Source organism: Cupressus sempervirens, chromosome 7, assembly GCF_028749045.1.
Source record: "Cupressus sempervirens isolate cs-2001-9-10 chromosome 7, ASM2874904v1, whole genome shotgun sequence".
Taxonomy (NCBI): Eukaryota; Viridiplantae; Streptophyta; class Pinopsida; order Cupressales; family Cupressaceae; genus Cupressus; species Cupressus sempervirens.
Genome location: NC_143124.1, coordinates 578,252,241 through 578,324,329, shown reverse-complemented (window position 1 = coordinate 578,324,329; position 72,089 = coordinate 578,252,241). Strand labels below are relative to the sequence as shown.

Genomic DNA, 72,089 nt, shown 5'->3' with positions numbered 1-72,089 from the left:
TAAGAAAGATTTTAGAGTACAATTCTCCCACACATTATTCAAGTTGTAGAATTTATAGTTGCAGGTGCAATAATGGGATTGTCAATGTAAGAACATCCAACAAGCCAAGAACCAAAACCAGTCACACAACCAGGTGTTTCTCCTGAAGAAGAGGACCAATTTGATATTATTCACAACATTACATGGTTCTATGAGATCTTAGAAAGAACTATGCTAGTTATGTAAGTGACTTTCATGAGCTTAAGTTGGAGGAAGATAAAGCCAAAATCAAGCCAATATTAGCTGAATAAGGAGAATAGTCAAGTGATCATTATTACCAAGTAATGACATGCTAGACATTATTTGTGGCCTTCTTCCATGATGATTATGAAAATATCTTTGTTAATATGTAAATATTATGTCTAGTTGAAATTAGTTTTAGTTAAGCATTTTTTAAGGGTCTAGAGATTTTTATTGCACCACTTCATTTCCTATAAGAAGAGGCACCAAGACCCTAGATTGATTAATACATAGATGAAAATAGAAAAAAAAATGTACAAATCAGGATATAGCATAGAAATGTATAATCTATGCATTTTTGAGTAGATACTACAACCAGTCATGACTCAGTTGTACTCCTTTTTGAAATTAATAAAAATATTTTGTTTTTCTTTCTAAAATTTGTGTAGAATAATCTTCACTTGTACTTAACAAATTTTCCTCTCAGATTTATGTTTTCATTGATATATTCTCTTGATAATAAAAAAAAATTGCAAGAATTGTCCTTTTTGTTCAATTGGTCTTCCAAATTTGAAGTTAAAAATAATTCAACTAGGGTTTGTGTTAAATTTCTATGTCTGGTGATTGATGGTAAGTGTGCACTGTCTCTAAAGTATTTTAATGATCTTGAAGTTGATATTAATTTAACTCTATTTTGCCCATTTGGAATAAGGAACTAGTCAAAGCTAATTCATTAAGGTTTGTTATCAATTGAAATTGGTGGAGTTCTTTATCATACTCTAGTGTTTTGCATCTTCAAATTAGAAATACTCATTTAAGCATTATAAGCATTCAAAAAAATTATTTCTCCTTGAGAAGTACTTGTGCTCTCAAGAGCATTAATTAAAGAAATTTTCATAAGTAAAAATAGTTTTCATAAGGTATACCGACCTAAGTTAGTGAAGCCTAAAGAGAAGAGGATTTGATCATTAAGCATCAATCCTAGTCATTGACCAAATTGTGATGAATTACCCAACATTGAGTAAGCAAGGCTCATGGGTCTTTCAACCAACAATTTGTGGAAACAACAGATTCATCAAGAAATTTAGAAACATCATCATCATCATCATCATAAACTAAAGTTTTGAGATTGAACATGTGTTTGAGAAGTGTTAGGAGATGAAGAAGGAGAAGGAGGATTAGGAGAGTTAGGGGGATGATTCAGAGAATCCTCAAATAAGGTTCTCACATAACCCAAAGAAGAAATAATCCAACCACATAAAGATCTAACTATAATCTTAAAAGAAGGAAAAGATGTATCTGTTGACTTCATTTAATAGTATAAGCAACACAAGCATGAAGAGCCATAAACAAAATTAAATGCATAAGACTCTCATAAACATAATAAGTGTTGTAAAGGGATGCAAGAAGGAGAATATTTAAAAAGATAACCATACACCAAAAGATCACCATGATGAAAGATGTAGACTAACCAAGAGAAGAATCCAATGCAAAGAATTTGACTTTAAAAAGAAAGAACACAAATTGAGTTCACTAAAAATGGAGAAAAGTGAACAAGAAAACATAAGGATGTAACTCTAAGATCAAAGAAGAGACTATATTGGGTTCACCAATAAAGGTCAACACACAAAAGAATGCAAAGGAGATCTAACACCACAAAAGCAATAGTTGATGTAGACGGGTTCACCAATAAATATATGGTTGGAAAATGGAAGTAGACCAATAACACATTGATGGAGGGGGAAGACTGAGATATCCCCCTTTGATTAGGTTTGATTGACCCAAAAGGAAGTATCAATGCATAAACCCTATACAAAAGGATGAATAACTCAAATTTATTTCCCTCTCACCTCCACCTTAAGAGGATTTAAGCAAAATGATAAGTAGAATAATGTTGTAAAGTATAGAAATAGAAAAGAGAAGATGGTATACCTTGTAGCATACAAAAATAAAAATGTGTTATCAAATGATGTCAAAAGAGTCTATAATCGAAGATCTAGACTGAAATCTATGAGGTGAACAAAACCCATAAATCATTTAGTGAAATAGATGATCAGGGGAAAATTGTGACCCTGATAAACTATGTGCAACACTGATTCTAATTTTTCACTTCTATAGAAAGCCAAAAAAGGGTATCCCAATCTATAACCTGTTTGTCAATTCGAGACCTGAAGCTTGTAAAACAAAGAGATTGTTTGTTTGTTTCTTGAGGGTTTTCCTTAGTCAAACCCCAATTTAGGAATTAACTTTGAATTGAAATGAAGATAAAATGATAGAAAATAGTAGTGATAGATCTAACAAAAAGCTATGTAAATCTATGAATATCCTCTTGATTTTGGAATATAATCAAGTATGTAGATGTATAAAGGACATCAATGTGAAACCAAAACTTTTATAAATGTGTGTTCTTGAAATCTTCCTTATGAATGTAGATCTTGAGAGGATGAATATAGAAGATGCAACAAATGATCTTGAATGTATGAAGTGAGAATGTTGAAAATGGAATATAAGATCTAGCATAAACTCCTTCAATGTCTTGAACCCATAAATCCTTTATCTTCAATGGAGAAATAGCTTGAATGTCTTGAATGCTTGAGGAATGCTTGACATCTTGAGAGCTTGAGTTCTTGAATACTTGATGATGAGATGTGCAAATGAAGAAAATGAGAGTAATTTTATAGATCTCAAAATTAACTAATGTTTGTAGGCTAACTTACCTAAGAATTAATACCCTAAAGGTATTCAAACATGGGACATGAAGAGGAGACCCAAAATAGGTCCCAATTAGGGGCACACTACGCCCCTGAAAACTAGGTCCCTAAACTTATAGGATCCCCTCAAGATCCCAAAATAGGTCATAGATCTCCATAATTAGGTACAAAATCCAAGATATTGTTGTTACGATGTGAAGAGTAGATTCCAAGTAGATAGATGAAGGGAAGAGAGGTCCTAGGAGGATAGATCTTATCTCAATCTTTAAAGAAGATCTATTAGGTTTTAGCCCAATTCCACCTAGGAGAAGGGACATAAAAGGAAATAAAGAAAGAAAGGGCAAGGAGATTGATGATCTCACATTAAATAGGTGCTAAACATTCATTAAATTAGAGTATGTCCAATTTGAGATGGTATAATTATAAATCCAATCTTTTTAAAGGACTTTAACTCTCTCTTTGGCTCTATGTTGTGTTGTAGTTGATAATGGTGATATGGCCCTTCTTCAGAAATAGAGTTGAAAGATGGAGATTGAGTGCCACCAAGAAAACCTGAACTAGTTTAACATTAAAGAAGGTCTAGTACCTCAATGGTTTGTCACTATGATGGTCCATCTAAAATTGTCCAAAAATTTGTAACTCTTGCATATAAGCTTAATTTTCCCTTGCATTTGAAGGCTTATCATGTATTTCATGTTAATAAACTAAGAACACAATATTTAGATAAAAAGGATCTTATTCATAACATCCCTCATGGCCATACAAAGGTGGTGGATCATGCAAATCAAAGAGTGATCCAAGTTCTTAGAATTACATATAATGGATTCTTAGTTCTATGGAAAGGAAAACTAAGGGATGGTTCCACATGGAAGCATATATAATCATTATGGAGAGACGAAGAAAGAGTTCTTGACTTTTTGCAAGGGAAGTTTCCCTAGTCTGATTGAATCCACAAACCCAACTCCTCTTGCAAATATACTTTCAATTTTCAAGGGTTGAGTATAGATGTTGAGGGCATCACACTTTTAAAGTCTAGTTAGTATACATGGTTGTCATCACATGTTATTATTGTTGAGCTTGACAAGAATTCTTATTGTCTACTTCACCGTCTCTTAGGTTTTGTAATGCCCAAAGAGTTTTTCCTCATTGGAATTTCTATTTGTCTATGGGATGATTTGATGGAAAAGATCAAAGTGAACTTGAGTACCAACTTTGAGATAGTCCTTATCCTCAACAAGGTTGCACACAATGTAGGTACTTGTCAAGTTGGGTCTAGATAGGATTGTTGTTGACTCAAAAGACTTATTCCTTTATTGTATCTTGTAGGCCTCTTAAGTTGATTCACATCCCAACTATAGAAGATCTTGTCCCAAATAGAGGAATAGTCCTTGATGTCACATGGTAGGAGCTCAATGAAGATCTACTTAAGGCATGGGTATTTGTTCTATGAACATACCAAGCATATAAGAAAAAGTTCATCTTTGAGTGGAGTGCATTATGGTTTAGTTCTAAGTAGAAAAACATTTATAATGGGATCTTAGTAATAAATTTCAATTATAAGAAATTTTGTTGTAGTTTGATTTTCTAATTGATGATATAGGCTTAATGGGTTCTTTGAGCTAGTTACATGGGTGCTTGCAGGGTATGATATGATTTTCATGGAATCTAAGGATTTTTTACTGAGCCCAACTTGGATAATTCCTTTGTATTGTATTCTTGGAACTTAGTCATGACAATGAATTGAACTTGGTTTTATTAGAGTATAGAGTAGACAAAGAGAGGTCAAACATAAGGGGGACTTTCTCACCTCTTCTTAACACACAATTGGAAGGAACATGACCCTGCAGGGCTCAAGTAGGACATAAGTGATAAGTGAGTGAGATGATCCTTTGTGATAATGACTGGGATGCTTTGATAATACAATGAAGTAAGATATAATGCTAAATAAGATAAATGAAAACTTTGTTACAAAAATAGACAAACATAAGTTAGACAAAAACTTGTAATGTATAAAAAAAAACAAAAAATTGTAATGTATAGAAAATATATATATATATATATATATATATATATATATATATATATATATATATATATATATATATATATATATATATATATATATATATATATATATATATATATATATATATATATATATATATATATATATATATATATATATATATATTGAAATATTGACCGAATATTAAAATCTAAGGTTGTTTTGGCTAACATAGATTGCTTAGGCATCTAATACCTAGGTATAGAATTTCCCCTCCACTTTTTCTTGACAGTTTTAGAGATCATCGATTGAATGTTTTATTTAATAGATCTATAAGGGTAGGTTCACCACTTGTTCCTACATATAGAAAAATGGGGAAGAAGGTTTTATAGATGAATTTGTCTTAGTAAAATCCCTATTTGGAATTAACCTCGAAATAAAATAAGATAAATAAAAATGTGTTGTCATATTTTATGCTAGATATGAGAAATGACATATATCATACCTTAACAATGCAAATATGTCTTTGAATGTGATCAAATATATTGATTCAATAGCTTTGACTAAACAAAAAACTTGATTATGAAATCATGAATGATAAAACCTTGTATTTAATGAATATCGTAGTTTTCCACAATGTTTGGTTGGAGAGAAACACAAGGGAGTTGAAGACTTGAATGCTTTGATGAATGTGGATGGGTGCTTAAATGTATCATCTTCTTCCTTGATGGTGAACTCCTTTACCTGGTCTTCAATGAATAAAAGAAACTAGATCCATATAGAAGATTGCTTTGTTTTAAATGCTTGAAGAATATTTAAGACCCAATCTTGAATGCTTGGATGCAAAATTGTAGGAGATCACTTTAAATCTTGATCATGGTTACCAAGATCGGGAGAGATAGGGTACTTATATACCCCTTACAATATTTTGGGGGTTAGAACTCCAAAGGGTCATCCATAAATCTAGAATTCCCACTAAATAATAATGATAGACCCTTGATTCAAATTTCAACCTAAAACTTGAGGTATATGATGCTTAGTCACCCTATACCCACTAATCGAAGCTTAAATATTAACCACGTACCCAAAATAACTATGAGAGACCAAATTTTATGGTACAAGTGATTTTAGGTTGGGAGAGATAACAACAATCACAAATGATAACATAGGGCCCATACAGGCTAATAAATGATTGAAGATGAGAAATAATAAAGTAGCATGCCTTAAAATAATGGCAGACATCAATATTTGAAGTATTTGAAATTAAGATAAGGATTATAATATTAATTTAAATGTCTAATAAAAATTAGGAGAGCAAAAAATGAATGTGAGAACTCATGCATGCTAAAATGGGGCTAAATTGAGTAGCTACAATTTAGGACAATATATAGTGTTTTTAAATTTTTTTTATTGGTTCTTTATTTAGTTTATTTGGTTGTATACTATTCTCATTGAGATTTTGTTGAGTTCTTGTTAAGATCTTTTTATACCTATTTAATACTATTTCATTGTGTTGTGAGTTTCCACATGTTGCACTTACAAGTTTTGAAAATGTAGTCTGTGTTCAAATCTTATTGAATCTCTTCTAACTAGTTAATTTTATTCACCAATAACATAATACTTAGTTGGGGGTGAATCAGGATCTTAAACTTTTAGCTTCAAAACCAATAATATAAATTCACACCTAATTAAAATCGAAATGATGTAATTTAATTAAAATACATCAGACCCATAAATAGTTCAACAAATAAAAAAATGATTTGGTAACCCAAAAAAACTTCAACATGAGGGTAAAATTAGGGTGGGGATGAAATCCACAAATTTTCACTGTTGCAACAATAAAGTTAACCTATTAGGGTTACAATGTTTTATCATAAAATATGATCTACCTTGTGAGGGGTATGCCCTGTTAAAGCTTAAGAGACTATTAGGTGTAAGGAAACTTGGCAACAAAAAATATAACCACCGTTTCCACATAACCCATAATAGATATGAAATAAATATGAAATTAAAAAACCACATGCAAGAGAATAGACAACATACCCACAAAATTGTGACACAAGATATACCCTGGGAAACCCTCATTGAGGAAAAAACCCAGCCTCCAAAAGCATCCATCACCATGTATTATTCAGCAAAATAACCATTGTCATACAACCATGGAAGCCTTCATGGCCATAGCCACAACCGAGCAAACTATGTGAACAAGCATGAATCCACACATCCCATGCCATGCTTTCAACCTTCACAAATGCTCCCTTGGCTAACTTGTCAAGCCTTGTCCCACTCGACTCTTGCCTTTTGTCTTCTCCTTGTCACTCTTTCTTCTCTATCTGTCTACAACAACTACCCTTGTGGCTACTTATATAGTAGCAAGTCCCACAAAACCACCAAGTGGTATTACATAAACCATGTGCTAAAACCATGTGCTACCTAACCCACTGACCCCACATTTAATATTGGACATTTAATTCTTTTCCCCAATATTAGATAATTACATGAAATATTTTCACAATGTTACAATACAACTCATCAAGAATATTCTATGGGAATCTTTACATGTTGCACATCCATCTAGGCACAACATTACATAATAAAATAAAATAATAAAATAACAATATTATGCAATGTGTGCAACACCCATTATCTCAACAATCTCCCACTTGTTGTATACATTGCATAGGGTCAATCCGTAGCCACACAAATGAACAAGGGAACAATCCCTCCCAGCACATCCACCATCATGGATCAAAATACACCAAGTGCTCCATCCTGGTACCTGCAACAAAATCAAAGTATCCAGCATCTCAAACATGAATGATCTCACCTCCTATTATGCCACTCCTACTGGACATACATAGAAGCCATCCAAAGAGAAAACCACCCAACCTGTCGCATTAGAAGATCATAAAATCCTGTACCAACTGAAATCCAAGCACAAAAAACCTGATCCAAAGGTAATCACATGTATCCGTAGTTGTCAAAATATCCATAGCTGAAATAGCACCCACAAAAAAGTGCCAAACCCATCCAACTATCCATACCTCAAAGGTATAACAAGTGAATCTTATATCACCGACATATCCAATCCGCAACCTACAATCACAAGCCTCAAGAGCAATACCTGCTACATATATACCAAGAAGCTCCCACTACAAAAGATAATGTCAAATCTATAACCAATCCACTCAACACATCTCAAAGAAGTGAATCCATGTAATATCAAGGACATCCACAATACATCAACTGATAACCTGCAAGAACAACTCTCATAACAATTCTCCAATGCTCTCCCAAATTCTCCACAACCAACAGAGGAAAGAGATAAAGGAATAACCATGTCATCTCTCACATGACATACCAGTGATCACAATCTCTAACCAATCTCAAATCCAATGTAGGAAAAACTGAACATCCAGGAAGATAACCAAGACCAGAGAAACCATGCAAATCATAACCTGTATCATGTCCTTCTACACACACCTCTAGATGTAAACTGTGCAAGTATGATCTCCTCCATAAAACCCCAACAAGAAGCCTCAACAACACCCAAACCATACCATATAACTAATCATGGATGTAAGCCTCTCACAAGAAGATCAAACTCAATAAACCATTCATAAACCAAGGAATAACCATTCCTAATCCAAGGAATATGCCCAATATAAAATCATCTCCCAAACTCAACCAACATAACAATATATGCACATGGAGATAACCAATGCTTAACCATCTCTCAAATGAACCCTCCAGAACTAACTCATGTACCATAGCTTAAGATCCATATCCATGAAAGACAAGCATAAATATAATGCAACTGAGAAAAAAATAATGGGCTATACCTCTCAAGTAGCAAACCACCGAGTAGACCAAGAGTGGGGAATGAGAATGCTCATCAAGATACCCAAGTCTCCAACCAAGACTCATCTAAGAACAATCTCCTCTCAAGTCCATATCAGGTGATTGCCCCTCGGACTTCCTGCTAAAACCATCAACCGTTCCAACAAATACTTCTCTAATCCAAGAGAAATCAGCATCACCACTATCTCTAAGTATCCATGAGCACCTGTAACCAATCAATCCATGCCAACTCCAAATGCAACATAGAAATATCATGAAGTATCCAGCTTATGATCAATGTACTCAATACCAAGAAACTAAACCAAGATCAATGTCAAAGTTCCAACCATGGCCTCAGGAACATAAACATGACAACATGATCTTACTATCTCAACCAAAGAGATAACATGCTCTACATGAACATACTATAACATGTCACAACTCTAAACGAGTATCAAGAGTATACCATGACATAATAATGAAACTATCCTCATACCAAGGATAACATGCCAAATAAAAGCATAAACCACACCTTTGCCAAGAACCCTGTGAGTCCTCAAGATGCAACCATCTCCACACACCATGAAAAAAACCATCTACACATACCAGGAAGAGCCATCTCCACATACCATGAAGATAACCAAGAACTCCATGAGTCTTCAAGATCTAGCCATCTTCACACACCATGAAGATAACAAGTGCACCATGCAAATGTCAAAGACGCTTCTGCAGCAACAAGATCTAAGACAAACCTCCAACATCTGCAAACACTCAATAAATATATCAATGCCAACAACTCCCACTCAACTGTGGTACCAAGTCACCTATGGCATCATAAAATCCATCCTCTCCAAACCAAGAAGATATAAACCAAACCAGGAACTAATCCTGCACTGTCACCCCATCACTGTCACAAGCTCCCACTAAATCGTGTATCCAAGCTATCCATGACATATGATGAACAAATCCATCCTCTAACCATGAGAATCAACCAAGGCATCAAACCATCAAAAAATTCAAAGTGCACATCATGAGCTCCTCAAAAAAAAAACCAAATGACCATGATCCTCAACCAAGAAGATATACCACCATAACCAAATCAGAAAATCCAAGCTAATGAACATCAAGAATGTACTTGTATAACTAATCATGTCATGCCAAAATCCATGACACCATGATCACATCCATGAACCGAGCATCTGGCTCTCAAAGTGTCGAATCTATCAGCATAGTCAACCACAATCCTCCACCATGACTGTACCTGGTAACAACATCTCATCCCTTCTACATGAAGATAAAATCATGTGACTTAGGGCATAGACAACCCAAATCCAAGCCACCAATCTGAATATGCATCAATAATAAAAGATCAATGGGAAAAGACAACCCATAACCAAGCTATAAATGCAACTTGTAAGTATAGACCGCTTACAACACTGCACAACTTGTAGACCCAACAAGTCATCATGCATATCCAAACCAAACACTGATAACTATATCATCATAAGACCAATCTGAAATATGAACTGAGTATACAATGACATCAAAACTTAAATCTCCAATGCCATAAACACACAATGTTACCATAGTCAAAATATATCTATAAACTATTTAGATCAATATATCAATAAATAAATCATGCCAAACCTGCACCAAATCTGAACCAATGTGTAGATTTCTCCAAGAGCTTTTCGTTGACTACTCGAAGTCCAAAATCTGACTCCGTATGCCAAAGTTATGCCTCAATTCATGCTCAAAATAAACAACATCTAACTTTAGGGATCTTAAAACTAGACAAAATTTCAAAATTACAGAACCAAACCTACACCATGTTGTAGTACTCTGAATTAGCTTTCCAACGCCTGTAAGAACTCTGAAATCCGATATTCTGAGAGAAAGTTATGGCCATTTTACTAAGACAATCTTTTTACCATTTTCAATACGATTTTTCATTTTTTATTTTATTTCAGTGACGAAAATTCTGACGGGATTAAATTTGACGGCCATCATGGGCTGAAACCAAAAAACTCTTTCATTTCCTCTGAACATGGCCAAACTAGGGCATATTATATATCAAATTTTATGAAAATGCCAACCCGGATCCAATGGTGAGGTCTATTTTTACCCAGGAAGTCATTTCTGCAAGCTACCCCCCAAAACCCTCATTTAAAATGAAACATCTGAAAAAATATTTTTGTCCAACAATTTCACATGCCCAAAACATTTTAACATCCCATCATAACAAAAAACCCAAAACCCTCAGATCTGCAATAAATCATTCATATATCTTGCCCTTTTCTTCTATCCTCTCATGCATTCCCATGGATTCAATCTAGGGTTACAATAATAAAACAACCATAGCTCTGATACCACTTGTAAGGAAACTTGGCAACAAAAAATATAACCATTGTTTCCACATAACCCATAATAGATATGAAATAAATATGAAATTAAAAAACCACATGCAAGAGAATAGACAACATACCCACAAAATTGTGACACAAGATATACCTTGGGAAACCCTCATTGAGGAAAAAACTCAGCCTCCAAAAGCATCCATCACCATGTATTATTCAGCAAAATAATCATTGCCATACAACCATGGAAGCCTTCATGGCCATAGCCACAACCGAGCAAACTATGTGAACAAGCATGAATCCACACATCCCATGCCATGCTTTCAACCTTCACAAATGCTCCCTTGGCTAACTTGTCAAGCCTTGTACCACTCGACTCTTGCCTTTTGTCTTCTCCTTGTCACTCTTTCTTCTCTATTTGTCTACAACAACTACCCTTGTGGCTGCTTATATAGTAGCAAGTCCCACAAAACCACCAAGTGGTATTACATAAACCATGTGCTAAAACCATGTGCTACCTAACCCACTGACCCCACATTTAATATTGGACATTTAATTCTTTTCCCCAATATTAGATAATTACATGAAATATTTTCACAATGTTACAATACAACTCATCAAGAATATTCCATGGGAATCTTTACATGTTGCACATCCATCTAGGCACAACATTACATAATAAATTAAAATAATAAAATAACAATAATATGCAATGTGTGCAACACCCATTATCTCAACATTAGGTCTCACCATGTTAGAGGATTTTACACTCAATGAAGTAAGGACTCTATTAGGAGATTTACATAGACCTGTTAGGACCACTCTGTTAAGAGATTCTCCATGTCTCAATTAACAATAACGGATTCAGTACTTGACCCTTGGTATGCTCTACAAGTTGGTATTGGGTCTCCTAGTCTTTGTTGTATCACATATCTCCTTCTCCTAATCTAATAACTATGTTCAATCCTTCACCACTTTGATTTTTCTCTGTTTGCTCTACTCTCAAACTTCACCTTCTTCATATGTTTGCAATCTCTCTCTCTCTCTCTCTCTCTCTCTCTCTCTCTCTCTCTCTCTCTCTCTCTCTATGTCATACACACAATTCTATGGTTTGAATCCTCTTTAAATAGGGTTACTATGAAGGTTCTAGATCATGATCGATGATTTACACTTCATTATCTTTTTCCATTTACATCCCTTTTCCTTATTGGTTGAATCACTCACCTAGAGATAATTACCTTCTGCAATGACGTCTAATAAACATCTTAGTTGGCTCTTCAAATATTAAATATAGTGGATGTTGGTGTTTTAAGACTATCAAGCAATAAAGACTTGATACCAAGATGCAAAGGACAAATCTTAGTCTAAGGGTTAGCTACTTCCTATATTCAACTGAAATCTCTTCAGATCTAGACCCAACATTAACAAAATCACAGGGATTATCTATAGTTCAAGCTTTGCAAGGCTTAGGTGGGTGCACCTCAGGGATGAAATGATTGGATGCTTGATATCTTCTTCAAAATTCATTCACTGATATTGTTTTCTTCAAAATCTATCCCCTATAGCAAAAATGGTCACAATTCTTCTTAATTTTGCAAATAATTCTTATTTATAGCAGCTAACTATGACATGCAAAGATTATTGCAAATAAGTGTTGACCAATAGTTTTAATCTTCACACAATAAAGTAAAAGTTGATTTGATATGAATTTATTCTTTATGCAACCCCATGATTCCTTCAATATGAAACTGAATAGATGATCAGTTCCCTATCCATTGGTATTCAAAGTCTATCCAGTAGAACTTTTACCTGATTAATTGCCTTACAATTAATCCTAAACCCCATTCTTATGAATATCATTCTTATATAACTGGAAATCCTATCAATTTAATGAAGCACTTACTTAATTCCTTGAATTAAAAGCAACGACAAATTGATATATAACCTATCCTAGTTGCATTAAATTGTATCAACCTTGCTCATTCATTAAATTGTATCAACCTTGCTCATTCAATCTCAACATAACCAACACATAAAAATGAATCTCAAGAATACTTTAGGACATAACAACTTATCATTTAGGATTCAACTATATTCTCAATATGCAAAAATGAGACAATACATAGAATTTGACATAAAGACTAACTGGGACCGACTGCAAAATCTTATAAGACTGAAAATTACATAGACTTCAGATCTCAACTCCACATCTTGGAAATACTTTTATAAAAAAAAATTGCAACAAGCTTCAGGTGGGAGGACACATGTCAAATTTTAATTAGAAAGAAAATACAAAGATATTTTATATTTAGTTACCTTCAAACATTCTTTGTATTTGAATCAAAACTTTGGATACAGTTGCAAAATCGTAGGTGGAACTATTAGCAAGTATCTCTTAGAAAATTTTGTTTGTCTTCAACTCATGTCACTATCCATGCCTTTTCTATGTTCCATATGCCTTTAACTGCACCTTTTTGTTATACTAGTCACTATCACCAAATGGTAGGGATTTGATGTCTGTAATGACTTCCCATATAGCAATATTTGTATCTACATCCGGTTATGTGGCATTTCTAACTACATCTAACTCATCTAGGAATTTGGTCCACTTGGAATCTATTATTTCCTTAACCTCAACAACTACTTTTGACATCTCTACCTCTATTTTGTAAAGCACATCAATCATATCATATACTATTGTAACACTTGCCTCATTATTGTAATAAGATAAAAACTTGGGATGATCTAGAATATTATCAAAAGAAGATGACCACTCTACCCAATCTTTAATCTTGACATCACTATCCAAATTTGTGAGCACAAAACTTGGTGTTCCTATAGCAATTACCTTCATTTTATTTTGGATTTTTTGCAACTTTCCACTAAAGAAACCATTTAGATCCCTCACCTTAGTTATCATCTTTCTAGTGTTTATGATTATTACTTCTGGCAGATCTTTCTTTTGTGCCAATATAGGCACTAGACTATCAATAAAAGAAGTATATGGACCCCATATAGTGAAAAGTGGAGACAATAGGGAAATAGCCTCTAAACATCTATACTCAACCCCTTCCAACATAAGATAACTGCTATCCACATTCTGAGAAACTAATTTAGTGCATTTAGTTTATGAATGAACAAGTTTTTTATTGTTTTGATTTCTATCTCCTTGCTTGCTTCCACTTTTTCCTCATCAATTTCCATTGCATGGCCTAATGCTTCCTTGGTTCAAATGAGTATTTGGCCTTCTGTTTGTACACCTCTATCATGGATCTTTGTAGCAGTTCTAATAGTATTCTTTAATGTTGCTACCTCAATTTCCAGCTTGATGGTCTTCTATTCCAAAACATATGTTTTCTTCATTTATTCCTCATAACTTCTCTTGGTTTTTATGTATCTTTCATAAGCTCCTTCTAGCTATGCTTTCAAAGTATCCATTTTGTTTTTACCCAATAGGGCAACTAAAGTATGCATTCCATAGATCTGATCACTAGACAAAGAGTGTACATTCCAGAAGATAACATTTCCTCTTGGGGATTCCTTCATTTCCATCAAATATGCCTCCTAGTTCTCTAGAGCTAGACTCCATATTGCCATTTTGTGGGTATCAATATTATATCCAGAGCCTCTTAGCTCACCCAATTATTTTCATCCTCAAATGAGATAGACTTATCTTGTCTTCTCATTTGGTCCAGTAGGAAAGAAGATCTTATATCTCTTCTAAGGAAAACAATCATTCCACTTCTTCTTACCAAGTCCCTTGCTTCTACAATAAGGGTTTAAGAGGTAGGGTCATACTCTTGTAATTTCTGAATAAGTTTAGCAACTACCTCATAAGTGTCTCCTAGCTTCATCTACAAAGACAACTCATTTTGCTTCAATTTGAAGAGAAATCTTTTAAACTCCTTTATCTTGATGAAATTCTCATCACTCATGAATTCAGTTGCTTCTATGATTCTATCATCAATCATCTGAGCTTGCAAGTACAGATTCCTAGCCCTTTGTTCATCCTCTGATGCTTGAGATACCAAAAATCATCTTCTAATATCATCAAAATATTTGCTGCCCCTTGGTAGAATTTGGAGGGACTTTTGTTGAATTTTATGTGGCACTTCCACCATCTTTAGGTTGATCCTCTTTAGGTTGATCCTTGTCATCAATGACCTTAACAACAATGTCATCATTTGAATATTCAAGGACTTGGGACTTGGGATACTATCTCATCAAAGTTCTCTACACACTTGTCCAATTTAGACTAGTAGTCTTCCCTAGGATAGAATCCCTTGAAGGATGGATCTGCTTTTCTCATCTCTTGCTCAAAACTAACAACATCTCTATACTTTATCATCCTTTCCCTACAAACATCTTCATTCAACCTATCAACAATGACATCTTCCTCCCACATAGGTTTTGTAGGAGGCAAGTTATATCCTCTCATATTTTTCAATGTATGTCTAATTGCATTGCAAGGGTCATAGGTTCTAGCTAGTCTAATTGGAAACTTGTAATTTCTAAGGTAGGCATCAGTCTCTTCTATGACATTCTTGCTATTTCAAAATCTCCCACCTTGGTGTATCTACACATAAAAGTTCCTTTCTTGACAACCTTTCCTAGATATTCTCTATTTAATGAAATTAACTACCAAAAAACTTCTACAATTCCTAGCCTCTCAGGGACCTATTTAGGAAAAATGTGAGGTGGCTAAGGGCAACCATAAATTCTAATAACAATATACTCTTTAAACAAGAAGACACTTTCACAATCACATGTTAATTGTTTCCCAACATCAAAGCACATTTAAAATTTAACAACCTTTCCAACACTCCTAGGGATTCTTTCATTATCTAGTCCTATCATCTTTAAAATAGGATGAACAAAGTCATTATAAAAAGATATAATGTTGGAGTATGGATAGAACCTTTTCCATACTCTTGTCCATCTTTGTACTGGTAGCCTTTCTCCCCATTCTTGTGTAGAGTCGAAGAAGCTTTGATCAAACACATCAAAATTCTTGAACAAGATCAAATGCATGATCATTGAGTAATGTGGGAATATGAAATTCTCCAGTTGACCTTGTTGAGCACTTGTGATCTCCTCGTTTATCTTATCAATTATGTATGCTACATAATCATACCCAACATTGGTGTTGGGATCTTAGATATTCAAAGCCATAACATAATGTCCCCCTAGGGAATTGAAGGTTCCATCTAAATCTAAGACCTTATTCACTCCAAAGACTATATTATAGAAGTACCTTTGAAATAATTCAAGAGGCATAATTTTCTCCACTTCTTTCTTCTTTGGAATCTCTCCCTTTTCTTTATGGGATTAAGGGATGTGCCTTGTCATTTCCCTACCCATATAAAAATTCTTTTGCTTCTTGAAGTTCTCTTTTAGGTCATCAACATTTATAAGAAGTGAAATAGGGCCTCTTAGATCAAATGCCTCTATGAATATTTCCTTGTCAAGGGCAAGGAAGATGCTTCTATCTCTTTGGTAGAATGACTTTCTTACTAGATTGTCGCATTTGATTAAAGCCTTTATTAAGTCAACATCCACAAATACTTCTGGCATGATTAACTTGCCCAAGTTTCTTACCCAAGGATTTCATACTGGTACCTTCTTTGTTCTATTTTTGTAAAAATACCAAAACAATTCATATCCATTTCCACCTGCTACCTCTACATCTCTACAAAATGCATATGGATCCTTGAAAGTGTGATCATTTGTAGCTTAGTGCATTTGTAGAACCTAGCAAAATGTGCATCCATTCCTCTATGAACAAGCTAAGGCTTTTTGCTAGTGATGTTGGTTCTTCAATTACTACTTGTGCAATCAACTCTCCTTCTTTCTGAGCCATTTCTGCAAATAGTTCAATTAACTTTGTATATTGAATGCTGACAATTTATTGAAAATCACTCTGTAACTCAAATTTGCTCAGAAATCTCAAACAATTATGAAACTGGTAAATGAAATCGTTGTACCCTTTAGAATTTATCTATTTCCGCAATGGGAGCATGGCATTAATGGCATTTAAGATCAACACACTTGAAAACCTATCAATTCTCAAAAAGCTGGCAAAATCTATGCTTTTTCACATTTTGTACTTCCAGCTCATGTTCTTTTTGTCCAGCTTAGACATGGCCATTAAAACTTCTTTCATGTCTTAAAACTAATAGCTATAATGATGCAAAGACTACCTTAGCGCCGCTTTGCCACGTTTTGTTCTCTTTTCTCATTTTTGGCTGCGACCATGTGAACAAGGTTATTTTTTACTATCTCGAAGCTATGCACCTTATTTCTCTAACTATTAAGTTTGGCTTGTGGTGGTGTGATTTCCCTTTATTCGCTACTTCACAGCTTGTTTTCACTTTACCTTTCTAATCACTACGATCTGGCGATGACTACTTTATTTACCATTTTGCATCCTCACCGTAGTTTAGACCCTAACACCTTTTATCCTTGCAACGCCATGATGCTTTATACTTTTACTTTATCGCTCCCTCACAATTGCCAGACATGACAAACATTTTAATTATGTGATGTTGCACTAAGAATTTCTTTTGACTTCTACTTCATCCTTCGTAGCATCACAATTCAACATTCTAATTGTCTTTGATAGCTTGCAAAAGTGCGATCAACAATCTTTTTGCTACTTTGTGGCTTAAGATGTTAACAACAAATGGAACCATGTCAAGATGTGATTTCTTGTTTCAACTATGATATTCTCCTTTATCCGCAAGGTCACAACTTAACTTCTTAACTACAACTCTTGACCCACGAAGATGTGATCATGAGCTTTCGCAGTCTTGCAACTTTGGTTTCGAGTTAACCTTTAACTCAAGTGATGTTGTAATAGTCTAATACTTTAACTATTTTGAGTTCTTTGTTAATCTTTCACTTTGCTTTAAACCCTTGCAAAATAGCAATAACATTTCTTCTAACTATTTGATATCTTTCACAATTTCGTGGCTTATAACCTTTTATTCTTTCTTAACTATGCAATCATGTGATAACCTTTCAACTTGACTATTTTTTATTTATCGCTACTTTGTGGCTCAAACTCTTAATTCAACCATTAATCCTACGAAGGAACAAACTTAGGCTTTCACAGTCTCACTGCATTAACTTGAGTTTTCACTTAACTCATTGTGAGCATGTGATGACCCTTATTTAAGTTGTTTCTTCTCCATTTCACATGGTCACAACTTAAAATGTATTCACTACTTTCTAGCCTACAACCTTGCGATGACCTTCTGATGCTAATTATTTCCTTCATCACAACATCACCACATAAAAGTGTCTAAGTCTTCATTGGCCTATGATCTTGCACTTTTCCTTGTTTTGCTTGTTCGCACCTCTAACACGAATGTTGACAATAACCACTATGAACCTGCGCTAAGTTGAACATAAGCCATTTTGCTTCCTTGCAACCTTCAAGATGATTAGTGAGAAAAATGGCACAATATTACGATTGAAGAGATTTCGCAATTTCACAACTTAAAGGATATAAAGGTCAATGAAATATGAAACGATATTAGCTTGAAACTTAAGGATATAAAATAAAAGCTAGAAAATTTCCCATATCCCTAACTTAATGATTTCAAATCAATTTTCAAATGAACTCCATCAAAACAAAAGGCAAGATTTTTCCCTTAATAGTTTTTCTATGAGGGTTACACAAACTTCATAAACCTTAAGCAAGGATACACACAACTTTTTAGCAAGTGAAAATTCAGGCCAATAGTAGAAAAGTCAGCCAAAATGGTATAGATATCAGTTTGTGTCATTACAGACTCTCATATCAAAACTGAACTACTCAACACTTGAATGCTCTGATGCTCAGTCATGCATAAACCTTTGTGTTGTTACTTGGCTTCTATATAACGTATCAGTATGTTTGGTCTTCATTGTATTGCTTGGCTCATATCTCTACTCGGTCTCTATTGAATGCTCGACAATCACTATTTTTCTTGGTATAAGTGTTGTATGCTCGACCTTTACTAGATAACTTGGTTGTAGTGATGACCTTGTAATCTTGCCTAGTAAATGACTCTCAAATGACTAAGTTTTTGGACACTAATCGACAACATAGGCTTAGAGATCAAAAACCGCCCCCCCCCCCCCCCCCCCCCCCCTTGATATTAGTGGCAAAAACACTTTGTCGTGAAATCATTTTGTTCCAAAAATGTATCCTCCCCCAAAGACCATAATGTAATCCTATAAAATCCGATATCTAGTCTTTGAACCTTATTCTTCTTCTTTATTTCTTATCTCCCACTATCTCATTATTTCATTCCCATTTCTTATCCTTATCCCCCTTTTTTTGTATTGATGGAACTTGGGGTTGTTGGGGTAGTTGATACTTATCAAATAATAGTTGATGACTTGTCACAGTATTGGCATAGATAGTATTCCATCTTTCATGTACCTATTCCAAAATTTGAAATTGAATTTATAGCTTGAGAGATAAATCAATGAATCCTATAATATTGGAAAAATATGTCTCTTTTTTCAAAATATCTCTAGCAACAGAGATTACCTTCTGAATTATCTCTATATGTGGCAATAAGTGAAGTTGAATCAATCCCAACTTATTCCTTATCTCTGTATCTTTAGCTGTGAGCTCAGCTAACCTCTTTTAATTGAATGTGAGTTCACAATAAGAGGATGAGGTTGAACTTGCCTTCTTGCCCAATGTAATAACATTAGCTCTTATGTCCACATGCAATAGCTCTAATGAGTGTGCAATATCTTTTGTAAAGAAATTTGTATCACACAATTTTAAATATAAAGAATTGATGGTCTTCAAAATTGTTTCTAATTATGTAATAGATGTAGAAAGCTCGTCTTGTCTCTATACAAGCTCTTGTGAAACTTCCTATAACACTTTAAGCTCCATTCTTCTTTCAGACCATTGTAATAACTTGTCATTTCTCTCTATATCATCTATCTAAATTCTATCAACTACATACACTAGTTGACCCAAAATTATATGCTGATTATTTACATCTGTGATTCCAATTTCATCTATAAAAATATATTTTACAGTATGAAGTAGTTGTCTTCTCTTCTACTCCCTTCTTAGATGTTCTTGTTTAGCCTTACGACTCAACAAGATTTGCAATTCTTAAATTTTCTCGAGTGTAAGATTATTCAAATCATATGTAGATAATGCAATTACATCATTAAGGTTCACTAACTCATCACCTTCCTCATCTACATGAGTCACGTCCTAAGATCTAGAGGGTGTATCACTTGGTAGTGATAGTTGCAATTGCTTCCCCTTTTGACTTGATCTCTCCTTTGGTTGTTGCACTAGTGTAGAAATCACTTGTTGCATAGGTGTCATATTTGTTGGTTCTATAGCCTTTGCACTCGATAGTTGAATAAGAGCTTGAGTAGCCTCTTACTCTTTCTGTTTTATTTCATCTTCTATCAGTTGAATGCATAAATCTTTATCAAAATTTGCAACCTTTTGTAAAATTGGCATATAAGTTGGTGGCGTATATACAATTAATGCCTTACCAAGTTGCTTGGCACTTGTAGCCTCTAGAACTGGTGTGACTATAAAATTGTCAATCTTCTTGACTTCAAGCTTTGGATATTTAGCTATTTGTAGAAAAATTGGGTGTGTAAAGAGTTTTCTTGAGTCTTCATTTAAACATTGAATTTCCTCTCCAGTCAGTATATTATGATTAGGGGGAGGGGTTTTAGTGTCATCTTCAATTGTTATTGTGTCTTTATGTTCATAGCCATTGACAAGTTGCTGAATTTCTTCTGTCGGCTTGGCCATTTCTTGCTTATATTCATCTTCAAATTCAATAGCATCTCAGTCTTTCCCCACCTCTACTTTTGGAGTAAGTACTCCAAATGCTTCTTTCCATACTCTTATACTGTCTTGCTCAAATTCATGAGCTTTATTCTTCAAAACTTTATATGCCCTATCCCTCGGCATAAACTTCTTAACAAAATCTTTAAGGGCTATAGACATGTATGTCTTCCCTAAATCTGGCATTACTTGTGCCAATGTTGTTTTTCTTATTTTCTTTTTAGTGTACAATGCCCATTTCCACTTAGCATCAACTCTTTTGTACAAACCCACTGAAATCCAGTTCCCAATTCAAGGATGTGTGCCTAAACTTGATCATCATATCAATCATTACACATTCAAGCTTAACTTGATCATCATTGTTCAAAGAATAATATTGAATGTCTTTGAATCCCATTATGCTTTCTAATTCTATCAAATTTTCACATACCTAATCCACATTCATTGGAGGGAGTCTGTCACTACTTGAAGTTTGGTAGTCTCATTAGACTTGGTCTTTTCTTCATCTTCGTCCTCTTCTTGTGCAATGATCAACTTTTTCTTCGGCTTTGCTTGGACTTCAGCTAGTTTCCTTCTCTTTAATGGACTTCTTGTGAATAGCTCACTAGGAGGTTATGCCAACCTCTTTCTGGTGATGATTACCTTGCCCTTTGGCCTCTGAGGTGTTATTGTTTCTTGTATGTCCTTTAGGTCTTCCTACACCTTGGGTTCAATTATAACAACCTTCTTTTATTTGGTGGCTCTTGGCTTTACAACTGCAAGCTCTTTTCCATTTCCTTCCTCAACCTTTGAGGATTGTCCAAACCCTTCTCCTTGTTCTTTCTTATTGGCCTTGACAACTTTCCTTTTCTTTTTTTAACCTGCCTTAGGTGTGCCAGATTTTACAGTCATCTCGGCAATAATAGTCTGGTATGTGCTAGATTGCTCAACACTAGCATCAACTTATTTTGCTAAGAGTGCAGTTATTGATGACATTACATCATCCACATTTACCTCATAGGGCATTAGCCTTAGCCATGCTACCCTCGGTAACACTTCCTATGCATACACAAAATCTGTGTCTACAAATGAAACATATTTCATCATAATACTTGTCTACAACAAACTTTGGAATTCTTATTATGTTCTTCATTTTAAATTTGAACTCTTCAAAGTAGTTATCCATTACTACCTCGAAATTCTCTCCTAATCTATTTATTAGGTCATTCGGTTGCAAACTAATAGGGAACCAAACTTACAAGAGGTGTTCTTTTCTTTTCTCATTACCTCTAGGTTCTCAGTAACTTGGTGCAGTTGTAGTTTGGCAAGATCATATGAATGATCCTTCTTCACAATTTTGTAGCCTAAAATAACTACAATGCATGACATGTTGTTCAATCTGCTCCATTGATAAAACTTGTGTGGAATCACCCGAACAACAAATTTAATTAATGGGTCCCTAATGCCATCAATTGACATACTACGACCATTCTATTTCACCTTGGTCAAATTTTAAACCTCACTCTTCGTTTTGTCCTTTATGCTCTTCAGTCGATCTAAAGTAGGGTACCCAGTTACCCTACGAATGATTTCTTTGTTAATTTTTATTGGTCCTCCTTCCAACAAAATGTTCATGCCATGAACTCAGCTAAGCACAATCTTAATCCATTCAACCTTGAAAACTTTCAGAAATCCTAGGGCACAGGTAAGCCCTTTTTGTGCAACAATCTTGTATTCATCCTTTAGGTTTCCATTCATGCATAGCTTCTTATAAGCTGCTCTTATTTTAAAATATCTAGTTTCTCCAACTTTGCATGATAGCATGATTTTAGGTCTTTCACAGTCAAGACTCTAGGTGGAATTGATGATAATGCTCCCATATCATCAACAATGTTATCAATGTTCACTAAATTTCTAAAGTTTGATGGGGAACTTTGATCATTCCTAATGATTTGAGCACTGCTATCCTTCGCCATTTCACTTCCAAATGCCATCTCTAACTAGGGTTTTGAACTAAACTTTCACAAATATCTTCACTAAATATTTTAACTCGATACTAAGAATGATACTTACTTTGCTTCAGAAATTTGTTGATAATCTGTTGAGATTCTTTGCTCTATTCACTACAATCACTTTTGTCTCCTTGAAATCTTCTCTTGAGGTCTTTGATCACTTGGTGGGCACAAACGAATCATTAAATTTGATAAATATCTTAGATCTTTCAATTTTAGGTCTGCAATTAATGTCTCTATACTTGGTTGGTGTATGACAGCTAGCTCAGTCTACACTTTGGCTTAGTCAAGGTTATTCACTCAGTCATAACCAATTCACTCAGTCAGCATGTTATCTTCCTTGATAACTTGTTCTATATTGTAAGGCTCGGTCAATATAGACTGTACCATTAGTGCTCGGTACTTTATGACTTTCAATTCTTAATACATCTTTATTTATATAGATATGACTTTTCATCACTTCTATGCTAGGAATTGATGTTTATAACATTGAGTATACAATTCCTACATACCTTCTTTTTCTTTAATAGTGAGATGTGGTGTGATCACATGATCCATCAGGTTGGTTGATCATTGTATCTTCTACTTTACTGCTTCCAACTCTTACTATCTCTATCCATGTTTTCTTTCCTTCAGGTTTGTCATTTCCATTGCTTGGTGTTGGTGTTGGTGTTCTAGTTTTACAGTTCCTACTAATGTGTCCAACTTTGAGACAACTAAAATATACTATCTCTCCATTTAACCATTTCTTGTAATTTACTATGAAATGTGTTTTAATGCAATTCTCTAGAATGTGTCCATATTCTCCACAATAGTGACAATTGTACCATGTATTGTAATCCCAATTGTAGGAATTTCCTTTCTTTGTTGTCTGAGTTTTTTTTTTGTTTTTTGGTTTTTTTTTTCTTTTTTTCTTTTTTTTTTTTCAAGTGACCAATTTTACTTTTTCTTAAGTCTGCATTCATGAGCTCTATGTCCATGCTTTTGATAATTGTGGCAGTGGCCTTGGAATTTAGATATTTTCCTTGTTGAGTCATTGTTCTTTGATCTATATTCATGTGCTTAATGTCCTGCTTTCTTCAATTAAAACAACTACCACTTGGTTTAGGTTTAGGAATTTGCTTACCATTTTTGCTTCTACAAATGTTGGTTGTATGACCAATCTTCCCACAACAATGACATGCAGGTTTGCCTTTTGACTTTGCATTCCTTTGTTCTCCACCCTTAGATGATTCTCCTTCTTTAGTAGATAAAGATTTCTTGTTGTATCCTAGTCCAGAGGTGTCTTTTGTTCTAGGTGAATTCATCATGTCTTCAAAGTGCTTGATTGCTTCATTTGGTTTGTTCATTCTTCCAATGAGTTCCTTCTCATGCCTTAACTCATTTTTCAATTGCTCATTATGTAGCTTCAAATTTGTGATCTCCACATCCTTTGTGTTTACTTTCTGATTTGCAATTACTAACTAATTTATCATGTTCGGCTAGTTTTTTGTAAGCTTCTGCACTTCAAATGATCTTTCTTCAAGTCTACTAGTCATCTGCCTTTTGTCTTCTCCAACCATGAGCTTGTCTTCCATTGCTTTCTTCTTTTGTTCAATTACTTTACATAGTGTAACTGATTGAATTTATTGTTCTGTCTTGAGATCTTTTACTTCTTTCACTAGGGCACTATTCTTCTCTAGCAATTCTGTCATTGCTTTATTATTGTTAGCAGTCTTTCCATTGTCCAATAGTCCTTCAGTGTCAACTTCTGTGTATTGAGTGTCATTTAGCTGAATATCTATCTCTCTTCTTCTCTTTAGGATTTTCCTTAACTCTTCGTTTGCTATATCTAATTGTTGTAACACAATCTGGATTTCAATCATCTTATTTTGAATGATCTTTCCCATCTTGTATACTTCCATCTCCATGATCTTTTCCTCTCAAGTTCTTACACTTCCTAACAAGAGAATTGCGCTCTGATACCAATTGTTGGAATAAGTATATGGGAAACAAGGTACTGAGAGAGAGGGGGGGTGTTGAATCAAGGTCTTAAACTTTTAACTTCAAAACCAATAATATAAATTTACACCTAATTCATCTCATAGATGGAGCATTAAAACTAAAATGGTGTAACTTAAATGAAATACATCACACCCATAAATAGTTCAAAACATAACACAATAATTTGGTAACCCAGAAACACTTCAAGATGAAGTTAAAATTGGGGTGGGGATGAAATCCACAAATCTTCACTATTGCAACAATAAAGTTAACCTATTAGGGTTACAATGTTTGATCATAAAATATGATCTACCCTATGATGGGTTTGCCCTTTTAAAAGCTTAAGAGACTCTTAGGTCTCGCCTTGTTAAAGGATTTTACACTCACGATGAAGTAAGGACTCTATTAGGATATTTACATAGGCCTGTTAGGACCTCTGTTAAGAGATTTACCCTGTCTCAATTAACAATAATTGATTCAATTCCTGACCCTCAGTATGCTCTACAAGCTGTTACTAGGTCTCCTCCTTGTTGTAACATTGATCTAATTCTCCTAATCTGATAACTCTGTTCAATCCTTCACTACTTTGATTGCTCTTTGTCTGTTATGCTCTCAGACTTCTTCTTCTTCTTCTTCTCTCTCTCTCTCTCTCTCTCTCTCTCTCTCTCTCTCTCTCTCTCTCTCTCTCTCTCTCTCTCTAGGGTTAGAGTCCTCTTTAAATAGACATATACTATGAAGGTTCTAGATCTTGATCGACGGTATACACTTCACCATCTTTTTTCATGTACATCCCTTTTTCTGATTGGTTAAATCACTCATCTAGGGATCATTACCTTGTACAATGACATGTAATAAACATCTTAGTTGGCTCTTCAAATATTAAATATTGTACAAAAGTTGGCCAAAATGATATACATATGAGTTTGTGCCATTACAGACTCTCATATCAAAATTGAACTACTTGGCACTTGAATGCTCTAAAGTCCGGTCATGCATAAACCTTCGCATTGTTACTCAGCTTCTATATAACTTATCAATATGTTCAATCTTCATTGTATTGCTCGACTCATATCTCTGCTTAGTCTCTAATGAATGCTCACCAATCATTGTATTGCTCGGTATAAGTGTTGTATGCTCGACCTTTACTAGATAATTTGATTGTAGTGATGACCTTGTAATCTTGCCTAGTAAATGACTTGTAAATGATTGCACATTATTCTGATGAAGTTTCGGGTGGTCCCTACTATTCTAAGACCAGAAACTCTAGTTCTTGTGCATGCATAGGGAGTTTGGCAGCCTTTAGAAAAGTAGGGCGACTAGTGTTGTTGCCCTTAGAATAGTAGGGCGGAAGGCTTCCTCCTCTGCATACTAATACTAAGAGAGCCATAAAATTTGACTTCGTGGTCGTGGTGTGGTTGACTATATATATACATATAGTCGAGGGACCCGCCCGCCTAGAGAATAGTAGGGGGCCCTTATAGATAGTAGGGCCATCTTGCTGCATCATTATGAGCCGATCACTGGCTCAACGAACTAAGATTCCCTCCCAACTATAGTTCCCTCTGCACGCGCCACTGCATCAGGAAGTATATAGTTCCCCTTAGCCCCAATATAGTAAAGGGCCTCCGACCCCTACTATTTTATGGCAATCACCTTGCAGAATGAATGGCAAACAACTAGTTTCCTACCTTCAAATAGTAGGGCCCTGACCCCCCTTCAATTATGCCCTACTATTCTAAGGGGGTGTTACATAGAATACCCCCGCTAGAACTTGAAAGTTTAGTTCCTTGCCCTCACCCACTCCCTGCTTTAGCTCCGAGTAGGGAGGGTATCAATAATTAGTTAGGTAAGTGTTCAGACAGTAATCAACAACATAAGCTTAGAGATCAACAGATTCCAACCAAACTCCCAAATGAAAAACTCCTAAATACTATTCATTGTAAAAAATAAATAAATATAAAACCAAATTACTCCAAGCCAACCTTATAAAAATAAAAATTTAACACGCTACTTTTTGTTTCCATTAAGAAACAATCACCGAAATGACCTCTTTCTTGCTCATTTATAATAATAATAATGATAATGACACCAATTTTAAGAGAAAGTAAAAATAACCCACCCGCGTTCATCTCCTCCTCTACGAATTTATATAATTTTGTATCATCCACGAAAGACAAATTCGACAAAGTCCTAATTTTCCATTTTCCATACCATCGCCATTGTTCGTATGTTTTGCTCCAGAGTAAATCTGAAAGTTGACCAGCTAGAGGATTCTGAGGTTGTCATATACAGCTTCCCCTTAACTCCCATTTGTATTCGGTTTCTCTGTTTTCGATAGTTCTATGACACCCAACTTATCATTACGATTAGTTCCCATTTGGCTGTAAATTACTTTGAATTTGAAAAGGATTACCGTAATGGCTAACATCAGCATAGCTAACAACAAAAGTAAGTTTCCGGAGGGGTTACGCGTGCTGGTGGTGGATGATGATCCCACTTTCCTCAAGGTGCTTCACACTATGCTCCGCAGATGCCTCTACCAGGGTATTCATTTCCCCACAAAATCATTTTCTTTCATCATCTTATTTTGCTATAGTGGGTTAGTTTCGCTGTTAAGTGTTAAGAGCTAAATGGTTTATACACGGGTACATAACATCTCTGTATCTCTTTCCTTCTCGGTTCAATTGCCATGAGCTATAACAAAGCAATATTGTATTTGATCCTCGAGTCTAGTGTATCCCTTGTGGAAATAATGGGTTCTTAAAGATTTTAGATTTCCGCAGTTGGATATAATAAACCAAATATTTGAACTATAGGCCTGGTGATATTTGAACTGCCCACCCTCGCTGCTGCATATGGTCGTTGACATTTGCATCTCATTTAGGACAATAACGAATGTGAAAAGCTGAAACACCGGAGCTGTTTTCATTGATTGTTTAATTTAAGTCAACATAAGCCCGATTTTAACGTTAATTTAAACTTTACAGCAGGCTTTTAAAATCCCGAGAGGATACTTTGTGCTTTAGTAGTAAGCCTTGTAACTATTGCCAAAACAAGCAGGACAAGCAGTTGTCTGCTTCGACCACATTAAGGCAGGGGTCCCATGAGGGGGGGCTACAGGTGGTCTCATAAGAATTTTTTTGAGGGGCTACAGGTTTAATTAGAATCTCTCCCTTCATAATAGGAGCCCTGTTTTTTAGGAAGCGGATGAAAATGGGGTGGGGCTGCAAATAGCCCCACCAGCTTAGGGAAAAATCTAGCCATTTGTCAAAAACTGAGACTTTAAAACTTACAAAGTCTTTTATCATAAAATAAATTTTAGAAAATTTTTCCTTAAAGTTGGGAGCTGAAACTCAAATTACAAAATCCATAGGACCCCTCAGCTTACAAATTTCCTTAAAAATCTCAGCGGGTGCAGCTCTATTTTTGAGGAAGCTGGCTTCCATGGGACCCCAGCCTAAGCCTTCGGAGTGCTCCTTCGATAGTGAAGCAAAGGGTTCTCATACGTTCCGAGCATGCTTCATGCTTTTCAAGAGTACAGGGACTTTGGCTGTGACACAGATGCATGGTTTCCTCGTATCCAAAAGCAGAGAGCATATAAAACCCCAAAATTGAGAAGCCCTAAAGCTCTGAAATACAAATTCAAGAAAATCCCCTTTCATAATTTGTGTGGTTGATACATAGTTCGAACCGAACTATTGGAGACTGTTGTGATAACCACTCTATTTTATATGTTAAGTTGGGTCTCGCATAATAAAAAGGAAGGAAGAGCTGCTAATGTCAAATTGAAACAAGCGTTTTACTTATTCCATAATCCAAATCAACTATCCAAATTAAAGTTGTAGGCGATTTCCATCTTACTGGGACTTGGCTTGCACCAAATGATTTGGCTGAAGGCCACATGTAAGTTCCAAAATTACTGGAGAATCTTTGTTTACTGATCTTTGTAGCTTTCCATTTTTTGCATCAGTTGATGGGCGCGGATATATATATATATTCCATTGAATTGTTATAATCTTGTTGGTACCCAATATGGACCCTGTATTTAAATTTTCAATTTTGGTCTCCAACTCCTTTGAACCATGGTTCAAAGCGTTTGAAGTGGTTCATCTTGCAGGTTCAGTACATAAGTCCAGTGATTCAAAGTTCAAGGTTCAACATAATGTTGCGGTTTGAATTTAGTGGTTCAAAATACAGATTTAATGGTCCAGATTTCAAGTTTGGGACAACACATGCCAATGCTCATGATCACATTATTAATATCAATTAAGCTATAAGAAACATGAATGTCAATCTTTTTATGATGTATAGCTTGATCAGTCAAGCACATAACTGTATGAACAGATTGTATGATTGGCATCGGTACTAAGATTATGCTTAGTATATTCTGCAACAGAGCAGACTGAGAGTGTCGGGTGAAAGTTCACTTGTTTCAATTCATCCTCACATTAAGACACATTGGGTTCATATTTGATGATTTAAAAGGCAAGTGCAAGGCTATCTGACGTTCTAATCAGTCCCAAAAGATCAGTCAAATGCTGATGTTCAGAAGATTTAATTCTTCAATGATGGTTAGCACAATGAATAAAGATGGCATCCTTAAGTAATATCAGTAAGGCTTCACTTCCCTACTCCCATATATCTGCATGGAAGATATATGCGATATGTCTGACAAAATGTGAGCACCATCATTAAGGGGATGCATGGTATTCTCAATAGAATAAAAATGTTTGCCATTCATTGAGGTCAAAATAAGTTCATTAGAAATAATAGTTTTGGGCATCAAAATTATTTGCATTTGGTCTCAAATAGATGATTATTCTGAAAACCGTCCTTATCAAAAGGTGACTTTCATAATATGAGACAGTCGATAACAAATTAATAGCTCTCTGCTCATTTTGTTTATGATCGAATTATATGAAGGAAACATTGTGAAAGCTCGGACTCCCAAACCAAAGGAGATGAGTCAAGAGATTCATGCATTGCAAACATTCTGAACGTTTTTCCAAGCCCACAAGTGCACCTATCGGGTTCTAATAAATTTGGGATGACCTTTTTTAAAGGTCAAACCTGAGATCATTGAATGAGTATATTTCATGGGTCGGTTGAAACAAGTTTTGAATCCATTGCAGAATGATAATCAAATCACCGGCAAGGTAGAGGCATCACGTGAACACTAAGTCTATGGCGGTGTCTTGAAAAGTTAAAAGACTCTTCACACCAAAATGTAAGCAAAGTGTCGGAGATGCTCGATCAAATACCCCGCAATGCTTTTCAAATATATGTGTACAAAGAACATCTGAGAAACCACCCGAGACCATTTCTCTGTTATTTGATGCTCAAGTCTACATCGATGATGTCCATCACTAATCCATTCCAAATGGCATGGAGGCCATTAAAAAGTGGTGATATTAGAGGCGGTTCGGGGGTCTTGTATAAAACTGTGGATATAATTGCTCTGTTTCAGGCTTTCAGCATGATGCTCCAAGGAATATAAATTGGGTGTGTGATCTCAATATGAACGTTTTGGCAACCTGCATTTGACCGGGTGGAGAATCTTGATCTACACATTCTTATTGGCTACCGCAAGCATCCAATTGAAACCCATTAGAAATAGTGATTGGAGCACGGAGAGTCCAAGTTTGAGAAGGGGTCGCCATGTACGCTCGAGGTGAAGAAATGAAAAAGAAGGGTGCATACAGAAGTCAATAGCAGTGGCAATAACTGAGCTTGTACGAAGAATGATTTGAATGCTTAACATACTTGTTCCATGACAGGAGTACAGCTGGTTGCACCCTCGATGAAGTACTCATGGTGGAGCTGTGAAGGATAGATAGAGCCTATGATTCCTCGACCCGACTATGGCAATCTGTGTGTGGGTGTCCCTACCATCCATTCCCAGCCTCTAACATTTATCCCAATTTCAATAATACTTGCTTCATAGCATTGAAAGAAGTCGAAGAGAGGTGAGTGATGTTATGTGGTAATATGCTGGAATGCCATGATAAGGATGAGAAATTCTGAATTGTAATTCTAGTCCCGGGACCCTGGAATGAATGTCTCATGTGATCAATTGACCACTTCCCGAAAGTCTTACAAAGAATGTGTTTAATGGTCTTACTGGGATGCTGAACCACAGTAGAGGAAATATTAATTAAATAAACACAAATGACAGATGGTAAGGCAGTTTTGATGCAACATCAAAATCGACAATATGGCTCAGCTAGCCAATCTCACAAAGAAGAGCATGAACTGTTGGGGAAAGATCTCTTATTTCCATGTGTATTGGTAAATTGGAATGTGAAGATTCAATTCTTGACACGTGATGCTGTTCAGAACACCTAATTCAGGACTATTGATGCATGAGTTGAAGGCATGCCGAGAACGAAGATTGACTTGACAACATGATGACAGATGGCAATATAATATAATTGCGCCAGTTTATTCCATGATTAATCAAGTTCAAATCAAGCACGGTGAGACACATGGTAATTCATGGTAAAGAGTAATCCTAAAAAATCGTATGGAGCACCCATCTTTAATGAAATTTATTTTCATTTCCAAACATCTAAAGAGGTCATCTGTCAGTATATATATATATATATATATATATATATATATATATCAATATATATCATAGGGGTCTCGTATTCAAAAAGATATAAAACAATGTTAATAATAATATAAACATATAGGAAAGGAGGAAGACAATTTCTGATTTCTGAGAGGTTGCCATAACCGTTTAACTATTTTGAAATCCTTTATATAGTGGAAGCATGGGGCAGTAAAGGGTTCCAATTAGCGTTACAGATTTTTCAAAGTTTTTCCAGTTCTTCCGAGGGGAAAGAGAGCAGACTGTGGGCTGTGAAAGAGCAGAGTTTTTGTTATTTTTCTGAACCGCGTGTTAGGAAAAGCGAGGAAATCTTGATTTTAGGGTAATGTAAGGGTGGAATTTCTGTTTCTTCTAGGTAGTGACTTTGATGCATATGTGTAATAAGGTTTGTGTAATCTTTTACGCTTTAGAGAAGGGAGACTTGGAAGATAATTGCACATCAAAACTTCGAGTTTGGGCAGTTTTCTTTCTACTGACCATGATCTTTGTATAGCTTTCAGTTTTTTCTAAATGCATTTTAATGTCGCTGTTTTCTGATTATGTTATCATTTCAAGTTATCTTTAAAAGCTCTGATTCTTCAATTTCTCAGAAGATGGAAGATTTATTCCTTGTTTTCATTTTTTTTTGGTATGTAAAATCTGAATAAGTGGACTTTGTGTCATTTATTCTCTTTTAGCCGCTTAGTTTTTTTCCGCATCTATTTCATGTTTACGAATAAATGTTTGTAAACCTTTTGTGCTTTCTAGTTAAAAGCGTCCATATTTGTATTGCTATGAATTCATTGTAAATCATGCATAGGGAGCTATACCCGGATAAATTCAGAGGGCATTTACACTTTTCAATAGCGAAATGACCCGACTATTAGTGCATGTTTAGCATTTCTATCTAGGCTTTGGGGTTAATTTGTATATTTTCCTTTGGAGGACAATCTGTTCACTAATAAATCTTTTTACACTTGCCTACTATTTCATAGATATTAGAGGCTTAATTAAAATAAGACTATGTTTGTATGAAATGAAATGAATGCTTTTAATGATGTCCACGAGACCAAAGCAATACTAGATAATTTTCTAATTCCTTTCAATTTCTAAATTTTTGATATGGATTTTAACCAAAAAACCAGTAGTCTACTTTATCTTGTCCACTTCAAATAAGCTATGCATGTTGTCCGCCTTCAAGATGACATCATAGAGAGATCAGATGTTGTTGTATGCTACACATCCTATGAGAAAATGTCATTCCATTTCAATTGCTCCTGACTGACAAAATATGCAAGTTCACTCCTCCCAAGCCTCTTTGGGCCTCTTCCATCTTCCCGTCTCACACTTGATGTAATGAGATCCTGTCCTCAGTTGTGCCACTAATAACCTTGTCATTCCTTTAATAGCAGTCCTAAGGTATGCTTTTTTGCCAAGTTCCCCAGTTGGGTTGAATTCTTTAATATAATAAGCCTTTTTTCTACCCATTTTATTATTCCACATGGCACGGTGAAACTTTCCCCTGACAAACTTTCTTATGTCTGCATTTGTGTTTAGGTACTCCTGTAACTTGATCTTCCATTTAGCCAACAATGTTTTGCTTCACTCATGTTTTCTTCCTTCAGTTAAGAGCCTCTCCTTTCATAGTTTTCAGCCAGCGATAATCTTGCATGTTTTCAATCTTCTTTAGGTAACCAAGTAACCAAATTACCACCAAAGCCTCTAAAGGAAAAGCGCCGGCCTCAGCCAAAAGAATTTCATAAGGCACATAACTTTTGACTTTGAGAGTACTTGTGATTAATTGTTTCTGAATTCTCTCTATTTATCTCCACCCACATTTTGACATGCTGCCCCCCCACACCTCGCAGCCATAAAGAACCACTGGTGTGACCAGCAAACCAAAGAGAGTCTTCTTGGTTTTCTAGTCTCATAGTTCCACTGTCCTGCATCTATTTTGGAGTAAAAATGAAGCTTTCCAGCCCCCTTGAATCCTTTTTGCTCTACAAGTCTCCCAACTGAGCTTATAATGGAAGTCAATTCCAAGGTACTTGTATTCTGTCACAATTTCCAGTGGGCCGCCTTAAAATAGGTATGTGATATGCTTTCCTTTTCTTCTTAAAGAAAAAATCATGACTTTGATTTTAGTAATAATTCCCTGCATCCCAACTTCCTGACAAAATCGCTATAAGGCCCCTAAATGATCTCTTAACCCTTGCACTATTTTTTATATCAAAATAAGATCATCAGCATACAAAAGAAGCTTCACCATATACCTTGCCAAGTGAACACCCTCCCCCTTGGTCTTATCTAACCAAGCTTCTAGATTATCAATGTACAACGCAAACAAGGTAGGAGATAAAGGGCATCCTTGTTTAACACCAATGTCACTCCCAAAACATTCAGACATTCCATCACTAGTTCTAATTTCGGCTTTAACTCTATCATATAATCTATGCACTGCTGCTCTATACTCATCCGCAATGCCCAAATCTTTCATTCTATTCCATAACTTGTCTCTAGGCACCATGTTAAAGGCTTTGTTGAAGTCTACAAAACAGCAGTAGGCTTCTTCTCCCTTTTTGTCCCACACTTTCTCGAAGAATGATGCAATGATCAATAGTGGAGTGTCTCAATCTGAAACTTGCTTGTCCTCTTGCTCTCTTACCTTCATTTTCTGCCCATTTGCTGATTTGATGTTCATCATGCTCCCAAAAAGTTTGCCCTAAGGTGGGTTAACCATAATAGTGCAGTAGTTTGATGGATTATTGATATCTTCACTCTTAAAGAGGGGGATAACCACACTAGTTGTCCAGTCTAACGGGAAAACCTCACAAGCAATATGATTGAAGATTTCCTTTATATGAGGTGCAAGGATTTCCACTCCCCATTTTAAAAATTCAGCTTGCAACCCATCAATGTCCTTAGATTTAGTATTTGTTAGATTCTTTATCCCTATTTTGATTTCCCCAACCGTGAAGATTTCTTCCGTTGTATTCACAAAAGGAGGGGTGTTCTCTTCTTGTGGGCACTCATATAGTAGCTTAGCATACTCAAGCCATTGAACATATGCAATGTTTTTATTTATTTGTTTTCTCTCCTACTGCAATTCTCTCCAAAACTTCTTGGGGTCATGTTTTCAAAGGGATATTAACTTTTGTCTTCTTGCTGTAACACACTTTTTTTTTTGTGTGAATCAATTTTATATACCATTTCTTGAGTTCTTTGTTTGTTTCTTTCCCTTTCATAGATCTCTTTTCTGCCTTATATTCCTCATCGTGCCATGGATTTGTTGGAAAAGTATTAGTAGCCCTCTTTTTGCTGTTTGACCTTTTACACACATCTAAAGCCTTATATATACTAAAGGTTAGCACACTGCTATGAATCAGTTCACATTTCTCATTAAACTTGTCATCTACCAAAAGATTATTACTTTCACGGAGTTGCTGCTCAAGCACCACCTTGAAAATGACTTTGTTCTCTTGTTTTAAAATGATATTGCCTTTGTCTTTGTTGGTTGTTGTCTTTTGTATGTGAGAATCATGTTTATATTGTGGGCTGTTTGAGGTGAAGTCCATCTTAAATAAAAGAGGCATGACAAAACTGGGTATTACAATTTGTGAAGAGGATAAAGCAGGTTAATTTGATAATAATTAGTAGGTTGTTACTGCCAAGTTTTGGCAAAAATCAGTTGCTTTCAACGAACAACTTGACAAATGATACGGCTCCTTTGGCTTGGGCAAGTCACGCTTAGTTGTTTTGTAATGAAACTCCAAACTTCTATGGAGATCACAATTTATTATTCTTGTCTTTTTTTCCCACGCATGGAATCCAGTTTTGGCATTCAAGCAAATTCAAATTGTGGAGGAAAGAATGATCACAATATCAAACAACAATTTCAGCTTAATCTCCAACTGATACAGCAATGTGATAGTTGTATTTATGCTAGTGACTATCAAAAACTGGACTCAAGTTTAAAATGGAGGTGCATTTATTAGCAGCCACTACCTATATGTTTTGTAAATGCCCAGTATTAGATGTTTGTATATTAACGCGTGGATTTTTTTTTTGAAAGCTTTGTGTGAACATATTTTCTGTTTTGTGCTGGGGCAGTAAACCAATATTTTTAGGCTTCCATGATTTGGAGTCTATTCATTTTATTATTTTTGTGTGTACTCTCCAGTGACAGTATGTGGACTAGCATCGGAGGCCTTAGCCATGCTTAAAAAGGACAGCTTTGATATAATGATCAGTGATGTGAACATGCCTCACATGGATGGTTTCACACTCCTTAAACAGGTTGAATTAGAGACGAATCTACCTGTAATTAGTAAGTTCTCTATAGCACATTATTGAATATTTGAGATAACAAAGAAATTGTGGATTTTACATCATCTTGATGAGATGCAGCTTAACTTGTGGCTGAACTGCAGTGGTGTCAGGAAATGGAGATACCAGTGCAGTAATGAAAGGGATTGAACATGGAGCATGTGACTATCTCATTAAACCTGTGCGTATTCATGAGCTGCAAAACATCTGGCAGCATGTTTTCAGGAGGGAGAGAAATACAAGAATGCAGTTGGAGAACTCAGGGGGTGTTGAAGATGAAAAGGGGCAGAAAAATGGATTAGAAAATGCTAATGATACACCCACAGGAGCAAAAAGACAAAATAATCACAATGAAGAAGAGGATTATGGAGATCAGGTGAATTGTCCTTCTACATTGAAAAAGCCTCGGTTTATCTGGCCAGGAGACCTGCATCAACAATTTGAACACGCAGTAAACTACTTAGGAATCAAAAGTAAGTTCAAACTAGCAAACCTGTTTATTATAACCACAAAACTTTTTTTCTGTTAGTTGTATCTAGTTTTTGAAGTGACGGTTTTGTGTTAGCTTCCTTTGATTCAGAAACAAAGTTAAATTCTTTTGCAGGAATATTTAAAGAATTTTTTCTATGTTCAATGATGTGATTGATGTTATCTTCTGATGTAATGGTGATACCATAAAATATTTGGCAGAGCAAAACAATTTACGAGTTTTTGATATGCAGATGCGGTTCCCAAAAAGATACTTGAATTACTGCCTGGTAAGGGACTTACAAGGGAGATTGTTGCAAGCCACTTGCAGGTACTTATTCTTTTGTTAAATATGCTGCTTCTTTCTACTTTGTCTAGAGTAATGTTTTTTCATCTTTCTTGCCATGGCTATGCCAAAGGTAGACAAATGTCAAGATGGTGCTTTTCAAGGTTTGGACATGTTATTGTATTACATAACATGCAAGAATCATTTACTATATAAAAACGAGCAGTGTTGATGGAAGCTATATGTAGTTCTCCAAATTAAAGAGAAAACAGAGAAACAAAGAAAAAATTTAAAGAGTGAAATCTAGTAAAGCATTTATTTTTAGGGTTGGGTATGAAGTGGAAATCCTAAGTTGGCAAATTGGATATGGGAATGGGAACACGTATGTGGGTACAAAATGCCAGCACATTCTATGTTTAAGAATCAAGTTTAGATTGTCATATACACATACATATGCTAAACAAAATTGTTATAAATTTCAATTTCTAAACATAACATTCCAATAAAAATTCAGGCTTCAAGATCAAAATGTTTTAACTAGAATCTCATGATAGATGAGTTTGCTAATCAGCAGTTTAAAGATTATCAAAAAGATCAAACTAGAATCACAAAACATCTTGCCATCTAAAAACATGAACCCTGGATGCACCCACAGGAGATTTGTTTAAGAATCCGATTCCAGTACATTTTGTACAATGAATTGCCCAATGTTTTATGAAAATTCAACAACTTAGTGGCAATCAAGTCTTTCTAGTCTGTGTATGTATGCCTTAAAACAAAGTGTCATATTATTAGATTGATGGCTATATGGTACAGTTTTCTGTATTGGTAATCATTGGATCTACAATATGGTTTTTGCAGTGGTGTGTAAACAAGGAACTGTGAAAAAGGTTTATTGTGCTCACTTCAATGCGAGTTTGGAAAGCAGAGCACACTTTGTAACTAAATTCCCACGGAGGATTTTCATTATATTTCAAAAACAAATGTTTCAGTTCTATGTTGAAGTATGGTCTCTTAGTGGAAACCATGTCTTTCTACTCTGTGTATGATATGCCTTACAACAAAATGACATATTATTTGATTGATGGCTATAGGATGCAGTTCTCTGTATCGGTAATCATTTCTACAATATGGCTTTTGCAGTGATGTGTAAACAAGTAACCGCCAAAAAGGTTTTTTGTCCTCACTTCAATGGGAGTTTGAAAAACTGAGCACACTTTATACCTAAATTCCCAGAGAGGTTTTTTGTTAGATTCCAAAAACAAATGTTTCAGTTCTATGTTGAAGTATGGTCCCTTGGTGGTAGTAATTTGGAGGGGCAGACATGTTCTGAACATGCAGTCTTTCAAGAATATTAATTGTCATCATCATCTTTTGTCTTGTTGTAATGTAGTAAATGCCTCCCTTTTATACATTCGACTGATTGCTTGGAATTTTCCAGTACATACATCTATATGAAGTTATAAAGGACCAATAATATGGTTGCTAGTCTTTTAATGAAATTCTTGTAGTTGTAAGATGGTTTCTAATGAGCTGCTAATGGATGAGGCCTACAGGAGAAATTTCAAACACAAGTGATGCCCATTTAATCTAATCCTATCAGTTGACTGATCAACAATGTCATGCACATTGGAAACAGTGTTGTTTCCATATATGCCATATGATAGCCTCAGAATATTCTAGTAGCAACTCAAAAAATTTCACTAGATGGATCCTGAACCCAGAAATTGGCAATTGATTAAAGCACATTAATGTTCTAGGAAGATCAGATAAAAGTAAAGCATGATTCTATTTTAGGAAAGCGGGATGGGAAAAATATAAACATAGAAACTATCTAAGTATGTCTATAAAATTATAAATGACCACAAATAGGGCAGTGGAAGTTGGAGTATAACTTGTAGAAATAGCACGAGGGAGTAGAAAAATGCTTCAAAAGCAGGCTACCAGTTAAAATAAAACTAAATGAATAATAATAAAAGAGTCTAAAATCACAAAGTTTCTGAACCCAAGATGGATAAAACCTTAACATGTCAAGATGAAGATGATAGTGTGATAGGCTACTGACAATAAAAATAACAGAGAACAAGGAAGATCTATTTGCAAAGAAGATCAACTTTTAAAGAAGTTGTGAAGCACTTATTAACACAAAACACCTTATGTAAGCTTTGAAGCATTTATTAGCAATTAGTTTTTGGCCATTGATTGGAGGATGATAGGCTGCACTCATGTTCAACTGGGTCTCCTGTTTCTCATGAAGGCAAGATAATGATCAAAGATAGTAGATTTCCATAACCCATGAAATGTGCTGTTATGCTACTGGGCAATATATATATATATATATATCTTCTATTTGTTTGTTTAGGGATTTGTATGTTTATTGTTGCTATCCTTTTTTGGCTTTATTTTATTTGTTTGTTTTCCTCCTTTGGTTTTGTGTTTTCTCTTGGTTTGCATGTCACTTTTTCGCACCTCTCTTCTTTTTATAATGTCTTGGTCTGCGTTCTAGTTTATTGCATTCTTAAACTCTCTCATCTTGATATTGGATCATGGAGTATGATGCGAAATGTCGATGCTAATAATTTGAACACAATTTTGCCCACAAGTATAACAGCACAAGATAATGATCACTTACAATGGAGCATGACATACCATGAAGCTTGAAGATTACATTCAATAACTGTTGTATCATGACTATTGTTGTGTAAAGGTGTTGTAGGGTACTGGAATGACTTGTTTAACCCTAGAGTTAGGAAGCCCTGCAATAAAATCCACAGAAATACCTGCCTGAGTTATATTGGTCCAGGAAGGGGTTGTAGTGATTGTGGTAGTTTCTCTTTCTACTTTTTTGTGCTAGTACATAACAAACTTGACCACACAAATTTTGAGAACCTGCTTAAGTCCGTCTCAAATAAAATTTGCCTGACATGCTCATACATCATTGAGAATCCTGAGTGACCTGCTATATAGAACAAATGAAGGTCCACAAATAACTGATGCTCGAGTTAGGAGTTGCTACATAAATAAATGCAGTCATGGTATTTCAGCATTCACCCCAACTACATAAATCCTAATATCAATTGAGGATCTTGTGCCTACTATTGAATAATATTTTGAATTTTGGTAGATGAATAACCTCCATCTAGATGGACACTAGAATTGGGTAAGAACCATGAACCATCCTCTTCTTACTTAAAAGTACATCAATTGCCACATTTTCATTTCTTGTTCTAAACAATTTTATGATAAAAAATTGGTAAATAAGTCGCCCACTTTTGTTGTTTGGGGGAGGACACCCTTTTCTAAGAGAGATATTGAAGAATTTATAATGAGTTATGATTGGAAAGTTTTGGCATAACTGATAAGGATGCCATTGTTGAACATGTAGAATAGCCATTACCTCTTTTCCCTAGGTGTTTCCACAAGTCAATCTTTAGATGTGCCAAGAGATACAAATTCATATCAAATTGATGACCTAAGGGACAGACTTCTTGAGATAAGACTGCATTGCGTAATTCACTATAGCTTGAAAACTAGCTAAAAAATCAATACAACCAAAAGGCATGGCAAGCAATGCAGTGTCTATGGTGATTCCCGAACATCATCTTCAGCACATCCTTTGATCTCTTCATAATATTTAGTAACAAGAATCATGTTAATCTTAGAGAAAACAGTTGCTCCATACAATTCGTCAACCAATTCATCCGCTCTTCTTGTTTTTCTTGTTCACAATGCAATGGGCAATGCATATGAACAAAGATAAAGATTTTTGAGTGATAAATTGACTAGTTTGGCTGACTTTGGGATTTCTACTATTTAGATGGATTGTAAGGGGAATATGATTGGTCTATGTCCATGAACAAGAAGCAGTAGGAAGACAACATGTGTAGATGAGAAGGATCTAGAGGAATTTGTGGCCTAATGAGAGCTTTTTAAAAGAAGAATTAAGGTTGCAGAAACCTTTAATAAATTTCATGTCTATATGTGCTTTGCTTTGTCTCTTTGTTTTGTGTTTTGATCTGTTGTAGCAGTTGTGCTGCCATTTTCTTGTAAGTTATCTTACGTTTGGCTGACATTTTTCTGGTTTTATCAGGGATTCGGGTCCCTTCAAAACCTCCCTTACTCTTTGATTAAAAAAATGTTGATATTGTCCAACCAGGTATTGTAAATGAGCTAAGTGACCCCAAACTATTTTGTGGTCTTATGATGCAAAGTATTTGAAATCTGGGACTAACACATTCTGCTATAGAAATTTTATCTGCTAAGAGATGCTACAAAAACACTATGAAGCAAATGATGGTGATCTTTGAGGAAGTTATCAATGCATATTTATACATATTAGTACCTCGTGATTGTCCAATAATCTTGAAACACAAAGTGGAGGGACTAAGTAGATTGGCCATGTCTACATATAATTGTTGCCCCACATAGGCCACATCTTGTACACCCAGTGTACCCCACAGGCCATTGAGTGGCTTTCTGTTCCCATTTATTGGGATTTTTCATGATTTATCAGCTTATTTTTGTTCCATCCAAGCTGTCATGTGTATATGTTGCTTTTTGGTAGCATAACTAGATTCTAAAAAAATGTGAAATTGATATAAGGATTTAACTGTGTAGCTTTCGAGTCAAACTCATGGATGGATGTTTCATGAGTATTTGGTTCACAGAAAGCCATTTTCATGAGAATGAATGGAACTCTTAGCATTCATTACATCTAGGTGATGCTCGTAGCATTGAAGCACTGGACCTTCCCAAGAGATAACCCATCTGAGTACTTCTCCAGCTCGAGCACACTTAACTATGGAGTTTTCTCCAAGGTTAAGCCCACACAGCTTGCTATCCCATTTGCAAAGCCTTCAACAAGTGTTGTGCTTTATGAAGTATTCATCATAGAGCCCCTTTAGTTCATCAATTGGCAAGTAGTAGAATTTTCCAGCTAAAATTGTGATATTGCTATGAGGATCCAACTATGTAGTTCTCAAGTCAAATTCACTGACCCGTTTTTCATGAGTAGTGGTTCACAAGAACCCATCTCTCATGAGAATGAATGGAACACTTAGCACCCATTGTATCTAAAATGTTTTCTTAATCGTTTTTTTTCAAAAGAATTTGAGGAAAGGTTACAAATATATTTGGCTGAGAAACAAAGATACCATGTCACCCTATAAATACTGCCAGAAAATACCAAAACTATCAACCCCATGGTTTTAATAAAAAATAATATTGTTTATTAATTTACTTATTCAGTGCCATTTCCGTCAGTGGCATATATCTCATCTCACTAGCTAATATGCTGGATGAAAGATATTACGAGTCTCTTAAATATCTTTGATTTTTGGTAATTTGAAACAAATCAACCATCTAACAATTATGATAAATCTAGCCTCCATTTATTTCCTACATAATCATTTGACCAAACAACAGATTTAAATTTCTTTTACGTCCTAAGTTCTAATGGACTGCACAAAACTCTCCTTTGAGGATCCTTAAAATGGGAAGACCATCTATGTTGTAAAAAGAAGTCAAATATCTGAAATTATGCATACATATACTGATGGTTAGTAAATTCCCCTTGCAAGTTTTCCTCTTGCCTCAATTGAGGGTTATCACTTTTGTCAAGTTCGCATAGGTTTGCATCTAGCTTCATTGAAGTATGGCACAGCCAGAATTGGATGTGCTACTTTATTCAATTCATCATTTGTACAATTTTAAAAGTGTAGCTTGTCTCTGGAGGATTTGAACACATCTGCACCATGAAAGATGATACGATTCACCACTAGATCTCATACTGTTTAATGCATCATTCATATAGATATATTGTCACATGGAATCAATTTAAGCAGCTTGGGAAAAGTCTGAAGAATTTTCTTCTCATAATGATTCTCAAATGCCTTGATCTGAGATGAACGTAATTGAAAACTGAAATGAACATGCAAAGCAGTATTGGCCCACATAGCTATATTTTTATTTTCAAGTTCCTGTTTCTTTGTTCTTGTTTCTAACACTTTGATTATCTACACAGAAATATAGGGCCTCTCGTAAAAGGTCGTATGGAGGAGGATATCTTCAGCCTGCACTGATTTATCCACCCAGAGTGAGGCCAGAAGAAAATTATGGCTCAAAAAGTTTCCATGGCAGTTTCAAGATTCCAGCAGTTATACCATCAGGCCAAATATCTCAAAGTTCGGTTATATTGCAAAATGGGCAGCCAGGGAGTTCAAAGATGAAGAATAAGTTAATTGAGGAGTCGTCCATTGGTCAAGCTCCAAATGAAATTGTTGATCGCAACCCCTTAAGTGGAACAACCTTTGGGAATCTGTTAATGAATGCTCAAACAAACAACCTTCAGATGTCGCTTAATCAAATTGAATTGGAGAATTATTCTCAGATTCAGCACCAAATATCTTCCTTAGATGATGCTGATCCATTAATGAGTGATACATCCTTGGGATTCAACAAAAACTTTCAGAAGAATGTAACACTTGATGTTGCATCTGAAACTGTGGGTCATAGTTTTTCATTTTATGGTAACTATTTAGTGAATCAACATGAAAATTTGTTCACTTTTCCAGAGGACACAAAATTACAAGTACAACCACAGAGTCCAGAAGTTCAAGGCATTCATGCTCTAAAAATGTCGCCTATTGATTGTCCACAGACACAACTGCTTTCAAATGATTTCAGGCCTTTTTCTTTTATAACTGATCACAGTATTAATGCCAATAATGTTGTCAGTTGTTCTGATTCACCTAGAGCGAACCGTATGTCACCACTTACATCTGTTGATTATTTAGCTAATAGAAGTCATCCAATTTTAGACAACAAGAACCGTGATATCTCCACATTATCAGTAGAAAACTTCTCTTTATCCAAGTCTATTGATTTGTCTGTGCCACCATCATCCATTGTCAGAGATTTTGAATTGCAGGTACCAGGATTGACAAGTTCTAGTGGTATTTATGAATCCAGGATTTCACAGAATATGGGTGTTGGTCTTGATGAGAATGTCATTCAGAGTAGTAGGCTAGACTGGGAAGTTGAAAATACAACACAGGATCCAGATCTGAGCCAAATTGTTAATTATTCCCAATTTCAAGGTTACAGCCAGGCTACTTCTCGATTTGACGCATTAAATGTTCTGAGTCATCAACAGAGGAAAGTTAATCTTGTTACAGAACAGTTTGATCTTCCAAGTCGACTGGCATCTGAAGCCGAACCTCAATCAACTGTTCGTAGTATTCAAAGTCAGAGGGTTCACAGTGTAGTTGATAATGGACTGGAATTTGAGGGTGAAGATATTTCAGACTTGATAGGATATCAACCAGCTGATGGCGAAGTGCTTTTAGACCAGTTTTCATCATCATATAAAACCATGAACCTCATACTCAAACAGGTTTGCACTCCCTTCCTGACAATTGCCCTACCCTTCAAGAGAATGAGAAGATAAATTAATGGGTTGCTTGTAATAAAATTTTAGTAGGTCTCGCATTTCTCTTCATAGACTTGAACTTTATTATGCTCTGTAATTTGCATGTGATTCTCTGTAACAGGAAGGTGCAATGTTAGAGAAAGGTGATTATGGTATCAATGGTTAACAGCTTGAGACTCTTCATGTGAAATGGACTAAGTCTTTTTATCTCTGTTGCGCAATGAAAAGTCTCGAAGTGTCAAGGCAGATTCAGACTTGAGCATGATACAAGACACAAATTTGAAAAGCAGCGGAGGGATTACTTTTTCTCTGTGGATAATATTCATATGATTAATCATTTTTCTATTTTCAGATTGCCCCTTTCATTGCTTATAAATAATCTAGAATGTCTATGTTTTCAGGGGTTGTAACATTGATATACTTGTATATTAATAATACGAAGGAACCCAAAGCTTCTCATATTGTAAATACTAATTGTTTGGCTAGTATTTATGTTGGCCCTGTTTTGAATTAGTTTAGTTTCCTCCAGAAACTGATTTCACCGGTCACAATCAAATTCCTTGGAATCATATCTACTTATCCCATTCCTTTTGTAATCTGTACAGAAGTTTATGATTCAAGATAGCATGCTGGAAAGCTTAAAAAATTGTGTTTGGTTGCATATTTCACTTTCAAATAACCAGATCTTGAGCTTTGCATATTTGCATTCCTAAAGTCTTGCCTTATAAGCATTGAAGAATGATTTTTAGTTGTGCTGGTATGACTCTTGCTGATGTGACTCAACCTTGAGACTATTCTATTTTTTCTTGGATTATCTTGTCATACAATTCTTGATTTTGGCATGCACATGCACATGTTTTCTTGCTACCACAGTAGCAGAATTGAAGGTCTAGTAAGTAAAAGATCAGCCTAATAAGAGTTGAGAGGACAAGGTGACCAAGAGAGTGGGCACTTGCACATCTCTTTCTATTGTTTGGTTCTATTAGACTTTGCGGACTGTTCTGTCATTTAGACTAATGTTTTGACGCTAAATTGGGTACCAATTTGAAATCTAATTAGCACTTGCACCAAAAGGAGGTGCAATGGTTACACCTATAGTTAACATATGTTGAATAATATTTTATAGGGCAGCTTGAACTCCTCGGATGATGATTATGGTCATAAGATCATAAATAGAACCCAAAACTTACGAAAATTCCAATCCTAATATTTTACTCATTAACTATAATATTATCCCTTAATGCTAATATTACCCTAACCCTAACACTATCTTTAATTAAAGACTACAGTTATATCTAAGGAACTCCAAATTCATTTCTGATTGAACCCTATTGCTAATCTTGACACACACTCAATTGTAATCCTTAACTCCAAACTTCATCTTACAATGGTAATCAATAAAACATGACTTAATGCATAAATATAGGGGTCTTACTTTTTGGGGCAACTCTTTAGAAACGTCAACAAAAAACGTTTTGGTGTTGCACCATATTGGATAATGTGATCTAGAAACCTTAGTCATAAGCAGAGGATTTTTGAACAAAATAATTGAAAAAAAAAGGAATGATTTATAATTCTCATCTCCTTGAGTATACATAAATCCATTTTTTATTCACAGTTTGATTATGCAGGTACGAGGCCAATGGATTTGCATTGAAAACATAAAACCCTTACAAATAGTGATGGAAAACTACGCTTTTAAAACAATTTCATCCGTGTGTAGCAACTCTTGATAACCTAATGAACTAATAAATATCCAACCAAATTGAATAAAACCAATTGGAAGCCCTAGATGATTTATAATTCTCGTCTTCCTGCGTATACACAAATCCATTTTTCATTCACAGTTTGATTTGGTAGGTGTGAGGCCAATGGATTTACATTGAACAATAAAAACTTTACAAACAGTAATGGAAAACTATGCTTTTAAAACATATTCATCCTTGTGTAGCAACATTTTCTACTCCTATTGATGAGTCTAGTCTATGGATTCCTATCATAAACTAAGCTTGACAATCTCATGCACATGACCTTGTAAGTGAGCATGTGAGGGCATAAATGGCTTATGACTTAATGCAAAATCTTCAAAAGAGTCTCATGAATGTAAGAAGTGTAGTTTGGATAAATTATTTAGACAATTATTTAATAATACGATCCCTTATCTCAGAGTGAGAAATGCTTCAATCAAAGAATAAATGAATCAATTTCCACCCTTACGATAAACCAGCACCTGCACCAGGGCAGGGTGCAAATGTATAGCCGATAGGGGGATTGTAGAGTAGGTTTACGATTATGTAACTGGTTGTATAAATTTTACAAATTATTTCTTGCAGCAAACAGATTTCTAAGCTCTCCAACAGTGATTCGCATGAGATACACAATTGAATTTTTAACAAAGCGGTATATTTTTACACTACATAAATTTCTTTTCCTTCAAAGACTACAAAACATGTGGAACACAAATTGGCACCAACTTCATGCAAAGAGAAATGAAAGAAGAAAACCAAATGTAGCTTTGCTATGTGAGCTAATAGATATATAGAGCATTTAACAGTTTAAATGAAAGTATAGAGAGATATAAGTAAGGTGGTTTGAAAAAGAGAAAGACAAATGAATCACATAGTAAACCCAGTACATCACATTTCTTGCCTACGCACGCTCATCGTACGTGTATGGAGATCTTTATGAGTGTGCCATCTTTCCTATGCAGCTGTGGCAATGTTACATCCATGTTACCTGGTTACACAATGCCACCAAAACTCATGTGCAAAATACATTACCATAGCCGTAGAGAATGAGGAAATCAGCCGGTTTGGTGCCATGCAATTTGCTGGAGTTGAAACACACATGGGCACACACCTTTTTTAGTATCCGACCAGTCCTATCGGCTTCCCGGGTGCATGACAATTTTACGTCAGGGTTCATTCACATAAGAGTAATCATCATTGCTGATTGCAATGCTCCATCCATAGTTATTTTTAAAAACTAGGAGGCTTAGTCTTGTCAAAAATGTTATAGCTGTTAAATTTCCTTGCCATTATCTTACGGTTCATAAAGGACTCCAATAAGAACCTCCATTGGGATGAACCGTAGGAGTTAAACCAGCTTGACATTTCTTTCTTGTGTTAAATACATGACAGCATCTTGACTCCGTCTCTCCCTTAGTGTTTGCAATTCACTATGCGACTCCTAGAAAACAAGAAAATATTTGCTAATGCATTAAATGCCAACCGAATAAGTGGGTGAACATTTAAAAGTAATTCTAGATCTGATTTATTTCTAAAATTCAGCTCTATAAGTCTCATCCACCGTAACTTACACACAGACTGTATAATAACCATTCTAAGTGCTTTTGTTCTTCATTATGAAAAGACTAGAGTGGAAGTGAACTTACATCCAAAGCTCCACTAAGAATATGATCATCAACCCCTGACAGTACAGAGATAGGATCCAAACTGCCAGCCAAAAAAAATTACTTTCATGTGACAAAAGACTGGTTGAAACAATAAACCCAAAAGTATAAATTGAAATTAGAAATTTCATTATAGCATATATTCCTTGCAATTTTATGCTTGAAGATCCTGATTTTTTTCCCAGGAACAAGACTCTTTGATGTATTAACAGAGAAGATTATGTGTAGGCACCGACCTTAATGGCTGTAAATCAGATAGAAAACATGATTTCCAGGAATGTGGTATATATCCCCAAGCTTCAGGTTTTGTTCGATCAAGTCATTCTTATGAACCCATCCCACTTTTGCAGAGACTAATAATACCCACATGCCCAAAATTGTTCATATCACCAACTCAAACAATTCATAAAAGAAAATCATATTCATGTGATAAGGACAAATAATTCATAACAAATACTGTAAATTATTTACCTCTCTCTATAATCTCAATTATGAATTTAGGTTACAATACCTGGTGTAGAACCTACGGTATTGTGACCAAAATTGAAAATAGTTAAAATGCAACAGTAGATGTTCTGCAAGCCAAAAAGTGATCCATTCATTTTGAAAAATAGAGTTTATACAAGTTTCATGGATCCCAAGGGTCACCATTATCCTTTGGACATGAAAATGAGAAGTCCACAAACTAATTAATTACAAAATAAACTCTAACAACTATAAAAATTATAAAAAATTATATTAAAATTTATGTCTAATTGTAGAAGTTGTAACTTTCTACTTGTAGCTCGAAATCACGAACTGTCAAAATTTCTGGAAAGATATTCTAGAGATCTACATTTATAGTCCATAGTCTTAAGCATAGCGCTATGAATTCTTGTCCCTACCGAAGCCTAGAAATGCCTTAGAGACCTCCAAAAATGCAAAATACTAAAACATAAAAAATATTAGAAAAATGGATTTCTCGATATTTTTCCATTTTTGCTTGTGCCAACATCCTCTGCATCTTCTTGGACTGTGTTTTATAATTCCTTCCTCCTTAAGAGGAAATGGGCCCCATTTCATCCACACTTTGCATCAAATGTGGAAAATGAAGCTGGATTTGTTCACGTGTAAGCCATTTTCCTTGTTGAACAAATTGTCCTGCTTTTACCACACGATACAAATAGATTTTATAGTTCCTCAAATTCTTCATGACAACTTCCACAATTTGATTACTTTGAAATGGATTGACAACTTCTGGATTCAATTCTATATGACTGATTTCTTCAGTAACATCTGTAATATCTGGTAAAGGAGGGAAATATGGCTTCAACAATTCTACATTGAAGACTGGGTGAATACCCAAAAATGGAGACAAGTTGAGTTCACATGCATTTTCACCAACTTTCTTTATAATTTTATAAGGACCATAGTGAAGAGGGCGAAGCTTCCTATGAGGGCCTTGTAGGCGTTCCTTCTGGAAATGCAACCATACCTTATCCCCAACCTAAAAATTATGAGGAGTTTGATGCTCATCATGCTTTTGTTTATACTTCTTAGTGGTCTACTCCAAAATTTCATGAACTTGCTGCTACAAATGATGAATTCTATCAATGAACTTCATTTCTTTGTCCTCCTTATCCAAGCATGGTACCAAGTCAAGTTGCATGATAGGAATATAAACATTTATTGGTGCTAAGGGCTGATATCCAAGACAAACTTCAAATGGGCTATGGCCAGTTGAACTATGAATTGCCCTGTTGTAGCTATATTGTACATAGGGAAGGCTCTCATCCCATGTACGAGGATGTTTGGAGTGATACATACATAGGATTTGAATAATTATTAAATTAACAACCTCTGTTTGACCATCTGTTTGAGGGTGGAAAGAAGTAGACTTTGTTAGTTTTGTGTCCATCATTGCCCATAATGAGGACCAAAATTTACTACGAAAGTGACTATCCCTATCTGAAATAATGCTTTTTGGTAGCCCAAAATGAACCCAAACATGCTCAAAAAAAGAGTTTTGCAGTTTCTTTAGTAGAGATTGCCTTTCAACAAGCCACCAAAATTGCCATTTTTGAAAATCTGTCAACTACAACACATACACAATCATGCCCATGTTTTGTGGTAGGAAAACCAGACATAAAATCCATTGAAATTGAATGCCAAGGTTTATTTGGAATAGGAAGAGGTAAATATAAACCTAGCTTATGATTTGCAGGCTTTGCAATAGCACATGTTGTATATGCTTGAATGTATTTCAGCACATCATTTTTCATTTTTGGCCAGCAAAAATATATTTGTAGTATAGCAGTAGTCTTACCTATTCCGAAATGACTAGCAACCTTACTGTAGTGAGCTTCCCATATTAACTTCTTACGTTCCTCTTGAGGAACACATATTTAGCCAAAGTGACAGAGCATTCCATCTTGCAAGTAAAAATCATTCACATGCTTACCTTCCACTAGCTAAGTATAAACATCAGAAAATTCATTATCATGTCCATACAAGTGGGCCCAATTTTCTGTTTGGTGACCACATGATTCTAATACCATACTTATTCCTGCAATTGGAGGCCTACTCAGGCAATCTGCTACCTTATTGGTGCTTCCTTTCTTATGATGAATGTTGACATGAAATTGTTGAAGATAAGTTGACCAACTTTGATGGCTACCATTCTGTAATTTACCTTGTGCTTGCAAAAATTGAAGGGGTTTGTGATCTGTGTGGATGATAGTCTCCTTTCCTAATATATAATGTTTCCATTGCTTACAAGCTTAAACAATAGCATATAGTTATTTGTCATAGGTGAGATATCTACACACTGTATCAGATAAATTCTCATTATGGTAGGCAACTGGATGTCCATGTTGCATGAGGATTGCTCCCAATGCATATTTTGATGCATCAGTTTGTATTTCAAAAGACTATTGTAAATCAGGCAAAGATAAAACTAGTGTAGAACATAACCTTTGTTTTAACTCCTCAAATGCTTGTTGTTGAGCACCCGTCCACTTGAATTTCACTTTCATACCTCCTCATAATAAATGATTCAAAGGCCAAGACAAATGTGAAAATCCAAACACAAATCTATGATAAAAGTTAGCTAACCCCAAGAAGCTACGCAACCTTGTGAGATTCCTTGGAGTAGGCCAATCTTTAATTACCTGAATTTTTTCAAGATCAACATGAACACCTTCACTATCAATAACATATCTTAAGTACTTAATAGTTTGCATACCAAAATAAAAATTTTCTTTATTTGCATAGAGTCCATGGTTTTGTAATGTAGAAAGTATTTGTTCCACATGTTGCAGATGTTCTTCCCAAAATTTATTGAAAATTAGAATACCATATAGATATACAACTACAAATGAGTCAGTGAATGGTCTTAGAACATCATTCATCATCCTCATAAATGTGGCTAGGGCATTTGTGAGACCAAAAGGCATCACCAACCATTCAAATAGTCCTTCTTTAGATTTAAACACAGTCTTCCATACATCTGTTAGATCAATTGGTACTTGATGGTACCCAAATTTTAGGTCAATTTTAGTAAAGAATTTTGCCCCTCTAAGCTAGTGTAAGAGATCATCTATCCGAGGAATTGGATATCTATTTTTTACAATCATCTTATTCAATGATTTCTAATCAATACAAAGCCTCCATGTGCCATCATTTTTCTTTGCAAGAACAATTGGGCTACCATAGGGAGATACACTTGGGCGGATATGTCCTTTCTGAATTAATTCTTGTATCTGCCTTTTTATCTCATCATTCTCTAGAACTAATCTCCTATATACTGGCTCATTAGGCAATGGAGTTCCTGGTACCAGATCAATAGACTATCTAACTTGGCAATGTGAGAGTACCCCTATTGGTAACTCAAACACATTCTGATATTTTGTTAAAATCTTATCCATTGATCTTTGTTGTTTTGTTGTGATGGACACCAAGGAATGGGAATTACACACATTTTCTTTTGTCCCTTTGGACGGATCATTAATAACACAAATGTACCTGTTTGGGCTATTAACCTTCTACATTGTTTTGCACTAATCAAAGATGTAGAGTGTGCATGACTTACCTCTGGAATCTAGTACTTTTTTCCACCTAATTTGATTGTCATGCTTCATGGCCTTAACTTATACACTCCATGATGTTGATATATGTATGGCTGCCCCAATAGAATATCACACACAACAAGAGGAGCTATATCACATATCACATCATCTTTGAATGATTTTATGGAATATGAAAGGTGACATTGCTTGTTTACTTGAATGTCTCGTCCTTGGTTCACCCACCCCATAGAATATGATTGTGGGTGTGATGTTGTCTTCAGATTCAATCTCTTTACAGTCTCAGAAGATGTCAAATTTTTTTGACTACCACTGTCAACAATAAAATGTAAAGCTTTTCCTCCTACCCACATTTGTGAATGGAATAATCTCTCTTCATGATCATGACCAAATACTTTTGGAGTAGCCATAGTGGCATATGGGTCAACCTCAATGATTTGTTCATCCTTTTGTTTTCCAACTTCTATCATATCAGGTTTAATAGCTTCTTCATGGGTTTCCATCATTAAATTCTTTATAGTTCTACAATCTTTAGTGTTATGAGAGAGACTTTTATGGATTTCACACCACATACCTGATTCTTGCCCTATTTTCTTTACCCCCCATGTCTTCTTTGTTGGTGAATTTGGAGATGGTTCCTTGGCTATTTGTTTTCCCATTGACTTATTACCTTCACCTTTCCATTTGTTGTTCATTGGATTTTCTCTCCTCCCTCTTTGTTTGAACTTCTCCTCAATTTTTGATGCATATTTGAAAGCATTGGGTAATGTTTCTATATTCAAGAAATTCATTTAAGTCTGAATGTATCTATGAAGACCACTCTTATACTTCAAAACACGATGTTTTTCTTGAGTCATTGATGCCAAGTTTTGCATAGAGAGCATGAAAAATGTTGGTGTACTCCTGAATTGATTGGTCTTTCTTCTTTCGGAGTAATTGTCATTGCATATATTTTTGTTCATAGGTATCCTCGGGGTAATATTCTTGTTTTATATGCTTTGCAAATTTTTCCATGTGGGTTTTCCATCAAATAATATAGAAAATTCATGTCCATCCTGAGATTCTTGGGTTTCTTCAGTTGTTAAGTGTACCTCCCATACCAACTTCACATGATTCTCAGCTTTGAGGAGGGCGAAGGCTATCTTTTCAATATTTGAGAAATTATTAACACAAAAATACCTCTCCAATTTGGACAACTAGTCATCAACAGAATCTACATCAATTTTTCCTTGAAAAGTTGGAAAATCAAAATTTACCTACATCTTGAATGGGATTTTCCTGCCAAAGTTTGAATTGCTTAGACTAGCATGTAACTCTTGTTTTTCTAGCATTCGTGAAAATTGTTGCATCATTTCTTCATGTTTTTTATTTAACGCCTCTTCTACCAGCATTTTGAGGGATACATCTATCCCTTCCAATGATTGTTTTTCCATCTACGATCGTGTGTGTCTCAAAGGAAGATAATCTGAGAGATCTCTCGTGGCCAATCCCAACCTTTGATAAGCTGACCGCGTATGATGGGACATACAGGAGCGAACAAGCTCTAATACCACTGATCTGAACTATGAATTCAGGTTACAATACTTGGTGTAGAACCTGTGGTATTGTGACTAAAATTGAAAACAGTTAAAATGCAATAGTAAATGTTCTGCAAGCCAAAAAGTGATCCATTCATTTTGAAAAATAGAGTTTATACAAGTTTCATGGATCTTAAGGGTCACCATTATCCCTTGGAAATGAAAACAAAAAATCCACAAACTAATTAATTACAAAATAAACTCTAACAACTACAAACTATATTAAAATGTATGTCTACTTGTAGAAGTCGTAACTTTCTACTTGTAGCTTGAAATCACGAACCATCAAAATTTCTAGAAAGATATTCTAGAGATCTACATTTATTGTCCAAATTCTTAGCGTAAGTGTAGCGCTATGACTTCTTCGCCCCATTGAAGCCCAAAAATGCCCCTGAGACCTCCCAAAATGCAAAATACTAGAACATAGAAAATACCAAAAAATAAGATTTCAATTGACCACTCTACCATGAAAACCATATCTGAACTATAAAAGTAAGGCAAAAAGGAGGACTTTGGTTCCATTGTTACGAAGCCTAATTCAAGGTAGCCTCTTCTCATTCCCCCTCTTTCTTCTTCTTCTTACTCCTTGTATCCTCTTTGCATGATTCTAATCTCCCTTGCTTTTGACCTAATCAACTCTTTGGATTTCTCAAGAATAAAAATGCTCTCTGGCTCTTCAGGATCATGATATAAATGTTGATGGTATGCAAGTCTACAACAATCTCGACACAAGTTCCCAAATACACACAGGAAAATATCTATTTAAGTGGCAAAAAAAATCACAAATTACTTGTGCCAAGTTCTTAACACTGTGTTTGGAAAGTACTATATGTCTTTTAAAGAGACAATCGGTTCTGTGGGAAGGATCAATTTTACTTGGTGTCAGGAGAGAAAATCTCTACTCATCCCAACACAACCTTGCAAGCACCTTTGTGAGTCAAAATGCAGCTCTGTAGTCGGTATGGTGGTGGTGCCTAGGAGTCCTCTGGATAGTTTTTGTCAATCAAACGGTGATGTCATTTCCAATAATCATATTTTTGAGGAATGGTGGTGTCATTTCCAAAAATCAAATTTCTGATCCAAGCAGTTGCATAAGATGATTCTAGTGGCCTTTGACCATGGTGAGAAAACCTATTCGCTAATAAATAAGTTTATCAAATGAAGTCATCTTATATAGTGTGTTGTATAACTAAATTACACTATATAGTCATTTGAAAATGAGAAAACAATGTTATTTATAGACCCTCCATGTCTACTTCCCTATCCCTATTTTTATATCTCTCTTATTCACAAACATTACCACTTGTTCCTCCCTCTCTATGCCTATTTTATTTTAGCACTCTTTACCATTCACTCTTATCTATCTATATCCCATTTCTCATATCTCTTTGATTTATTCTATCTATGTACTCTATCTGTATATCTATCAACTATCCATCTATCAACTCATATATATTTATTTCTCCCCCTCCGCTCTTACTATTTCTCTCCCTATCATTGCCTTCTTCTTTGTTGAGAAAATTCAATCAAATTCTTTCATGTCAACTCTTAAAAGAACCTTTGCTTAGTACCTAATAAGATAAAATATGGATTTCCATTGAAACATTCCATAACCTTTGTTGAACTAAATTTGCAACAAAATGCACCCTATAAATGTGAAGAGTGCATTCTCTTACATGGGTGTTTTTATGGTCAAATATATGAAGCATTTCAATGAGGTTTATTTATGCCTCTTAGCTTGTTTGCAAGCTCAAGTAATCTCTTCATGGACTTAAGAAAACTCATCAATCTTTTCATGATCTAAGATTGATGGTTTTCTTCCATTTTCAATTTGATACATTTATTCAAATCACATACTCTACACATGATGGATGGTGATAAAAAAACACTCCTATTCACACATGCATGTTAAAAAATAAATATAATTCTTTTATCTAAAGCTGCTTAATTTTCATTTAGCATATGATGAATCAATCTATTTTACAACAAAAACACCCCTAATTTTATAAAAAGAATATTTACTTTTACAAAAAATTAACAAAAAGCCCATTTTATAAAAAATAAAACTAAATTTTAGTATTGATTCTAGTGATAATCTTATTTCCTTATCACATATTCATCAAAAATACATTTTTAAAAATAAATTCTTCCATTATCTCCAAATCTTATATTAATGCAATCTATTTTTATATAAAAATTATATATACACAACTATTAACATTTAATATTTTTCTTTATAATAAATAAATAAATATTTAATTTTAGAGTATTAAAAATCACTATGTATAAGTTTCCCATCTTTCAAACTAAGGATTTAAAAACCTAATGCAGGCTCTTGTTGTAGATATGTGAATCAAAATTTTTTGAATCCTTTGCAACATGTGCATATGCATTTTGTTCATATCTTGCAATCAAATCATTTATGAGAATACATTTCTGTAAAATAATTTATCAAATAATTTGAATCCATTGTCTCTACTACCATATTTTTTAAATTTTGAACTGTAATATTTGATAAGAATGGCAGTTTTGATGAAAGCCTCACCAATTGTCCAAAAACTTGCAAACTAACACACCCCTAACGAATGGCTCCTTCTTAAGGTGGATTTCAAACTCCCACTCTAGCTTTTCCCACCCATCGTCCGCTGGTTGCTTCAAGGGAGATTCCTCATTCCCAGGGCGCGGCTCTGGATGCTCCTCCTCCTACGACACGAATTGTTCCTAATGTTCTTGCTCTCACTATCCCTGTTGTTTCTGTTGCTCTCCATGTTTTTGGGTCTCAGGCTGTTGTGGGGAGATCTACTATCTCCTATGCAGATGTAGCTTCTTACGAGGCAGGTATTGGTGGTCCTTTTGTGAAATGGGTTTCTCGTTTGGCTGTGCCTATTTCTGTAAGTAACCTGCTTGTGCTCTACCTAGATTTAGATATTGTTGATGAGTTCAAGACATATGAGGTGGATTACTCTGCTATTGCTGTTATTTTTTCATTTTAGGGGTTTTTGGCCCTCTCTTTCGGATTTGCATTCTTAGATCTCCAAATTTTGGGAACTTATCATTTTAGATTTAGTTCATATTTACCTTGTGACAAGGGTTTTTTTATTGTGAAATTTGCAAATGTTGAAGATGGAAAGTTTATCATGTGTCATGGTTTCTCTTAGGAGGAGAGGTTCCCCTTGATGGCCAAACCTTGGTATAAGGATTTTGACCCGACTACTGAATCCTTTAATAAGATTCCTTTGTGGGTTCAGTTGTCAAATCTCCCCCTTCACTTGTGGTTGGATTCAGTCCTAGAAGTTATGGGGGAGGCCCTTGGGGACTTTTTTTTGGTTGATTCGAAGTCTTCTAATGTGTATAGGATAACATATGCTCGCATTCTTGTGGAGATTGATGTTTCCAAGGGGCTCCCTGAGATGATTATGTTGGCCTCTCCTTTTAGTTCTTGGATTTAGCTTTTTGATTATGAGGGAATTCCCTTCAGATGTAGGAAATCTCATAAGACCAGCCATCTTGCTAGGCGATGCTCCTCTAAAAAGGTTTGATCGAAGAAATCACCTTCTTGGTGGATGAGGTTTCAGATGATCACTATACGGTTCAGAAAGTTTCCTCAGTTACAGATGGGATGGATAGCTCTTCTCAGATTGATCTTTCTTTGATGAAGATTATGTTGATGTCCCTGATGATTCAAATGGTGACTTAGAATGTTGTTGTTGTCCCCTCTTCTGCTGTTGGAATTGTTGGTTCGAATGTTGTCCCTTTGGTGGATCTGATTCAACATGGTGTTGTTGTCCCTTATTCTGTAGCTGCCCAGAACATTGTTGCTGGTGTTGTTTTAGATGTTTTATTTCCTATTGCGAGGGTGTTCTGGGTTGGTTGTGGGCTAAGATTGTGAAGTGTGAATTGTAAGAGTGTGATTATGATTGCAAGTGATTCTTGTAATTGTGATTATATGTGAACTCTTGTGAAAGTGATATATGTGAAGTTTTATATGAGCTATTTGTTGATCCCAGATCAAGCTGAAGATCAGAGATCAGTTAAGGAAGAAGATACAATACTAATATTTAGTCTGATTACTTGTTTGAGTAGTGAACTCTTCTTGTAATTAGAAGTGCATGTTTGGGCATTGGGCTCATCTTATCTACTGTACTACAACTCCTAACAAGGTTGGAATCTCCTAACAGGGATTCAAAGTCTCCTAATAGGGACTCCTTATGCTGAATTTTCTCATTGAATCCTAATAGGGTCCATCCTCTAGCAAGGAACTTATATATTAGTATATCATCTAGTGGGTATCATCCCCACCAGGGTTTCCCTAGTTAACAAAATATGGTGTTATGGGTTATCTTTGTGCATTGTTATTGTTACTATTCAACATCACTTTATTTCTTTGTTATGCATGGTTTAAAGTAAGAAATAATATCCAGTTGGAAACTAAAGTTTGTAGATTATTGATTCACCCCCCCCACCCCCCCACCCTTAGTAATCCCTATTTCTAACATAACCCTATGACATGGTTTCTTCCTTAGGGGAGGAACAATGTTGGAGATTTATAAAGTAGCTTCTACATTCATTTTGGAGCATCTATCACTGATCTACATTCTACATTGACAAGAGGCTACTTTTTTTTCGCTCTTCTTCTAGATCTTATCAGGGAATTTTTCCAATATTGGGTTGCGCCCTTCTCATGTTTCTTTTATATTTCTCTTATGTATCGCTATGTTTTTTGGGGTGTGGGAGGATTTTTTACCATGAGGTTTTTCCTCTTTGTTTGTTTTATGAGATATTTATTACATTGCAATTACATATTGTACATGAGTACCTATCATTTCTTAGTGGTTGATACCCATCTTTCATTATCATCTAACATTGCGACTTTAAGTGCATTGGACTCTAAGTTGCACTTAAGAGGGGGTTATGGTGTAATTAATTAACCCTAATTACACTTTACTTATTTACTTGGGATATTGCATTATATAGTAGTTTGCATATTAGACACCTAGGAGTTTGCATCTAATTTTAGCACATGGCATGGGAGAAATTCCACTTTAGGTGGTCAGAGTTTTTATCTCATTCCACATTATGTGTAAAATTTACCTTTAATACACTTATCATATTATCATCATCACATTGCTATACATACTTTATTATGCAATGGAGGATGATCTATCTTTGGTGGACATGTGATTCCACCTAGTGCGGGTGATAGCTTATCGTATTTGCATATGTCTTATATCATGAATTTCCTATATAAATAGGCGTATCTACATTGTACTTAGTCTAATTGCCCATTATCATTTGATAATTATTGAATCCAGATAATTAATTGATCATATTATTTTGTATCTCTTGCACTATTTGTTAGGTTTCTATATTTTGACATATTATTTCATTGCCTTAAGAAAATTCTTATAATAAGGAGTCAACATAAAGATACAATCAATGTTTATAGTATCACCACAAAGGGAGAGAGAGTCACATAATCATAATACATAGAGAAATTTTTAATAAATGTTAAATTAAATTAAATGGGATTAAAAATTGTGAACAAGAGACCTAAAAGTAAAGATTAAACCCTAAATCCAAAATGTTGAAAGATAGGGACCAAAGATATTCCACAACAAAACATAAGTCGTAGAAGATAACTTAAATGACAATGAAAACCTAATGATGGATCTAAGTCTTAATTGGACCTCGATCAAATGTGAAAAATCAATATAAACATTAGAACAAATTCTCAAGTACAAAATCTTAAGTGGCTCAAATAAAGTCAAGTTCACCAAAATAATGTAAGGATAGATACATACCTTGCATAAATAATTAGATCAATAAAACAAAGAGAATGAAAATGAAAGTATGAGAGAATTAGATGGATTTGGAAAATAATTAAATATTAAGTTTGATTATTAAAATAAAGTAAAATTAATTAGTTATTTAGCTTAAGTATTTTGTGATGGAAATTGATGTAGACAATGTGAAGAATCTATTTGGCAATACACTCAAAATTAGGGCTATATCTGAAGATCTCAAAATTTCGATACTAGATAATTATTATTTGTGTCTATAAAGTGAACTAGCACACAAACATAAACTTGTTCACATAGGAATGGACAAACAAAAATATGATTGTGGTTAAAAATATTTATTGATCCTCTCATGTTTGTATTTTACTAAGAATTAATCACGTTAAAAAATATCTCTAGAAAATCTATTATATCACAAGAGTCATGTTCTCTTTAATTTATTATATTGATGTGAGGATATGTCATTTTTGTAAGTAAAATTTAGGTATAATGAATATTTTTCTTTTTTATACATGTTTTAGATAAATTAGTCCTTAGATGCACTATTTTAATTTATAATATGAAATAATCAGCATTTTAGTAGACTTGGAGAAAAAACATAGACCTAAATTAATATTTAAATTAAAGATTTAGAATTCAAATATATAATTGTTAAAATAGTATAAATTGAGTCTGATGATTTTTTAATATATACACGTTGTAAATAAATTAATCATATTAGATACACTTTTTAATTTATAATGTGAAATAAATAACATTTAAGTAGACTTGGAGATAAAACAAAACCTAAATTAAAACTTAAAATTCAAACATATAATTTTTAAAATAGAATAAATAAGTTCTATGATTCCAAATCTAAACTAGAATGACGGTTAAGAGTCAAGCACTAAGGGGTATTCTTTCTGTAGACACTTAAATTTGATTACATCAATAAGTAATCATATTTAGTCATCTCCTAAGACATTATTGATTGAATATTTACTATTTAATTAATTAAATGTTATCTCTTTGTTAATTAATTTATTTAATTAACTATAGTCCAATTGATAAAATCAAATGATCATCTAAAATGAATTTATCAATTAAATCCCTCTTCCCTTATTAAATTGAATAAATCATCAGATCTATTCAATTTAATTCCATATTCCCATTTTATTGAATAAATCATTTAATAAAATATCTAAAATCCTAAAAGCCTCCCTAAACTCTATTCTAACCCCTAATCCAACCCATTCACCCATACTAAACTCATTTAACCACCTAACTAACCCATCCCATCAAAGCTAAATCACTCACCCTTAACCCCCCTTCTAAGCTAATCCTAAATCCTCTTCTAATCATGTGCACAATCATAAACATGGGTTAAGACTTGCTAACCCAAGCCAACGTCAACAAATATCTTCTCTCCTCACCCTCCAACATTCATGACTCTTACATATTCAAACACCCTCATCAAGCCTTTGACCAACCCTTATCCTATCCTCTCACACTCATCCTCCTTATGACAAGTGTCACCTCCCTATTGGTGCTAAATTAGCACAATCTTTGTGCTCCCTTTTGAGTGCATCCTGACCCTCCCTCACCATCTCATCATCTTGACATCTTGACCATCCATTCCTTCAACCCTTGGCCTATAAATTGAACCTCCTCCCTTCACAAAAGAATCCACCTTCCATGCAAAGTTATAATGCTATTTTGAGAGCTCATAAACTACCAAAATACTATTATAATGTTGAAATACCTCAATAACTCCATTGTTAAAACCCTCATCCATATACACACTTGGTAAAAACTCCCATCCATTGAAAGCTTGAGCACAACGTGAGCATACATCCCCTCTCATCAGGGACATAGCTTCGTCATCATGAGAAGCATTTGAGGAGTTTACCATTCTTGGTCTACTTTCCTCCATATGATTTTCTTTGGTCCAATCTTAAGTGTTAGCTTGTTTAGTATGGTTAAAACTTTCATTTAATAGTTAGTTTTCATTTTACACTACTAAAACTAGGTGATACACTTTCTACCAAATTCATCTCAAGCATGATCTTAACACCATTATATTGTGATGTCGAAATCACACACTTATGAAGACTTGTTCTCTAATGAGCTTTTTAAGAACCTTTCAACTTCACCCATAATAAATATGTATAAATCTGATACATAAAAGACCATATTACATAATAAGTAGAAGAAAATCTATCCCATGATTCCATTATTCATGTGAAACAGATTTGACAAGGGAAGTGAGAATGAGCGATTAACGAGTGAAACAAAGTATACAACAATTTCCAACATTAGAAATGAAAAAGTGATTCGATGCCTGCCGTCGTCCACCAAAGTAGGACTACGCGGGGAGGCTGGCTGTATCCTCTCGCTCACCCTCTACTTTACTTTACTTGGAAAGCAAGTTATAAAAGGTAAGCGTGCTTTCCACTCAACCTCAGCGTTCGGTAATAAAAGGAGGATGCAGAGAAAGAGGAGAAATAGAGAAGGAATGCCCTTGAAATCTGATTCATTGAAGAGAGAGAAGAAGAAGAAGAGACGGGCGATGAGGCAACATGGGTATGTGCGAAACCAGCCAAAGAGAGGCGAGGAGGATGTAGGAGTGAGGAGGGAGAGGGGTTGTTGCGAGTCAAAGCATAGAGGAAGAGGAAGGTGCAGGTGCGGGTATTGCCACTTGGAGCCCTCCTCCAAGTCTCGAGGGAAGACAAAGGGACTCCGGAAGCACACTTCCTCTGACCTCCTTTCCAGCTACAGGGCCTATGCCTGGACTCTTGCGGTCCATCACAACCCTCACCATCTTCCTCTTCTTTCCATCACTAATTCCTCTTCCTACTTCATTTCTTCTTTCGCCCACGCTGATGATGATGATGATGATGGTGCTATTGGTATTACTATGGACGACGACGACGACGACGAACAACCTTCGCACACTTCAACAGAGGAAGAGGTGATTGAGAAAGAAAAAGAGTTGGATGTCATCGAATTCATCAGCTCTTCTGACAGCGATTCGTGGACAACTGAAATTCTCTGTGAGACTGATTTGGAGGACTGGTGTTTGGTCGATGAGGAGATCATATGATGTCTTTTCATTACCCACTACCATCCAACTACAATTAGAGGAATTTTTTTCTTTTTTTTATCTAAATGTTGATGTTTTTTATATTTAAGCACAAAAACTTAGGCCGATGTCTCATTAATTAAACAATTCAGAAGACTTAATGTCAATAGATTGATCTAATACTCCTGTAAATATTGACGTTATTGTTATTATGTAAATATTGATGTTTTTATGTGATAGTAAGTCTGGTTGAGAATGTGAAGTCTAACTACCATCTCACCATTTCTTCCCTCCTCTATTCATTTCTTTCTTGTCTCCTCATATTTGAAGTGATATAGATTTATTTGAATCCTCATATTTGAAGAGATATAGACTTGTATAAAAGGACGAGTGCAGATTGTGTATGATCAATGATGTAGTAAAGAAACAATGAATAAAGAAATTGCCCCTGTTTTGGTGGATGCAGCTTTTATGCTGTACCAGTAATTTGTGGTATTATATGTCTTATTATGGTTGTTTTATTTTGGTTTCTTTTGTTTATGATTATTTTATGTATTTTCTAAATACATCAAACGGAAGATGTCTATATATCCAGTCATCAAAAATCTAAATCATATTAGAGAGGAACTTGCTTTGCTTTTTCCCTTTTTTGTATTTAACTTTTGCTTTGAAGATTTTTTTTTATAGTGGTATAATAGAATCTATATACACACTTCCTTTATTCAAATTATTTATTTTATTTTATATAAATGATGACCTTTGCATAGGCACTCACTTTCACTTTTCTTTTATCTAATTAATTTGGGTTCCCTAAACACATTGTTTTGTTCTATTGTTACATTTAATTACCTCAAGATATAATCCATCTTCGTTCATCAAATCGTCCCCTCTAAATACCATCTCCTAGTCATTTGCAAATTTGGACTCTTACCAATTCAATGTTTTTGTCTATTTCACAAATTCCATCTAAATTGTTAGGGTTATTAGATTTTGGCACAAACAATATGGAAAGAACTCGCCTCACTTCAACACGAAAAGTTGTGTAGCTCGTTGGGAAGGAGAATAGTGGTGTCTCTATAGTCGCTAAAGCTTCAATGGGCAAAAATTATGGTTTGTTATTGTGAAAATTGTGTAAAAAAGTATAAGAATGCTAGTGAAGTTGTGAGATAGAAGTTCGAATATGTGTATGTGTATGTGTGTGTATGTGTGTATCTGTGTGTGTGTGTGTGTGTGTGTGTGTGTGTGTGTGTGTGTGAGAGAGAGAGAGAGAGAGAGAGAGAGAGAGAGAGAGAGAGAGAGAGAGAGATGTTATGGAAAGCCATGTTTTCAATCCATGTGTAAAAAATCATATGAAAGATCTTTGTCCATGATTTTTTTCCTCTCTAGTTTTTCCACATAAATTTTTGTTTCTCATTTTTTTTTTCAAGTATTTATTTTTAGTATATTATGAATACCCCAAGTCTATAACATTCCTAGATGGTTTTTTAATGTTGTTAGACATTCACTATTGGGCATACCTTTCTCACTCTCAATTACCTTTTTTTCTTCTTAGAATCTCAAACATGCATCTTTCATTATGTCATCTTTCCTTTACTCAAATTTTATAACAATTAATATGTTGACAGAGCTATTGTGCTAACTTAGTTTTGCTTATAGAAGGTTGTTTTTTGATTCTAGAAAAACTCAAACATATAGGATTCTTTTTGTAAAGTGTTGCAAGGTCATGTTATTTCTTCCCACAAAAGCCTCATTCACTTTAGGGACATTCGACCATTTTCAAAAGTGGCAACCATTTTTTAGTTATTGCAAAATCTTGCAATGTTGCTTAGCTGAAAGTTGTAACTTTGTATATCTTTAAAATCACTTTCCATGGCCTCAAACCATATATGTCAATAGCTCTAGCTGGGCAGGTAAATTTTAGGAATGTCCCCATTCATCTTTTCTCAACTCGTTCAAGCATTTTAGACCACTATGTACTTGTGTATCCCTTAAGTGCATAGAGTACAAAAACTATCAAACTTTGATAGGTCATTTCTCAAAGCTCATGTGATGTATGCGCATTCTATTAGTACTATGGACTCATGTTACTTTCCCCCAAAGAAACCTCTTAGAAGTTTGGGAGATTCAACCTTTGTTCAAAAGAGGGAACTAGTTTTCATTTCTTGTCAAATTTTGCAATGTTAAGTAGTTCTAAATTGCATCTTTAAATGTCATAGAAATGACTCCTATTGACCTCAAACTGACTATTCTAACAACTCTATTTGGGAAATTAAATGCTAATTCCCTTGTTCAACTCTCAACTCACTTGATTGTTACCAACCACTTCATACTTATGCATCCCCTTTAGTTCATGGAGTGTGAAAACTTATCAAGATTTGATAGGACGTTTCTTAGGTCTCATGATCAAATTATGAACAATCTATTATAATCTATGAGACCATGACCTCTAGTCGTAAAAACCTCTCTTAGTTTTTAGGTACTCAACCTCATTCAAAAGTGGCAACCATTTTTTAGTTCTTACCAAATATTGCAATGTTGCTTACTTGAAAGTTCCAACTTTGTGTATCTTTAAAATTTCTTAGTGTATCATCTTAAAATGGAAGCACTTCCATCTTGGTAGGTTTAGCACCCTCTTTTAGTACATTTATCATGATATGTTTGCATTTAGGATGCATTCTACACTTGATTCCTTCATTTTAGGTGAAATTAGGGTTAGAATCTTAAAGATTCTCCTTAATTTCCCTCCTCTATGGCTCTATTTTCTAGGTAGGACTTAGGAATAGGTCCTCCTAGCCTTCATCATATTCATTATAGGATTTTGTGAATATTCTTGGTGTTTAGTCCTATTCTGGCATCATTTCTAGGTCTTTAGGTATCCTCGAAACTTTTTTGTTTTATACTCTAGTTGGGTTTCGACCCCTAGGTTGACCCTAACCTAGGGCAAGGTCGACCAGGTCGACCCTGACCTATGGCAGGGTTGAGTTCGTCCCTGACCTAGGTTAGAGTCGAGGTCGTCCTTGACCCTCTTCAGGATTGGATTCCCCCTTTTCAGATTTTGGTCCCGGAGGGTTCCGAAATCAATGTTGGGCTTTCAGATTCGAATATGGAAGGGGTTAATTCAAGATTCATTTAATTATTTTCCCTCCTTAGTTGGTTATTGTGATTGGACCATAATTTGAGGTGGAATTTAAATTATGGGTCCTTACATTACTCTAGGAGCCTCATCTTGAAGCCTCTATATAAAGACTCTCATTTACATCTATCTGTAACTAGAGAAAAATACAAAATCAACAAGAAACTAGAAGGACAACTACAATAAAGAGATCACATTTTGAAGATGCAAGAGAATGATATAGAAGATCAAGCTATTATGGATATCAAGCATTTTTATACCCTTGTGGACATCTATTTGGAGCAAGAGAGTTATAATCTTCCTTGATTTTCCATTATCGATATTCAAGCATTCAAAGATACAATCATGGGGTAGCAGTTACAGATTATGAGTTTAGTAAGAGTACCTTATCCTTGGGGGCTTGGCATGCTTTCTTATCCTATTCAAGTCTATGCATTACTTTCTCATATATATATTCATGCTAGGGTTTTAATCTAGTAGATTAGATCTTGGCATTACACATGCATTACACACATTCTATTATATCCAGCTATTCGTGGAGGTGGAAATCACCTAAATGGGGTTTTGACTAAGGCAAAACCCTATATAGCCACCACAAAACTCTATTTTTAGATATATGCAGGTGTTGTTTTGAAGATCAAAGTGCAAATTTGGATACCCTTTTCGACAAACTTTTGAGATCCGCGAACAAAATTTTCATCAGAGCATAAAAGGTCAAGGTCAACTTTTCAAGGCACAATTGTACCCCGCCATCAAGGTCAACGTTGACCTCCCTTCAAAAAGACAAAATATTTATGGGTTTTCTCCATTTTGACATTTCTAGTCCGAATCGGATTGCAAATTTTCTAGAAATTGTGCATAGGCATTAGAAAACATGTATTTTCATATTGGTTCCATTTCAAATTATGCATCTTATCCTATCAAATTTTAAGCATTTCTATTACTTATTTCACATCAACTCTAAAAAAAAAATGAATAGTGGTGAATGTCCTACACATTGCTAAAGATCCATTTTTACACTAATCATTTTGGTGAACCTGATGTGGATCGAACATGCAACCTTCAAAAACAACAACAAACTCACCTCGGGATGTGTTTGTCCGATAGCTAGGCACTATCTCAACAGCTCTAGGCATCTCACTCGAAGTTCTTCATCTTTCTTCCTCATTTCAAATCTACAAAAGGTAATAATGAGTAAGTATGACTTCTTTTTTATTATTTATAGGTAAAATTAGGGCTTCTCTAAGGGTTTACTCATGGTAAACTTAGATTCCTCTTATCTCAGACATTTAGATAGACATTCACTTTTTTCATCATAACTTGAGCTCGATAACTCCATTTTTAGTACCATCAATAGCATTGGAAATGTGTTTCAGATATCTAACTCCTTGAATAAATTTAGGAAGGCTATGAATCCTTCTAAGTGTTTTAAGAAAGATCTTTTCAAAAAATTGCATATTTAGTTTCTAGAGTTATCCTCATCACCCTATTTCACCCTTCGAAAATAGAAAGCCGAAACAGGGGTCATAATGGGCTTTGTGCACTTCTCAACTAACATTTAGTAAGATTTAGGTGGTTTATGGATTTTAATTAACCTTGTGTGTTGCAAGTTTTAATAGTTTTTTGTAGGATCTCTACATCAAGGACTTGGCTATATCCTTTTTTATTCATTATGCTGTTTTCTTATTTTAGCTTGCATATTCACGTAGTGTCATATTTGAGCTCAAGTGGGGGATAAACGTATCATATTAAAATGAAAGCACTTCCACCTTGGTAGGTCTAGCACCCTCTTTTAGTATATTTATCATGATATATTTGCATTTAGGATGCATTCTGCACTTGATTCCTTCATTTTAGGTGAAATTAGGGTTAGGATCTCAAAGATTCTCCTTAATTTCCCTCCTTTATGGCTCTATCTTCTAGGTAGGACTTAGGAATAGGTCCTCCTAGCCTTCATCATATTCATTATAGGATTTTGTGCCTATTCTCAGTGTTCATTCCTATTTTGATATCATTTCTAGGTCTCTGGGTATCCTCAGGACTTTTCTATTTTCTACTCAAGTTGGGTTTTGACCCCTAGGTTGACCCTGACCTAGGGCAAGGTTGACCAAGTTGACCCTAACCTAGGGTAGGGTTGAGGTCATCCCTGACCTAGTCTTCGGGATTTGATTTCCCTTTTCAAAATTTGGTCCCAGAGGGTCCCGTAATCAATGTCAAGCTTTTAGATTTGAATATGGAAGGGGTTAGTTCGAGATTAATTTAATTATTTTCCCTCCTTAGTTGGTTATTGTGATTGGACCATAATTTGAGGCAAATTTTGAATTATGGGTCCTCACATTACTCTAGGAGCCTCACCTTGAAGCCTCTATATAAAGACTCTCATTTGCATCTATCTACAACTAAAGAAAAAGAGAGAATCGACAAGAAACTAGAAGGACAACTACAATCAAGAAATGATGCTATGCAGATGCAAGATTGGAAAAGAATGATATAGAAGATCAAGCTATTGTGGATATCAAGCATTTTTATACCCTTATGGACATCTATTTGGAGCAAGAGAGTTCTAATCTTCCTTGATCCGCCATTATCGGTATTCAAGCATTCAAAAATATAATTGTGGGGTAACAATTATAGATTATGAGTTTGGTAAGAGTATGTTAGCCTTGGAGGATTGGTATGCTTTCTTATCCTATTCAAGTTTATACATTGTTTTCTCATAAATATATTCATGCTAGGGTTTTAATCTAGTAGATTAGATCTTGGCATTGCACATCCATTACACACACATTCTATTATATCCGATTATTCGTGGAGGTGGAAATCGCCAAAATGGGGGTTTGACTAAGGAAAAACCCTATATAGCCATCTCAAAACCTATTTTTAGATATATGTGGGTGTTGTTTCAAAAATTAGAGTGTAGATTTGGATACCCTTTTCGACAAACTTTTGAGATTAGCGAACAAAATTTTCATTAGAGCAAAAAAGGTCAAGGTCAACTTTTCGAGACACAATTGTACCTCACCAACAGGGTCAAGGTTGACCTCCCTTTAAAAAGACAAAATATTTTTGGGTTTTGTCTATTTCGACATTTCCAGTCCGAAACAGATTGCAAATTTTTTGAAAACTATGCACATGCATCTAAAAATAGGTATTTTCATATTGGTCCCATTTTGAGGTATGTATCTTATCCTATCAAATTTCAATCATTTCTATTACTTTTTTCATATCAACTCTAAAACAAATAAATGAATAGTAGTGAATGTCCTCCATATTGTTAAAGATCCATTTTTACACTATTCAATCAGTATAGTCTTGAACTATATGTGCCAACACCTTCAATTGGGTAGATAAATTCTAAGAATGCCTTTGTTCATCTTCCTAACTCACCTGAACATTCCATACCACTTTGTACTCATGCATCCCCTTAAGTGCACGAAGTACACAAATTGTCAAATTTTGACATGACATTTCTTAAAGCTCATGAAACATATGAATATTTTATTAGATGCTACAAGAGTCTATTATTCTTCCCACATAAACGCTCTCTATTTTAGGAGTTTCGACCCCATTAAAAAAAAAAACTTTTAGTTCTTGCCAAATCTTACAATGTTTCATTGAAGTTGCAATATATCTTATCTTTTTAAGCTTCTTATCACAGTCTCAAATTATGTGTGCCAATATCTCTAGTTAGAAAGGTAAATTTTAGGAATGTACTTGTTTATCTCCCAACTCATTCAAACATTCAACACACTCTACACATGTTTGTTCTCTTAAGTTCATAGATTGTGAAACTTATCAACTTTTGACTAGGTATTTATTAGATATCATGAAATATATGAATTATCTATAAAGAGGCTACAATATTATGTTACCAAAACCCAAACCAACCTCTCTCTATTTCAAGAAATCTTCCCTCATTCAAAAGAGGCAACTAAATCTTAGCTCTTGACAAATGTTGCAACATTGCTCAATTGAGAGTTACAACTTTTCATATCTTTGAAATCACTCATTGTGGACTTTAACCATGTACATGAATAGCTCTATTTGAGTGGATAAATGCAAGGAGTTCCCTCATTTGGCTCCCAAAACCTCTCAAATTTCTTATGCTACTTTGAACTAGTGCATCCCGTTAAGTGTATGGAGTGTGAAAAATGTCAAACTTGGATGAGGCATTTCTTGAAGCTCATGTGAAGTATGAAAAACTATTAGGTTCTATGGAATCTTATTAATTGTACCCAAAAAAAATAAAATTTAGGAGACTTTTCCCCATTCAAATGTGGCAACTAGTTTTAAGTTCTTGCCAAGTCTTGCAATGTTGCTCAATTAAAAGTTGTACATTTTTGTATATTTGGGACCTCTTTTCATGTCCCCAAACAAAATTTTCCAATAGCTTTGGCTAGATAGGTAAATATTGAGAATGCCCTTGTTTGACCCTCCAACTCACTTGAACATCTTAGACCACTTTGTACTTGTACATCCCCTTAAGTGCAGAAACTATTGAACATTGATGGGGAATTTATAAGTTCTCATATAACATTTGAGTGATCTATAAAATACTACATGACATAGTCATGGCATGAGTTTCCCAATAGATATGGTCCAATTGGTGCATAAAAAGTTATATGGTAGAGACAATCAACACTAGACACAAGAAATGATAGTCAACATGCTATAAAATATCTTTGCATTCGTCCAACATATAGTTTACATTCTTTTAGAATACATGTCTAAGAACAAAAAAAATCAAGATCTAAGACCTAATACTAACCTTCCAAATTTTATTTTTTGAGAATTGTTTAAACAAATATCAAATGCTTCAATATATGGAGCCTTCACGCTTAACATGTCAGTGCAAATGAATCACATTTTCCAAGAACAAGAAAATATGAAAATGAAATATAGGTCAGGGCCCAAATCATAAATCTTTCATTCCTTAAACTATGAAACAAAGTGTGATCCAATAAATATTTTGGTCAAATATCAAATAACATCATGATATGAGTTGCAAAGCTTTGTTGATCAAGAAAATACTTCGCAAGATCAGAAAAACAAAACTAGTTGTAGACCATTAAGAAAACAGAAAATTGAACAAGAATATATAATATATCCTCCACAAAGTATCCAAGTAAAGTGTGAACCTATACATAAGTAAAACATCATGTCAATTAAAATATCTAAGGTTTTTCATTGCAAATGATCCAAATTGGAGGAACACAACTAAAAGCAAAGAAACTAGAAAAAAGGAAAACAAAATGAAAGGAAATATGTTTGGTTGACACAATATTTTCAACCACCCAAGGATGCTCCCACATTGGATATCCCTAGTGAGAAGAATATGTTTCATAAAAGGAGCTTATGAATATCTTTTCAAGATTTTCCTAACATAGATCCCATGTTTTTAAATAATCTAAATTCATTTTTAAATGCAACTTTGTTTCTCTTCATTTTTTCTCTTTCTTTTGTCATTTGTATCAAATTATCCTACTCTATATTCTCTCTATCATGCCTCACATATGTACAAGGAAATAAATGACTCTAACCACTTCCTTTTGTCTTCTACATATCTAATTTATCTTTTTCAAACCAAACTTCATCCCATCAACAACCAAAGTCTTCCTCTACAAAAATGTACATCTATCATTTCTTGGTACTAACTTATCCATGTATCTTCTCTCAAGATCCTCTTTTTGATCCATATCAACATATACATTATAATTCTCTCAATAGTAAATCTTTACATTTCTTAGATTCCTTTCACTTATCCCCTCTTCCTCCTTTAAAGAAATCAAAGTAAATCTTTGTCCATCCTTATCTATTGTGACCAAGTTTCTTCTACAATCATGGACAAGAACTCATAGAGCATGTCACACAATACCTCATCTCTTTAAGGCCCAATATTAAAGTTCACCAAACAATATTATTCCACCTCCACCATATGATCATCTTGAAACCATCATATCCCACAATTACAAGGTTATTTAAGCCTCTTCAAGACAAGCTTATGTTCCATCTCTTCTGGTACCAAATTATGAATATGACCACTATCCATAATAAAATTAAAATACTTACCTCCTTCTTTGCATATGGTCTTGAACAACTTCATTTTTTGTATAGGTTTGGCTTCCTTATTGCCCAACATGACTCTCCTAAGAATAAGGGACTCTTCGATCTTAAGTTTTATCATAATCTCCACAAGTGCATTAGTAGTCTACTCCTTATGTGCCACAAGATTCTTCTTACCCAATCTTTTTCTACAACCCTGTATAATGAAAAAATCTATGTCCTATGCCATCACATTTGAAACAACTACCTTTGAATTCCTTATTTCCACTCTCTCTCCTTGGTGTAGTTTGATCAAGTCTCTCTTTAATGATCTATTGCTTTTTATCATTTCCTATAGTATTACTTAGTGTCATTCTTAACTTATCTTTTTCCATCAATGCATATTGATAAGTATCATCCACCACATAATTCCTCAACATAATCATATCATTCTAAATATGGAGTGTTAGGATCTAATTTGTATTTTGTAGAACTCCTTGGTGTATTCCTTCTTACTCATGTCCTTCTTTAAGTTGAGCAATTTCTTGAATAATTACACTTAATAATCCTCAAGTTTGAACTTATCCTTCAATATAAAAACCATGACACTTCATCTATTGGTTTCCATTTCACCATTATCCTCTCTATCTTTCCAAAAAAAGTTCCACCATAAGGCAACACACCCCTTAAACTTAGTTCATGCAAGCCTAACCCCTTGTGGATCTTTGATATCCTCAAGATCAACATAATGTTCCAACTCTCCAATCCAATCTACCAAATCTTTGTAATATAAAGAAATAGGAAAATTAGAAACCTCCATGCTATGACTTCTACTTGTGTCATGACTCTCAACAATATTTCTATTGGCATAATTGATGGTGTAATGAGTGATGATCAATAATGACATAATGAAGATTTGATTGTATGATGATCGATTATTGTGTTGTCATTGATGTCAACTAT

The 72,089-nt window shown here is 34.8% G+C and overlaps 1 protein-coding gene and 1 pseudogene across 1 annotated transcript; one reads left to right on the top strand and one right to left on the bottom strand.

Annotated features, from left to right (window-relative positions):
- Positions 1-27,069: 27,069 nt before the first annotated feature.
- On the top strand, positions 27,070-44,507 carry LOC149548071 (uncharacterized). The gene is made up of 6 exons (XM_089792102.1): positions 27,070-27,482; positions 35,711-35,857; positions 35,961-36,329; positions 36,579-36,655; positions 42,633-44,003; positions 44,161-44,507. Exons 1-6 carry the CDS (start codon positions 27,356-27,358, stop codon positions 44,203-44,205), a joined length of 2,136 nt encoding a protein of 711 aa, XP_089648228.1. The 5' UTR covers positions 27,070-27,355; the 3' UTR covers positions 44,206-44,507.
- A 2,137-nt stretch (positions 44,508-46,644) lies between these two features.
- Positions 46,645-55,562, bottom strand: LOC149548070 (vicilin-like seed storage protein At2g28490; annotated as a pseudogene).
- Positions 55,563-72,089: the final 16,527 nt, after the last annotated feature.

What these genes read in the sequence shown, in the direction of transcription:
- LOC149548071 (XM_089792102.1), top strand. Translation starts at nt 27,356, where the DNA reads ATGGCTAACATCAGCATAGCTAACAACAAAAGTAAGTTTCCGGAGGGG. An exon ending in CCGCAGATGCCTCTACCAGG is followed by an intron (nt 27,483 to 35,710) that starts GTATTCATTTCC and finishes TGTACTCTCCAG; the next exon opens with TGACAGTATGTGGACTAGCA. An exon ending in AAACTACTTAGGAATCAAAA is followed by an intron (nt 36,330 to 36,578) that starts GTAAGTTCAAAC and finishes TTTGATATGCAG; the next exon opens with ATGCGGTTCCCAAAAAGATA.